Raw genomic sequence first — 72089 nt, forward strand, 5'->3', positions numbered from 1 at the left:
ATGAGCTTGTTTACTGAACCTGTCTACTATTGTCCATATTCTCGTATTCCCATGGATAGACTTAGGCAATCCAAAGATAAAATCCATGGATATGCTCTCCCATGGTGAATTAGGGATTGGCAAAGGTTGAAGCAATCCAGGTTGCTTCCCTCTATCAAACTTCGTCTTTTGGCATAGCACACATTTAGAAACATACTCTTGTATGTTTGCTTTCATGGTATCCCAATAGAAATATGTTTCAATTCCCTTTAGGGTAGACTGAATCCCTCTATGTTCCGCATAAGGAGGAGCATGAGATTCATACATTACTTTCTCACGTAGTGAAATAGTAACGCATAGTCTATTTCCATAGAGAAGATAACCATCTTGTAAAGTAAATGGTTCCTCTTTCTTCCCTAATGCAAGGGCTAAAATTAATATCTCTAAAAGGGATCAATAGCATACTCATCTATCATAGAAGATAGATCATTGTGAGTTGCTATGGAAACCGCATTCACTCTCGGCCATCTTGAGAGTGCATTAGCTACTTGATTATGCTTGCCAGCAATGTAAGCAATATGAAAATGAAATTGCGAAAGGAAATCTGCCCACCTCATTTTTTTGTCGGAGAGCTTGGTCTGCGTCATGAAGTACTTAAAGACTTTGGTGATCCATTCATAGAATGAAAGGAGTCCCCAATAAATAGTGCTTCCATGAGTCTAAGACATGTAGAACTGTGAGGAATTCCTTCTCATATATGCCTAGAGATTACTCAACAGAGTCAAGCCTTTGACTTTCATAGGCTATGGCATGCCCTTCTTGAAGCAAAACAGCTCCAAGGCAATCACGTGACAAGCGTCACATTGGACCTCAAATGGATTTGAGAGATCCGGTAGTGTAAGCACATGTTAAGAGATAAGCTTTTTGAAAGCATTGCTCTCCATGGCAGACCATATATACCTAGTTCTCTTAGTTCATGAAGATTCCTTGGTTTAGGCCATCCTTTTATTACCTCTAACGTTGATGGATCCATTTGAATGCCATCTTGAGAGATAATGTGACCTAAATATTGAATCTCTTGCAAGAAAAATTCACTTTTCTTTTTATTTACATAAAGTTTATTCTCTCCTAGAACTTGAAATATCACCTGGAGGTGTTGCTTGTGTTCGTCTAATGAATTAGAGTAGATGATGATATCATCAAAGAACACTCCAGTAAAGGTTCGGTGAGGCCTGAATAGCTTCTCCATAAAGCGGTTGAATGTGGCTGGTGCATTGGTCAAGCCAAAAGGCATGACAATATATTCGTAAGACCAAACGTAGTGCAAAATGCAGTCTTTACAATGTCTTGATCAACTATCGTTATTTAATGATAGCCACTTTTTAGGTCAATCCTACTGAAGTAGGTGGACCCTTGTAGCTTATCAAATAGGTCTTCTACCCATGGAACGAGAAACCTATTCTTGATAGTGATCCTATTTAGTGCTCTATAGTTGACACACATACGATATGTGTTGTCTTTCTTTTGCACTAATAGTACAGGTGAGCAAAATGGAGATGAGCTAGTCCTAACCATGCCCTTCTCAACTAGCTCATGCACTTGCCGCATAATCTCCTCTTGTTGAGCTTGAGAAAATATATAAGGAGGTTTATTAGGTGGTGAACTTCTTGCAAGAAGTTCAATTGCATGGTCATCATTGCCTCATTTAGGAGGTAGTTCACAAGGGATGTCATCAATAAAGACATCTTGAAACCCCTTGAGAAAATTGGATAACTCTAATTCCTTTTGATTGTGTATATTTTCTTTTGCTAAAATGTTAGGTTCATTTTGAGAGTCTTTAACAAAAATCATGTACACGGAAATAGAGCTCTTTATTGACTTGTTGAAAGATTGTGTATGTACAAGGGGTATGGTGTTACCCATTTCTTTAGCATCTATGTACATATCTTTTTCTCTGAACTTCCAGGAGATTCTCCTTTCAGGGAATTTAACATTGGCGGCCATGCAATCAAACCATGGTGCCCCTACGATTACATCCTCATGCTTGAGAGGAGAGATAAAGAAGTCCTCTTTGTCCACATAGCTTTGGACATGGAGCCTCACTTTCCAGATTAAGGGAGTGACTGAAGCTTCTTGCCCCTTGAAATCACCATCTACGGGTAGGACATCTTCCATCTCATAGGCTTGGATGCCTAGCTTGGTGGCCAACTTTGTGGATATAAAATTGTGAGAAGAACCAGGGTTAAAGAGAATAAAATCATCATGTTCTCTTACCTTTCCCCAAGCATGGCATAGAGGGGATCCTTTGTGATGAGTTTCCTCCTCTTGGATTTCGACCAAGGTAGCTGTAGGAGGTTCATGGCTGGTGTTCTTTTGGGGACAAGCGTGGTATATATGCCCTTGCTCGCCGCACTTGAAACAATGTTTATCCTTGCGATAACGCTCAAGCTCTTCAACAAGAGAGTTTATTTTTGCCTTTGTAAACTCCCTTCTCTGTAGCTTTGCTGGAATTGCCCTTAGGAGACTTTTGGACATTGTCCTTCCCCTTAGGCTCATTGGAACACTTGTTTTCCATGTGCTTAGATATTCTTTTAGCCCCTGTTTGGAAATTGATTCAAGAAGCCACAATAGTATGGTGTATAACCACCGATATGATACGTGGCCTTTGGGAGTTGACATACTCTGCCATTTCTTCAGTTTAGCCTGCACAAAATTGTTGCTTTTTCTCTCCAAAATCCAACTTTTTGAAGACAGCAGCTTTGAGTTGTAAGTCCCAAAACTTGTCTACATATTTGTGAATGGATTTGTAGGGAGAGAGCTTCAAGATTCGCCATTCGGTGAGTACTTTGTCTTTGGCATCGGTGGCCAAAAACTGCTTCATAATGGAAGCTCTTAAAGCTTTCCATGTTCATGGAGCTTCACCGTTGGCCCCTAGGCTAGACCACCATTGCCTGGTGGAATTTTGAAAGTCCATAGCTACATGGTGTAGCTTACAGGACTCCGTGAATCCCTCATCTCCAAACGCCGCATCAAATTGTTGGATAAAGTCCAAGACTTTCTAGGTAGCACCAAAGGTGCCATCATAGGTAAGGAAAGAGATGCTCTTCTCTCCCTCTTTGAACTACTTGAGCTTGGATGACCTCTTCCACGCGGCATAGGATTTCCTATAGCTTCTTCTTTTTTATTGTTCAAAGGTTGCACCATCACTTTCTTCTGAAGATGAAGAATTTGAGGAAGGTGGAGAAGAGGGTGACCTCTTTCTCACCTTTTTCTTGCCTTGATCTTCTTTGTCTTCACCATCACTTTCATAAGAGGAAGAGGATGAAGAAGATGGAGAAGAGGGTGTCCTCTTTCTCGCCTTTTTCTTCTCTTGACTTTTATCATCCCTCTTTGAACTATGGTGTGGAGAAGTGTGCGATGATCTTCTCTGCTTTGGAGGTGATGGAGAGCGTTTAGCCCGTCGTCTTCATGGAGCCATCTCCGCTGAGGTGGCAGGAGACTCGCTTCTTTCTCGTTCCTTCAGTGGGGGCTCTTGAGTTCTCCTTTGAGAAGGAGATGCGTCTTCAAGGAGCAATTTTTGAGCCCTTCGTATGGATCCTCTTCTTCTTCTCGAATTGGAGAGAGGCCTCTTTTGGGAGTCTCACAAGGAGGCTTCCTAGGTACTCTCTTGTCATGGTGGGGAGCTTGGAGAATCCCATGAGCATGAAGCTGCCGTTGCACTTCACTTTGGAGGTATGGATTGCCCATGGATTGTTGAAGCCTAGAAACAAGGTAGTTAACAAGCATAGGGGCATCCTTAGTAGCCTGCTCATTAGGAAAATCAAAGTTATCAACATTAATTTCACTCTCTTTACTATTGTCAGCCTTCTAACAACTTTTAGGTGTAAACTTTTTAGGTGTACTTTGGCATTTCAAGCCCTAGTTGCTACTCCTCTTTAACCCTTTAGAAAAAGAACTCAAGATACTGTACTCGTGGCTCGAATACCATTAATTGCAAGGAATAGAAGAGAGGGTCGTTCAAAACCAAAACAGCACCGGATTCTAGTAGATCAATAGTGGTTAAGCCGTCGGAAAGCCCCATAGGACTCCACTATTAAAACCATAGCTCTCGAAGGTGATGCCCCATTATTTGCACGAAGGTAGGCGCACTGCAAGGATGAAAAATCCCTATTCTACTTACTCACATGCAATTAATAATACCACCCATTTATAACTAGCTTGAGGACCTCCCTTCTTGAGAAAAAAAAGAGAAACCTTGTGCTCTGATACCAATGTAACATTTAATGGCCTATTAACTTGTGTGTAGCGGAATATAGCATGAACATAGTGATCACTTCATTAGAATAGATTCCTAATGAGAATAACAAGAGTGCTTGGGTGGAGAGAGCAACAAAAAGTATAAAACCTAGTTAGATAGCATGAACAATACTTCAAAAGAGAGAGAAACTAAGCTATTGACAACAGTTGAGGACCGGATTTACATGGAGCCGGTCCCCCCTCCAAAAGGCTTTGTATTTTCAAAACAGACTCATACCGTGCATGCTGGGCCACTAATGTAGGGCCGAATATATCTGTGTCGATGGTGAAGAAGCCGGTGTAGAAGGCTTCTTCAAAGGCCTGGAGATGGTATGAGGGAAAGAAGATTATTCTTTGGTAGAGGGCATGTATCACCTCAAGGGAAGGTTGAGCAGATAGTTCATAAGCACATCTATAAGTATCCTAGAAGAAGAATATGTTGTATGTGGCTTGTCCAGGTTTGAAGACCTCAAAGACCGCCAAAAGTGTTTTACATATCTTCCTGAGCATAATGCAAGAGAGGTCAGGTGAGCCAGTGAACAATTTAATGGTGCCCATTAGGGTTTTCACCATGTATTGCTCACTCATTCTCTTGCCTACCTTCAAGCCTGGCAGCTTCGGGTAATTGAGCCACGTGGGGTGGCTTCTCTTCATCAATTCATGTTCCTTCCATGTCAGCATCCTTGGTAGAGGGCAAAAGCTGAGGTCGTCTCTGATCATTTTAGGTGCCTCTACCAAATGTACTAAATACTGTGGGTATTTAGTGAGCCATGCCTTCCCCCATCTTGGTTGAGAATCTACAATGAGTCTAACCCCTTCTGGTTTGGTGATGTCTTCTTTGTACAACGGCACTATGGGCTCCTCTTTAATCCTCTTGTTGATTGTAGCAGCCTCGTATTTTAGCAGAGGATAGGGGAGAGAGGGTTGCAGCCATTCATGTCGAACAACATTTGCATCTAATTTTTGAATGGTCATTGACTTCAATATCCTCTGCTCCCACTACATTGCTTCTTTGGCCATGTCTTTTATGGCTTCTTCTATTGCTTTCTGTAGATTGTCTTCTTCTTCTTGTGTCATATCCTGGGGCTCTTGTAATGATCCCTCAAGAATGTCCTCTTGTATTGTTGTGTCCACCGGATCTGACACATTCTCTATATCAATTCCTTCCATAGCAGCCGGTCCATGACTTTGTTGATGTTCTTCACTTGTTTGGCTCTGAAGTTCGTCCAGCTCTTTCTGTAAATTGTCTTCTGCTATCTGAACTTGTTCTGTCATGGATACTAATAGGTCATTTATTTCTCCATTGACCTTATCAGCTTCTGTTTTACCTCATCTTTCTCTGTGTGCAGTGTCTGTGTATTATATGAAGCTTCATCAATTTTGCTTTCAATGATTTGTTCTCATCTTCCAATCTGCTTTGTATCACCATTGATCCCTCTGCCAGCATCACTCTCTGCCTCTTTTCAAGCATCAGCTCTTTTTGAAATTCTATCATCTATTCTTCAAACGCATCTCTATCTTGGCTAGTGCTAGTTGCAGCTGTTGCAGCCCTTTTGAAATTCTATCATCTATTCTTCAAATGCATCTCTATCTTGGCTAGTGCTAGTTGCAGCTGCAACCCTTGCTCTGCCCAGAGATACTCTCAACCTCTGAATATTTTTCTCTTTGACTTTGATTTGATCCTTGAGTTCAATTACCTTATCTTGGCTAGCTTCATGTGATATTTCAGCCTTGTCCTTAGCCTCCTTCAAGCTCTCCACCTGTTTTGACTCTTCCACCAACTGTAGGGTTAGCTCATCCCTTTCCTTCTCGGCTGCAAAAAGAGCATTGCAGACCTTTGATATTCTTCTTCAGAGTTTATCAGCTTCTAATTGATTTCTTGGTTTTGACTTTCTAACTCTTGACATTTCTGCAGTGCTGCTTCTAGTTTGGTTTTCATCTGTGTTTGGCTATGAAGCTTCTCCTGGTTTTTCTTTTGAAGTGTTTCACTTCAGCTTTCACCTTTTCTTCACTCACCCTCAGCCCTTCATACTCCATTTCTTTGGCCATTGATCTGGATCTCAATCCTTGCAGTCTTTGTATTACTTCTTCCCAGTCTTCCGCGTGTGGTTGAAAATCCATGGTATCTATTGCATTTTTCTTTATCTCCACCAAACAAGGTCTCAACGTGGATTTTTATGGTTTAGGTGTTGATAATTGAAAAGCCGTATGAGCTGCCTCCTCTCAGGTGTATCCAGCAGCTAGAAAATCCATGAATATTCCATAATTTCTTGCCTCTGGCTCTTACTTCTCAGGCTTTGGTTCAAATTTGGCCTTCTTCTCTTTCTCTTTGTTCTTCTCTTTCTTGGAGTCTTGTTGCTTGTGCGCTCCTTGCCGCACTGTCGAAGCAAGGGACTTGCCAATACACCGTGTGCGAGCCACAAATGGCTCCAAGCACACAACAAGCCTAAACTAGCAAGCTCAAGAAAACAAAGGGTGTGTCACTCACCGCTCTACGCTCGCCTTCGTGGTGGATTCCTCGCCGCGATGAAGAAGAAGCTGCAGTCGTGCCGCGCTCAACCGCTTCGCCGCCGTCGTGCCTTCGTAATGCTCGATCGCACACACACTCTCCCTCTCTCTCTCTCTCACACACACACACACAAGGAGGTGAAGAAGAAGAAGAAGATGGAGATGGAGCAAGAGCACTCTTCAATTGCACAAATGAGAGAATGAGTAAAAATTAGGTTTAGTTGGCTTTTATAGGAGCTCACCCCATTCACACTTGGGCGCCCATGCTTAGCCAACTAATCCCTTGAATGTCCAAGTTAAAGTGCGCCTCTCATCGGCGATCACTCTACCTTTCCCTATTGGTCCGACAAGCCCGGTACCTGACTCTAAATAATACAACGTTTATAGATCATAGGGTGTCCGTGTGCCGTGAGGGTTAACATGCCCCCCTTCCTGATGTAGATTCCGTCCTCGGAAGCTATTGAGTTGAAGCTGGTTCATCAAGGTGGAAGAGAATTTGAGATGAATGTCCTTAGCCTTCTTCAGTCACTGCAAAATCAAACAACATTGGCACAGTAATTGCATTCTCTTAAAAAGCATATGCAGTTTTAGGTAGACACATTGATTGGTCAAACAATTTGTTAGCAATGAACATTAAATTGCAATATAATCAAATGCATAAACAGATGTAAAGGTAAAAATTAAACAAGTATGGGGTCGCTAATTTGACGGTCGAAAAGCACTAGAGATCGAATATTAATACCATGGGTAAGCTTCTTAATTTTCTGTGGTCAATTAAGTTGTTTAATCGCGAGAGCCAAGTATTCATGTTCAAGGGCTGACTAGAGGCTATATCTAGAAAACCTTGTAGTTAAGCTACCATAAAAGAAATTTCTCATGAAATCATCGCCTGGCTGATTACTTTTTCTTTGACCCCCCAAGGTCTTTTCACAGTGATTCAATTATGATGTGTGTGCTTATTTTGTATGCCTTGGGTTTTTTGCTTTTCAAGGAAAAGCGCCCACACTGGGAACCTCTAGGGCTCTAGTACCATAGGCAATACATGTGAGTGAAGTACCAAATCAAGCTGAGATTTCTCTTCCAGCTTAAAATTTTACATTGTGGCACTTTGATTTTTTGTTTGTTCATTTTCAGCATTTTAATTTTGTAACTTTGGGGGGTCATATAACACTGTTACCCTCCCCAGGCTCATCACATTAGTAAACTCCCTTTATAATACTTAAGCTAAAGGTCAATAGGGTTAAGCCCACTAGAAAGCCCTAGTACATTTCATACAATGCTGCCTAAATCGGATTAAGAACTTAAGTAACCATTGATTATTAGGAAGGCATTCCCCATGGTATTAAGAGAAGATCTCTAATACCTAGCTTGGTCAAACTAGCTTAGTCGGACTGCTTGATTTTTACACCTAAACAAGTGATTATGACAAAACATTACATTGAATTAAATGTTTGATACTAAGCCAATGCGCTGAATATTATGCTACCAATCACAATCAAAGCAGACAAACATGGATGCAAAAAAGATAAGGGCAATGCTAATGGATAAGAAACACCTGTTTGTGTTGATGGTCGCGCTTGATTTGAAGGTTCCATGAAGGTCCAAATCCTATCAATAGCAACACGTTCCTGTACACACTATGAAATACAAACAATACCTCTAGGAGGCACATTAGTGGGAAAAGAGATCTTTGCTAATCTCTCAACTCTAAAACAGAAACACTCCTATCGTACTAATCTTACCTACCCTCCATCACTCAAGTGATGAGGATCAAAGGTGTTTTATGGCATAGGTTTCTGTTTCACTGTACCAGATGTGACATGTGTAGGTCTGAGTCAATGTTTTGATTTTAATGTGCATACTCGTTTGCTAATTGCTCTTGCTCTTTTTTTTTATTTATTTTTTTGTGAGTATAAGGCTATATATATACATTCCCTAAGATTGGAATTGAGAGGTCAGGGAAAAAGGTTGAGAGGGAAACAAATGAATGATGACTGTCAGCAAACACTCCCCCCTTCCTTGGGTAGATCATACTGTTTGAAATGAGCTTGTCACCCTTTGAAACCAATTGTTCCAGTTGGTAATAGGTGAGGATTTTTGCCAGTAGTTTTCTATTACCCTAGGTGCCTCGTCAAGTTGCAAGGGTGGTAAGGTACTCTCCCAGGATTGAACTTGAAGTGGTTCATCAGGTGATTCTTGAACACTGGGAGGTGTGGATTCTTTTGTAGCTTCATTGAGGTCCATTACTATAGATGGAGGCTGTGTAGAAGCTTTTACCTCTATGGATGTATTACATGAGGAGCTAGAATCTTCATGGGACTCCCCCCTTCCTGAGCTAGGTGGAACAAATCGTTCTTTCGTTGGTACCCAAACTAGCTCGGGAGCAGGTGTGTAGCATTCTGTGATCTTTCCCTTTCCCCGATCATTGATTCGTTTTGGAGCTACGGGATTGGGCTCACTTGGGTCAGGTGATAGGTAAGAGCACAATCTACGTTTTGGTACCCAGATTTGATCATTTCCTTGATAGTAGCCTTGGGCTTCCAATAGTCGTTTAGGGATCCATCGCAACATTTTCTTACTTTTCTTGGAGCGAGTGGTACGTTTCTTACAAGGCTTCTGTTTTTTTGCACTAGCTATGGTCACTAAAGAAGCTTTAGGGACCCACTTGTATGTTTTCTTCGTTACCTTAGGATGAGTCTTGTCGGAAGCGATATGCATTGCTTGTAGCATATTTAAGGGTATAGGCATTTCATCCCCCTCAGGTGTTACCCAAGTCATCCCCCTATTTCCCCAAGTGTCTATGGTTGATGCTAGGTGGACCCAATCCACCTTGTCTGATTCCTTCATACCCGGTAACACATCCATGTAAGGAGAATCTTGGCCAATGTCTGTATCCTTCTTACAAGTGTAACAATATTGTAGTGGGGCCGAGTGAACTGTGGTGTCAGAGCGATGATCAATAATGGTTTTACTCCCTAAGGGGTGTACCTTACCAGTCACCAAATCCACTCTAAGGACAGAGTCTTGGAATTGCAAATAGACATGATTTTTAGACCAATCGTGAACCATTTGTGCTTCCCTCATGAATGGTCGTCCTAAAATCATTTCATATGACATAAGGTGTTTAGAGAAATCCATTACAATGAACGTATGTCGTACCTTGTGTCCTAGAACTTTGATCTTAAGATCCTTGAGCATCCCCATAGGTTTGGCTATGGTACCATTTGCCATCTTTACCACAATGTTAGTAACACTGAGGCGGGGTTTTCCCATGGATTCCCAACAATCTTTTGTAACGATGCTAACTCCCGCACCACCATCAAGAATTCCCTTTATTGTTAATCCCTTGGTAGTGATGGGTAGGGTCGCATTAGACTCGTCGCCTTCAAAATACTGCCCTAATTCGTTAATGGGTACCTCGATCACAGACTCGTGTCCATCTAAGTCAAGTGATTGCACATGATTTTCCTCATCAATCATAATCGAGTCAGGCCTATTTGGTTGCGCAAACTGCGGTAATCCCGTTCGTAGCTCTCCGTTAAGGAATGCTCGAAGTGCAAGGAATAACTCAGGATCTCCATACAGCTTTGCTATGATCGTGGTTCGGACCTCAGAAGACATGAAGTCCACTAGTTTGGCAACATTCATTGGCGTTTTGCAGGGTGTAGGTCCTTGACTAGGAACTGGTGAGGATGGAATCTCATATTCCTCAATGGGATCAGGTATTCCTTCGTTAAACATCCTTTCCAACAAGAAGGGTGTATGCTCACTTTCTGATGTCCTGTCCTCACTCCCTTCTTGGATGATACTAGATATGGCTAACGGTCTATGGTTCATGTGGGGTGGATGAACTTGCGTGGGAAACACTGTGTCATGAATTTTTACATGCATGGGTTCTGGTTCTAGTTTCCTTTGAGTCTCCTCCACTAAACCTCTTAGATGTTTCACCTGCTTGATCTCGTCTACAGGGTTTGGGTACGTCCCAATCTTCTTTTTACGATTTTTCCCTTTTTGCCCCTGCGGTTTATCTTGGGGGTCTTGGATTGGATTTGGAAACACTTGTGGTGTTTTCAGAGGCTCTTTATGGTTTTCTCTCATTCGGTTTTCATTTGGTTCCATGTTACGGTTTTCTTTGTCGGTCTATCCCTTTGTGGTATTGGTTCTAGTCTCCATTGTCTCGACTGAATCTGAATCATCCTTGAGGTCATTCATATACACGGGGTCATCTCCTGTTCCTATGTTTGTTTTGGAACTTGGCTTTGAATTTTCCGTATTCTGCGACTTCTTCCTTCGTGTCTTCTTTTTCTTTGCTTGGATAACTGACGCGGTATCTCTCTCTTCGAGGATATGTCCTGGCCCTTGAAGCATGGACCGTGTAATCGCATAAGCGGGTGCGACGGGTGGTATTGGCGATGTCACACTAGCAATTTCGACCAAATTCAGGGGTGTGATTTTAGGCGCATTTGGGTTATAGGGGCATTGGGCAATCAAGTGATCTATGCCACAACGATTACATGTGAGTATTGGCATTGCAGACGTGCTCCCTTGATTCATTTGCATCTGTGCAGCATTCTTTTGCAGCCTAATAGGGCACTCCGCTACTCGATGTGGTCCACCACACTCGTAGCATTGAAGAGGTGGCCTCCTAGCCTGGGTGTTGATATTTTGACCTCTGGATGCGAGAGCAGCAGCTTGATAAACCGGCTTGACTTGTCCCCAACAATCTTCCATGTAGTATATAGGACATTCTTCCAATGTATCAAGTCCGTAGGCAATACTAGTGTCTATTTCCTCCTCACAGCCATCTGCATAAGCATTTGATGGCTCGCAACCCACTTGGTTCATAGGGGCGACTCTTGGATGCGGGGGCTGCGGTCCTAGCACAGGAGGTGGTAGCGGTGTAGCTTGTACAACATTTTGAGATCTAGGGACCATGTGTTGCGGTAGTTGCTCAACAGGTGGAGTAGGCATCAATACAGGAGCTCGAGGTGCATCCGTCCAGGCTACAGGTGGTCTATTTGCCATCATACGTTTGATCATTAAACAATCCTTAGCTTGGTGACCATACCTACCACATGCGTTGCAAGTTCCATTAAATTTTACTCTAAACGTAGGGCACTCACTAGTGCTATGTGGACCTAAGCAAATGGAACACCATTGTTGCTCCCTTCTTGGATACATGTGACTATTTTGAGGGGGTCGATTATCCTTAAGAGACTCTTGGATTGCCTTGGTGAGGTCTGTCAAGAATGTCTCAAATACCTTTGGCTCATTGGCAATGGGCTTTGCAGTCATGGGTTCATACTCAATGGCTTGTGAGCTAGTGGATCTCGTGTCAGTAGACACCCTCATGCCTGCTATCATCAAGTTGTCCTCTAATTGGATTGCATTGGCAGTGACATCTTCCCAGGTTGTGATACCTCTAATCACTAGTCCATTATAGATTCCTTCATTCCTCAACCCTCGAATGAATCGATCAAGCAGTTGGTTATTGTTGAAGCGCTCATTTACAGGGCAACGAGAGTTTAAGTGCTTTAGACGACTAATGAAGTCCCTTACTGACTCTCCTTCCTTACGTTCGGCCTTCTGTAGCTGAGATGCTACACCCCAAAGCACACCTTCTCGTATGTACTCCTTTAGAAACAACCTTCGAAGGGTAGGGTAGATTGTTTTCTCGTCCACCCTTAGGGTCCTATACCAATCTCCAGCCTTCCCACTTAATGTCAAGCTTAAGGCATTGCACTTATGTAGTTCGTTGCGTTCCCCTAAGGAATCACATACTTGTTCAAACACTTCAATGTGTTTCCTAGCATCTTCGTCCCCATTGAATTTTTGCGTGAGTTTGGCAATTTGTACTGCCTTACTTCTAGGCTCTCTATCAGATGCATGACGCATATTTTCCGCGATAGATCGACCTATGGTTTGAGCAAACGCTGCCAAGTCACCTATGTGAGGAGGCAGGGCGGTGGAGGTACTCTTGGAATCATATGTGGGAGAGGAACGGGTACCGGTCTTGGCATATGTGTGGATGATGCAGGATATGGAACATAACCGGGCATAGGTCCACTCGGATAAGGGCTAGGGAGCGGCACTCGAGGAGCATAAGCAAGTGGTACAATTGGAGGTGTGGGGGCCATGTGTGCATAAGGGGCTAGAGGCACATATGGTCGAGGCCCCATATTAGGTACTACGACACTAGGTAGTGGCACTGCGCTAACCGTAGATGTCATCGGTACATTCTCTGTCAGGCTTATCCCTGGAGTGAGCACTGTGTTTTCCTTAAAGAGGGTTGAGCCAAGTTAGGGAAGCTAAAGTTTTCGCTCGGAGGCTCAGATTGCATAGAGACCCCAGGTGAAATGACGTAAGATGGGTCCATGGGGCTCATTAGAGGAGTCTCCATTTGTGATAGAGTAGGCTGTTGAGCCTTGCTCGTATCCAGAAATCTCATGGGGCCAGTTGAGAGTATATTTACCCCTCGGTTTTGCCTTTCTGATTGAATAATGCCATGGATAACATTACAGATCATTTTCTGTTGATCTTCGATGCTCGTGGCACTAGAGGTGGATTGTACAATCTCTATCCATCCTACATGGTAGGCGTGGCCAGAGTGTAGATCCGTCAACACCTCAGTGTGGAGGTCGTATGTCCAATGATCATTAATGAACAATCCTTCTAGAGTCGACGTGTTAACGGTTTCTTGTGAGGTAGAAGCAATGTTGCTCCCCGTGGTTTTACTTGTCACCAACGGTACTCTAGAGGGAACTTCTGAAGGAGGCAGCTCAACAGGGCCTTCTTGGTAAGAAGTTGGTAGGATATCCACATGGACACTCTTTGGGGGTGTGGGGTCCACGTGCGATGTGAAAGGAGATTCCACTTCCCCACCCCCTTCGTGTGCTTCATTTGCATCAGGTTCCGAGCGAGTAGCTCTACCTAATGTTTCCATGAAACGGCTAAACATACTAGTACTAGGCTGTGGAGCTTCGGGAGGTGCATGGCCTTCTCTCTCAGTGTTTTGGGTAGGGTATGCTTCCATGATTTCTGAGTCGGAGGAGGAATCACTAGCGGCTATTTTAGGGTCTTGGGTGGTGCTACCTTGTGTCCCCGCTGAGGGTCTAGAGCTTATCGTGGATGGGTAATGGGTGTCCGTATGAACAGAGGCACCCTCAATATGCTCGTGTTCTAGCACCCGCCCAGAGCGTAAGTGCATGTGCTTTTGATACCCTAAGGTGTCAAAAAGCTGCTCTAGGAGGCCTTGTGACTAGTTTTTAGCGTGTTTTTTGTTTGTTTTTTTGCTAGATTTTTTAGAGCGTGTCGTGGAATGGGCCGTGTGATAGCTCGAAACGAGCGTATCGGTCAGAGGGTCGTGCCGTGCTTTACAGCCCTCCGTTTGGTCACTCTATGCCCTCGGAATCCCTAAAACTGTCAATTTCCAGTAGGGAACTAGGCCCAAACTAGAAAGTCTAAGGGTGCAAGTGGGAAGAGAAAGGAGGAGAGTGGAGGACTTGTCCCACATGCTCTCATTCTCTCTTGAGGGAGTAGGGTATATATATAAGAGTGAGTCTAGTATATATCAAAGGACTGAGGCCTGGGCCGGGGCCTGGGCTTGGGCTTGGGCTTGGGCTTGGGAAAATGATCCCGATCCCGATCTATCTTTTATACAAACCAACCCGTCCGTTTTAAGAGTCACGTTTTTTATTTTCGAAAAATTTCGCCGCCCGCTCACTCGCGTTTTTAATTTCCGAATTTTTTTCCTTTTTTTTTTTTTCAAAATTATTTTTTTTTCTCAAAAGACTTTTTTTTTTCCCTTTTTTTTTTTTTTTTGGTGGATGCAGAAAATACAGAAATTGAAAAAATGCAGAAAAACGCAGAAAATGCAGAAATTGCAGAAAAAACGCAGAAATTGCAAAAAACGCAGAAAAAACGCAGAAATTGCAGAAAATGCAGAAAAAACGCAGAAATTGCAGCAAATTGACAGAAATGCAGAAAATTGCAGAAAATTGAAAACGCAGAACTTGAAATTGCAGAAATTGAAAAAACGCAGATAATAGCAGAAATTGAAACTTGACAGCAATTGCAGAAAACGCAAAAAACAGAAATCTTCCACACACTCCTTCCCTGCCTTTCCTATGATAGAAATTGCACCACAAGGAAGCGTAAAGTGCTAACCGAGCTTAGTGTAGGGCATATCCCCGGCAACGGCGCCAAAAATGTGCGCTCCTTGCCGCACTGTCGAAGCAAGGGACTTGCCAATACACCGTGTGCGAGCCACAAACGGCTCCAAGCACACAACAAGCCTAAACTAGCAAGCTCAAGAAAACAAAGGGTGTGTCACTCACCGCTCTACGCTCGCCTTCGTGGTGGATTCCTCGCCGCGATGAAGAAGAAGCTGCAGTCGTGCCGCGCTCAACCGCTTCGCCGCCGTCGTGCCTTCGTAATGCTCGATCGCACACACACTCTCCCTCTCTCTCTCTCTCTCACACACACACACACAAGGAGGTGAAGAAGAAGAAGAAGATGGAGATGGAGCAAGAGCACTCTTCAATTGCACAAATGAGAGAATGAGTAAAAATTAGGTTTAGTTGGCTTTTATAGGAGCTCACCCCATTCACACTTGGGCGCCCATGCTTAGCCAACTAATCCCTTGAATGTCCAAGTTAAAGTGCGCCTCTCATCGGCGATCACTCTACCTTTCCCTATTGGTCCGACAAGCCCGGTACCTGACTCTAAATAATACAACGTTTATAGATCATAGGGTGTCCGTGTGCCGTGAGGGTTAACATTGCTTCTCAGATTTACTCAACTCCTCAGTTTATTGAGGTTGAGGAGGACTAGGAGAAGGTGGTGATGGTGCAGGACTTGACTCGCGGCTTGATGGTGAGGTAAACTTCATGCACTAAGCAAAACAGTTATCAAACACAACATCAATTCCCTCACTTTCTCAGACCCAAGACCTCACACACCTTCAAAGATGGTGAGAGCTATCGGGGTATGAGAGTAGATTAAGAGGAATAAGAGTATTCTTATGAGAAAGATGTACATATCCTCACATAATCACTCATATTAGCATAGCTTAGCTTAGTAATTAGCATGGTAGAGGGGATGAGCATGCATTGAAGCTTGGCTCTTGGTTGGATTTGCATCACAAAGCCAAGAGTTGTTGGTGTAGGCCTCCCTTCTCACAAGCTTGGAGTAGGTGGTAAGCTTTCCATTAAAGCTTGAGAAGGAGAGAGAGAGAGTCTTCTTAATTCACACATGAGTTTGTGTGAGTATGTGTGGATAATTCCTTGAGAAAATCAGCCCCCTCTCTCTCTTGGTCGACCCTCTTGCTATTTTCTCATACTCACACCCTATTGGACCTCCCCAGGCTTAGCCAATGGAAATTAAGCAGCATAAGTGATAGACTTCTAACATGTGTCCCCCTTTCCCCTTTTGTGAGAGCTTTAGGTAATTAAATAAAGCAACTAAACTCTCATTGGACCCGTTTGTCTCCTGGCCAATAGAAATCAGGCAAGCCATTAGGTTGCTGAATGCTCATTGGATCCCTTGGGAGACTGTCCACTAGTCTTCTAGAGAGATTAATTCTTATTGGTTCTTTTATTAAGTGTTTTTAAATTGATTAAACTAGATTACTCTAGCCTAATTCTCATTGGTCCACCTCCAAGGCCATTCAATAGGATTTGAGTCCACCTTGTGGGCATCTGGGCTAGGGAGCTAACATGTGTCCCTCATTCCCTTTGTGTAAAGGGAGCTTGTGATTGTGTGTGTGTGTGTGTGTGTGTGTGAGTTTCTCTCTCATCCCCTACTACTTGGGCTCGCCCCCTTCTTTGTAGGGCTTGTGAAAGACTTTTTGGGACACACACAAAGCATCCAATTTCCCTAGGCTTTTGACCTTTGGACACAACCTTTGAATTTTGGAACCTTAGCATTTTGGAAGTCTTAATGGGCTGAACCTTAGGTCTTTTAAGCCCATTGTTACACCTTGCTCTTTTGCAGATGGACCCCCCTTTGGATCTCTATTTTCCCACCTTTGGATCCCTACTGTGGCCGGTTTGCCAGCTTAACCAATATTCTAGCTTTTTCTCCCGTGGCACTTCCCCATATTAAATAATCAGTATAACATGAGAAAATCATTTAGGAGAATTAGATATTAGTTATTATGACATTATGAATGTCCAAATCAAAGGCCCATGAAACAATGTCATTGCTACAAAAATAAAGTGCATCCAAAGTGGATTCCAAAATCCTCGATGGAAACGCAACTACAACAAGCATCCTCATGCATGGCTCCTATACATGCAAAAAAGACTTAGTCGATAAGAACACAGCCATGTCAACGAGAAACAAACGCTCTAATCAAGTGGATACCAAAGTCATCCTAGAAATGACAATCCAAGAGAAAACAGAGAGTAGCTTTCCAGAACCAGCCAAACCACACAGAGAAAGTGCTAGAATGCAACCTTGCTGAGGATAGCAACGACAGTGATGATTCTTATGACATCCCCTACTTGAAACTCAGACCATCACACTATCACTCCAAGGAAGGCCAAAAGAAGAGTATGAGTTACAACCAAAAAGTTTGACAAATCTGGATACCAAAGAGCCAGATTGGCCAAAAGCAAGTATGGATCAAGAAGAAGAAGATCTTTGATGAGAAATCACAAGATCCAACGCCAAAAGGAAAACAATCAAAGTCTGCAAGAATGGCTAAGAAAATCCCAAAGTTGCAAGCTTTTGCAAATTGGACTTGGGTTCCAAAGAAGTTCACTCAAGCACAAAGAGATCATGAGTTAATTTGGATTCTGAAGCGATTAAATTATCAACTCCCGAAGCCTGAATCTTTTTGTCAACCAAGCGTACAAGATGTGAAGCCAAGACCACTACTGACTCACACAAAGACAAGATGGATCACAAAGAAGTCTCCTCAGACATAAACAAAGCAAGGACAAGTATGGGTTTCCAAACAAGCAGCATAAAAAAAACAGCCAAGAATCACGAAGAAGTGGGTCCCAAAGGAAACCAATAACACTATTGTCACTGCAGTGCCGCTTGAATTCTTTCAATTCCTCCTACGATTATAGTACAGTTAGAAGAGAACCCATTGTTGAGGAATAATGCCAAATACGAAAACCAACCACAGGGCTAAACTGGATTCCAAAGAAGCATCAAACAGGTAAGTAAGCCTTTGAAAAATCTCTACAATCTTCAATCAAGCAAAATGACACAGGGGCTTGAAAGAAAACCATATTGCATAGAATAGCAAGCCTCGCCAACAAATTGCTTATACCCACATCTTGCACATCATAAATTTTTCCATGCATTGATTGTGTATGCATAGGGCTACACTACAAGGCCTGCATAGGCACAACTTTTGATTGCCCAAGCACAACACATACCCTTGGTGAACCCTATCGTCAAGGAGGACTCCAAATAGGAGGGGGGTAGGCATCTTAAATGCGGATAATAGCATTACAAGAGGAATACGGGGATAAAAGCCATATATGAGCCCCTAGGAACATGTGTACAATGTACATAGTGTTTAGAATTCCATTATAATGATTTTGATTTTTTGGTTGAGTTGATTTTTGGTTTTCTTTTGTTGTTTTTGCGATTTTCCCAACAGAAAAAAGAGCGAGTAAAAATCCATAATCTAGGTGACAAATAGATTGAAGAGATGCCGAGCAGTACAAAGAGAAGTAGGTACAAGAAAATGACAGAACTTCACAAGGTATGCTTCAAAAGTCATCTGCACAAGGCTAGAATGTCAGAGATAAGAAATAATGTTGATCAGCCTTTGACAACAACATGAGGCCAAAAATGACTGATAATGGTCATAAAAATCCGGGATGGACAACGAGGACAAAGGAAATTGGTGATGTGACTACACAAAAGCACCCATCAAGTGTAAAGTTGCCTATCAGACACTCCATGCGAGTACAAGGCCATGTACAGGAAGTATATCTTTATACTGTAAATCTTCTATCTTGTATGTGACTTAATGAACAAACCTATGGGACTAACAATACTGACAAGAACAAAAGGGGCAGAAATGCCAGCTCGGTCATCTTTCATGATAGATGTCTGCAGGAGCAACCAGGGATCAAGACAAATTTTGGTCATCATCATTGGTTCTACATGTGTTTGGCAGCCAAAAGGTGCCAGAGATGCCCATCAACCATTCTTGAGATTGAAATTCAAAAAATTAAGCTTGGAAATACAAACGCAAGTCCGAGCTAAACTTTGTCAAGAGGATATGCATAGAGAGTACAAGCTAAGGGTATCCCCAAAAAAAAAAACTAGCTAGCCAAAGGTGAAGTTTTTTTTAATATGAAGCCATGATAGCCATTGACATACCCTGTACATCATGTATATGAGTTGGGGACAAATGGACAATGATAGCTCATCGATGGTCATCTATCGCGAATGATGTCGAATGAAGCCCTTTTGATGCAAGTTACTAACTTGGGAAATTAACAGGGGTTTGTCAAGCTTTAGTTAAGTCATGTATCAAGTAGAAATAGTATAATGATTTACACATCACACAAAACCTAACAGTGGAAAATGCAACATTTGATCACCTTGATGCAAGAACAAAGGAGTCACCAACAAAGAAGAGCACACACAAGTGGTAGACAAACCATCCTTCGGAGGAATTCCAATCTGCGAGCGATCATATCCGAGCGAGCACTGAATCGAGCAAACTAATTCTAACAAGTGAGAGTTTCGCCACCTCTGGTGGTGCTACCTATAGCAACGCACACGTGGTTGCGTGCACACACACACACACACACACACATACATACATATGTATGTATATATATATATATGTATGTATGTATGTATATATATATATATTGTGGTGTGCACACAAATGGGACCAAACTGAGCTTCCCTCTTGTATCCGAGAGCAGCTCCTTATATTAAGTATAGAGAGAGTACATGCCAAGAATGGCTTCTATCAAGATCTACCATGAGTCCTCCCACACTAGGTGGTCGGACATGCAAGGGGACATACACACCACACCTCCCCCCTAAGGGAGAAAAAGACGAACATCTTTTTATAAATTTGAACTGAAAAGGATTAGACGTGATTGAAATATACGTGACTGAAAGGGCTGCATCAACTCCAATGCCTCATGTGGGGGGAGTGATCTTACAAGAGCTTAGGGACTAGGGGACTGAACTCGTGGGCTAGACTCGTCATCATGACGAACATCATCAAGGCATGGAACTCGAATCTCTCGCTTATGCAAACATTAGGTCGCTATCCCAATATAATGGACAAGACGAGGAATTTCTATAGGAGCGTTAAAAGATACAACTTGTTACCTTGATTACGTAATATCATTTTTGAGAATGTTGAAAGAAGACCTGTGCCACTTCGCAGCACCTCATTGGAAGGAAAAAGCAAAAAAAAATGGCGAAAGGTAGTGAGCTAATTTAGGAAAAGGAGTGGAGCCGTGGTGCGCAGTCTTCAACTGCGAGAGAGAGAGAGAGAGAGAGAGAGAGAAGAGAGAGAGAGAGAGAGAGAGAGAGAGAGAGAGAGAGAGAGAGAGAGAGAGAGAGAGAGAGAGAGAGAGAGAGAGAGAGAGAGAGAGAGAGAGAGAGAGAGAGAGAATCAGCAAAGCTTCCTGTCCGTAATCTTGTCTCTTGGAGTGCATTGATCGCGCAACAGGGGCAGGGCCAGGAAGCGTTTTCTCTGAGCACAGAGAGAGAGAGAGAGAGAGAGCGAGAGAGGAGAGAGAGAGAGAGAGAGAGAGGAGAAGAGAGAGAGAGAGAGAGAGAGAGAAGAGAGAGAGAGAGAGGAGAGAGAGAGAGAGAGAGAGAGAGATGCTATCTGTAATCTTGTCTCTTGGAGTGCATTGATCGTGCAATAGGGGCAGGGCCAAGAAGCGTTTTCTGCTCTGCACCAGAGAGAGAGAGAGAGAGAGAGAGAGAGAGAGAGAGAGAGAGAGAGTTGTTGAAAAAAATTTCCATTCTAGGCACTGCCTTGCTCAACATGTATGCCAAATGCGGTGTTCTTCATAAAGCACAAAAAGTGCTCAATGAGCTTCCTGTCTGGAATGTTGTCTCTTGGAATGCTCTGATCGCGGGATATGCCCAATAAAGGCAGGGCCAGGAAGCGTTGGGCTATTTTTGGCAGATACAAAGAGAGGGCAACTCTCCCAAATGCAATCACCTACGCTTGTATCTTCAAGGCATGTGGCATTATGCAGATGCTCATATGGGCAAAAGAATTCACGATTATATTGTTAGCCAGAGGTTGTTGTAAAAAAACGAGGTACTTGGCACTGTCTTGGCATGTATACCAAATTTAGTGCACTTGAGAAAGCACAGAAAGTGCTTGAGGAGCTTACTTTTTGGATCGGCATCTCTTGGAATGCACTGATTGCAGGATATGCACAAGAGGAGAAGGGCTAGGAAGCTGTGGACTGTTTTCAGCAGATGTGAAGCGAGAGCTATCTCCAGACGCAATCGTCTACGTGTATATCTTAAAGGCATGTGGCTCTACGCAAGATGCTGATATGGACACAGAAATTCACAATGATATTGTTACTCAGATGCTATTGAAAAGAGATGTCATGTTGACACTCCCTTGGTCGATGTGTATGCCAAATGTGGTGCACTTGAGAAAGCACAAATAGTGCTCGAGAAACGTTTTGTTTAGAAAGCATCTCTTGGAATGCACTGATTGCGGGATACGCACAACAAGAGTCGAGGTTTTGTGCCAGAGCAGTAGGATTCATGTTGATATTGTTAGCCAAGTGATGTTGACAAAAAACGCCATGCTAGGCACTGCCTTGCTCGACATGTATGCCAAATGCGGTGTTCTTCATAAAGCACAAAAAGTGCTCGATGAGCTTCCTGTCTGGAATGTTGTCTCTTGGAATGCTCTGATCATGGGATATGCCCAATAAAGGGAGGGCCAAGAAGCGTTGGGTTGTTTTTTGCTGCAGCAGAGAGAGAGAGAGAGAGAGAGGAGAGAGAGAGAGAGAGAGAGAGAGAGAGAGAGAAATTCTATCTGTGTTAAGCATAAGGTTTTGTGCCAGAGCAGTAGGATTCATGTTGATATTGTTAACCAAGTGCTGTTGACAAAAAACGCCATGCTAGGCACTGCCTTGCTCGATATGTATGCTAAATGCGGTGTTCTTATAAAGCACAAAAAGTGCTCGATGAGCTTCCTTTCTCAAATGTTGTCTCTTGGAATGCTCTGATTGCGGGATATGCCTAATAAAGGCAGGTCCAAGAAGCGTTGGGCTGTTTTCTGCTGCAACACACACACACACACACACACACACCACACACACACACACACACACAGATGCTATCTGTGTTAAGCAGAAGGTTTTGTGACAAAGTAGTAGGAGTGCATTGATCACGCAACAGGGGCAGGGCCAGGAAACGTTTTTTGCTGCAGCAGAGAGAGAGAGAGAGAGAGAGAGAGAGAGAGAGAGAGAGAGAGAGAGAGAGAGAGAGAGAGAGAGAGAGAGAGAGAGAGAGAGAGAGAGAGAGAGAGAGAGAGAGAGAGAGAGAGAGCTGTTGACAGAAATCGCCATGCTAAGCACTACCTTGCTCGACATGTATGCCAAATGCGGTGTTCTTCATAAAGCACAAAAAGTGCTCGATGAGCTTCGTGTTTGGAATGTTTTCTCTTGGAATGCTCTGATCGCAGGATATGCCCAATAAAGGTAGGGCCAGGAAGCGTTGGGCTGTTTTCGGCAGATGCAAAGAGAGGGCAACTCTCCCAAATGCAATCACCTACGCTTGTATCTTCAAGGCATGTGGCATTATGCAGATGCTGATATGGGCAAAAGAATTCACCATTATATTGTTAGCCAGACGTTGTTGGAAAAAAACGAGGTACTTGGCATGTATACCAAATGTGGTGCACTTGAGAAAGCACAGAAAGTGCTTGAGGAGCTTATTGTTCAGAGCGGCATCTCTTGGAATGCACTGACTGCAGGATCTGCACAAGAGGAGCAGTGCTAGGAAGCTATGGACTGTTTACCTTGATTATGTAATATCATTTTTGTTTCAACAGATGTGAAACGAGAGGTATCTCCAGACGCAATTATCTACTTGTATATCTTAAAGGCATGTGGCTCTACGCAAGATGCTGATATGGACACAGAAATTCACAATAATATTGTTGCTCAGATGCTATTGAAAAGAGATGTCATGTTGAAACTCCCTTGGTCAATGTGCATGCCAAATGTGGTGCACTTGAGAAAGCACAAATAGTGCTCGAGAAACTTTTTGGTCAGAACAGCATCTCTTGGAATGCACTGATTGCGGGATACGCACAACAGGATTCGAGGTTTTGTGCCAAAGCAGTAGGATTCATGTTGATATTGTTAGCCAAGTGATGTTGACAAAAAACGCCATGCTAGGCACTGCCTTGCTCGACATGTATGCCAAATGCGGTGTTCTTCATAAAGCACAAAAAGTGCTCGATGAGCTTCCTGTTTGGAATGCTATCTCTTGGAATACTCTCATCGTGGTATATGCCCAATAAAGGCAGGGCCAAGAAGCGTTGGGCTGTTTTCTGCTACAGTGTAGAGAGAGAGAGAGAGAGAGAGAGAGAGAGAGAGAGAGAGAGAGAGAGAGAGATGCTATTTGTGTTAAGCATAAGGTTTTGTGCCAGAGTAGTAGGATTCATGTTGATATTGTTAGCCAAGTTTTGTTGACAAAGAACGCCATGCTAGGCACTGCCTCGCTCGATATGTATGCCAAATGCGTGCGGTGTTCTTCATAAAGCACAAAAACTGCTCGATGAGCTTCCCGTCTCAAATGTTGTCTCTTGGAATGCTCTGATTGTGAGATATGCCTAATAAAGGCAGGGCCAGGAAGCGTTGGGTTGTTTTCTACTGCAGCAGAGAGAGAGAGAGAGAGAGAGAGAGAGAGAGAGAGAGAGAGAGAGAGAGAGAGAGAGAGAGAGAGAGAGAGAGAGAGAGAGATGCTATCTGTGTTAAGCAGAAGGTTTTGTGCCAGAGAAGTAGGATTCATGTTGATATTGTTAGCCAAGCGCTGTTGACAAAAATTGCCATGCTAGGCACTACCTTGCTCGACATGTATGCCAAATGTGGTGTTCTTCATAAAGCATAAAAAGTGCTCGAGGAGCTTCTTGTCTGGAATGCTTTCTCATGGAATGCCTTGATCGTGGGATATGCCCAATAAGGGCAGGGCCAAGAAGCGTTGGGCTGTTTTCAGCAGATGCAAAGAGAGGGAAACTCTCCCAAATGCAATCACCTATGCTTGTATCTTCAAGGCATGTGGCATTATGCAGATGCTGATATGGGCAAAAGAATTCACGATTATATTGTTAGCCAGAGGTTGTTGGAAAAAAACAAGGTACTTGGCACTGTCTTGGCATGTATACCAAATGTGGTGTACTTGAGAAAGCACAGAAAGTGCTTGAGGAGCTTACTGTTTGGAGCGGCATCTCTTGGAATGCACTAACTGCAGGATATGCACAAGAGGAGCAGGGCTAGGAAGCTGTGGACTGGTTTTCAACAAATGTGAAGCGAGAGCTATCTCCAGACACAATCGTCTACGTGTATATTATTAAGGCATGTGGCTCTACGCAAGATGCTAATATGGACACAGAAATTCACAATGATATTGTTACTCAGATGCTATTGAAAAGAGATGTCATGTTGATACTCCCTTGGTCGATGTGTATGCCAAATGTGGTGCACTTGAGAAAGCACAAATAGTGCTCGAGAAACTTTTTGTTCAGAACATCTTCTCTTGGAATGCACTGATTGCGGGATATGCACAACAAGAGTCGGGCTAGAAATCTCTAAGCTATTTTCAGCAGATGCACAGTGAGGGCCTTTGTCCAGATGCAATCACCTGCACATGCATCTTGAAGGCATGTGGCTCTACGTAAGATACTGATATGGCACAAAAATCCACAATTTCTTTGTTCGTCAAAGGCTTTGAAAATAGAGGTCGTGGTTGGCACTCCCTTGGTCGATATATATGTCAAATGTAGTATGCTTCAGAAAGCATAAAAAGTGCTTGAGCTGCTTCTTGTCTGGAATGTTGTCTCTTGGAACACAATGATTACGGGATATGCGCAACATGAGCAGGGACAAAAATCTCTAGGCTGTTTTCAGCGGATGCAAAGAGAGTGTATCAATTACCATTCAGTCAGCTATACTTTTGTCTTTTTGAAGGCATCTGAGATTACCAGTGCAGAGTGTTTGGGCAAAATATTGTGTCACTACACAGGAAAACAGATATCAACGCATGCAAAGAGAGGACCTTTCTCCATACGAAATAACTTGCGCGTGCATATCGTGATTGTGCAATCACATGCGTGTGCATCTTGAAGGCATGTGGCTCTACGCAAGATGCTGATATGGGCATAAAAATTCACGTTGATATTGTTGGTAAAGGATTGTTGAACATGCTTGGCAATGCCTTGGTTGACATGTTTGCTAAATATGGTGCACTTCAGAGAGCACCATAACTTCTTGAAAATCTTCCTATCCAGAGTGTGGATTGATTGTAAGATTTACCGCACAGGGGGCAGCCAGAAAGCTCTAGTCTGTTTTCAACATATTTGAAGTGATACCTCTGGTCTGTTCTCAGCAAATTCGAAATGATGGCCTCTCTCATGATTGCAAGATTTTCTCCAAAGGGCAGCGTAAGAAAGCTCTAGGCTGTTTTTAGCAGATGCAAAGCAAGGAATCTTGGAGAAATATGTCATGCTTGGCCGTATTTTAATCAATACGTATGTCAAATGGGGTGCCCCAAAGACTACGACTTTGTGTATGTGTGCATGTGAGCCTACGGACGAACAATTCGGAGAATTCAACATCAATCGACATGTCATTTTGCAGAAGTTGCAACATGGATGACGATGGCAGAATGTATACTGGTGGGAAGGTGGCGGAACAATGTAAGGAAGGTCTAGAAGCGGCTCCATCCAAGAATGTGCGTTGATCCACATGACCAATACCAAAGGTACACTTATATTCCATATTTTGATTTCCTTTATCTGATCTCAAAAGTACTTAGATTAAATCATGTATACATTAAAACATTAAATTTCCATCATTTTTAATTAAAAGATTGTAGATGAGGGTGACAAAGGCCGAAGAACTTTTGTGATGCCCAACAAAGGACACGTTCACAATACACCACGGCAAGGCAACGTGGAATGATACATGTCTTTATAAAACATCGGTAATGAGTTCTTCCTTGTAAATCTGTAGTATTTTTACAATAGGAAGGTCCCTCTAACATTGGAGGAGAAGCATAAGTCCCCCTTCAACACTGAAGGGGATAAAAGTGACGGGGGAAGGGCACGTTCCCTACGGTATCATTATAAATGTGGAGAACGGTGCCAACTCCACACCATGGTTTTTTCTTTTTTTTATGGTCACAAGCATCATAAATGCACAAAATGCATCTCGTTCTGTTTTTATTATAATGTGGAACTATTTACATTCATACATCTTTTCATACAAAATCTCATTTGTGATGCGAGGTCGTAGAGCTTCTGGTGAAGGCTTCGAGGAGATATGTTAATGATCCATCAGCACAAACTATGCCATGAGGTAAGAGCCACACCATTATCACTTTTTGAATTCTTACCATGTGCACAGTAAAGCAATCAAGGCAAACTAGTTTGTGCGACATGCATCATCTCCAAAAGGGGCTCGGTGAGTGTGAGTTGGCTAGTTATGTAAGCAAAGCTTGACGCTACGAACACTATGTGAACTTGAAGACTAAGTGGTGAAAGAACACGTTGAACCTTGTCGAACCTGATGAGGCGAAGAAGAAGCTTTGGCAGCTTCATGATCAATGAAAGGCTGTAGAGAACCAGGGCTCAAGTGTTCGGAGATCATGTCTGGGGGACGAGGTTGCGAGTGAAAGAACAAGCATGTGATAAAGATCACATGAAAACTGCTTTCATGCTCATCACCTTGTTGTACGAAACAATAATGAAAATCCAGCCGTAGCAGTGAGTCGGCCACCATATACTGCATGGCGCTGCTCGACAAGATCATTGTTGTCTCTACACAAGAACTTCATGACAAATTCCCTAATGAGTTTCTAACATGGAGAAAATATTTTCATATAGGAAACATCTTTCCCATCATGAAATAGGTGTATTTCTTATGAGAAATTTTTGATTCCCATGTAATAATATGTAATTGTTCCATTTGGGAATTGTTTTCTTTATGATAATAAATATCCAAAGTGGAAATTTAACTTTTCTAACATGGTTTTTTTCTCCACTTTCATCAACCAAAAATATGTTCATTTTCATATGGAAATCTTTGGGGGAGGTTTTTTTTCCACATAGAAATAATAGAATGGAGCATCATATATATCTTCATTTCCACATGGAAATTTTTGAGAGTTTTTTTCCATGTAGAAATAATGACACTCTTGTTTGTAATAAATTTGATCAAGTTTAGAAATAGCCTACTGGGACTATCGGCCGAGGAACAAGATCTGCCGCTGACGGATTGGAAGAGGAAAGAAATCCAAAACATGACTGCTTTCAACATGCACGCTATAGCAGAAACCTATGAAGCTATCTCCAAAGCCAAAGAGTTCATGGAAAAGATATCCAATCAGATCATTTCTCTGCGTGCGTATGGGGTGTCATAGGGAAACTTTGGTTGTACTTATGTCAAGTCAAGTCGGCTTATGGATCTTGTAGGGTGAATATGGAATGGTATGTAGGATGATATGTAATGTTGGAGAGTCTCCCGTCTCGGACACATTTCACAGTACTCAGTTCTGGGTCAATTGTAATTTTTGCTCCCCCCTTCGATTAATATAATCTTCTCTGCTTTGTTGGAACAAAAAAAAAGAATAATAACACAGAACTAAGCTTTTATACATGATAATTTATGACAAAACAATTAGATACTAAAATTTTTGGTGTTATTAATCATAGAGCTACATTATAAACAAGAAAATAAACTACAAATCTCTCTCTCTCTCTCTCTCTCTCTCTCTCTCTCTCTCTCCTCTCTCTCTCTCTCTCTCTCTCTCTCTCTACACAAACACACACCCACACTTGCATGTGCGCGCACAAATTCCCTGTTGAGTAGAAATCTATCATTTCAAGACCAATCACCTAGCTCTTATAGGTCGCTTGAGATTGTTTCTATAATGCTATAGACTACGTCTAGCTCATTTAAGGAGAAATATAATTGGTATCATAGCATATGGCTTCCATGGTGATGAATATGGTATTCGAAGACAATCGTGTGGTAATTTTATTATATAATCAATACTACGTGCTTGATATATGATATATTTATGGATTGCTTTCTTTATGGTTGACTACACTTTTTAAGAGTTACTATAGTGTATACTTTGGAAGGTTGTTATCATTGCTTACCATATGCCCGTAACATAGTAACATTGTGAAATAGATATTTGGATGTTTGCCTACTTTATCACTCTCTCATAGCACACGAAGATTGCATATTTAACCTCTTAAAGCAAGAAGATTATTTTAAAAGTACATTTTACCTCTTCATTTCTCACTTGATACATATTGTCGATTGCCAAAAAGAAAAATAGAGTGACAAGCAACATGACTACTATAAGAGAGCTTCACAACAACTTAAATCTGACTAGTAATACACAAAAAGGGAATCACAAAACACTATATGAAGCAACTTCAAGTAACTTTTAAATAGCTCGTGTCATCAAATACAAGCTTTGATCAATAATCCTTAAAAGAGAAATTTGAATTCCTATACAACGAAAGGACACATCTACATATAATTGAAATCCTTATAATAAGTCCCAATCTCAATAAAATAATTTGAAAACTTGTAATAAGTCCCATCAATCCATATGTGATGCATCGTATCGCCCGTCCATGCTTTTGGATACCTGCAAGATAAGTCATACATTAGTAAAAGAATTTTCATGAATCACTTACGTAGTATTTAACAAGACTTAGTTGTTCTCTATAGGAAGATGTTTTCTCAAGGTATCACAATAGAGATCACCTTTCCAATCAACCCAAAAAGTTTCTTCATGATGATCACCTTTCCAATAAAGCAATGCTTTCTTATTGGTTACATCAACACTCTGCACCAAAGCTTCTATTGTCGTAGCTGCAAGTCCCTTAGCAATTACAATGTCACCCTCCTCTGGCCAAGGAGGAACACATCCTAGCCCCATTGGAAGCACTAGACGATGACGTCGATCAGATCCACTAACTTCATGCAAGACGTCCATATCAGCTCTTGCTCCTTGAATAAAAAAAAACTTCCAGCAAATACAATGGACTGGTAGTATCACTGACACACAATGATCCCTCTTACTTTTGTGTAGGATGAACATTCCAGAAACATCATCAATACCATCGAAGCTTTTCACAATGGCCTCCACTGTGACAAACACAATGACAACTCCTTCTTGCTCCACTGAAAATATTTTTGATAGCCTCCCATAAAATTTTGAGTTGAGATCTTTAGCTACTACCAGGTAATCTCCTACAGTGTACTTCACCTCATCTACAAAAACCTTGGAATACTCATATCCATAAGAGCATGGGTATCCACTTGATAGGCTCTTGATCGATTCTTTTTCATTGGAACTTAATAAGAAAGGAATTTTTCTCAATCTTCGTCCAATAACTATTCCATTTCTATTAAGCAAAGCTTTACAAGCATAAGGGTGTCGAAGCCGAATTGCACTACTCCATAGCTCTCGAGCTTGCTACTCTGAGGTTGCAAGAAAGGCACACAAAGAATGCGAATTATGACACTCAAGGTTTGACATTTCATCAAAATTCCAACCTTGAGGTGAAAGTAAGCAAGAGTGAAGAGCTTGCAGATATCTATTTTCACACAATAGCCCGTCCTTTTCAATCTCTAATTGCTTCCATGTATTTGTAAACAAGATGCAACCATGGAAATTCGTATAGGATATCTCATTGGATTTATTTTTAGTTGGAATGCTTAAGTATCCAGATATGTTCCTCTCAAAAGAGAAGCACCAAAAGCAATCATGAGAGCCATGGCGTAAGATATCGTCAAGCATCTCTCCACTACCTATACATAGTAGTAATGCAAGCATCACTTAGTCAATACTATAATAATCAAGCACTTAATAAAATCCCTTTGAGACAATAATCTTGAGAGAGTCTTATATACCTGCAACATGCTCCAAAGGGGAGCTATTGGGACCCTCGTACTGTTCTGACAAGATTCGCCATGATGATAATAGAGAGCGACATGTTTGGATATCGCTCAATGACCATCCTTTTCTTCTAGAGAAATTGAAAAAGAAATGTGCAATATCAACAAGAAGCATCCCAAGTTGACGTTGTTCGTCGTCTGTGATTCCCTGCACTACATTTAAAATGTGAGGCAGACACCACTGTACAAATTTTTGGCACTCTTCTACCTTAAACATTTTGAAGTGCTTCGATGGATTCCTTGGCCATCGCCCTGAGTGCAAAATAATCTTTGGAATGAAAGCTGTAACCTCCTTAACAGCATTGTCGATGTCACGCTTCATTGGTGTGGTAGAAGATGAGATCAACTTTTTGATGTACTTCTGAAATAAGTTCAGAGATAGTACATGCATAGCATCATATACTAAGTCTTTTGACAGGTCAAATGCATATAAGTGATACAATCTCCAGAGAATGGATTGTCCAGACAAACCTGCATCCCGTAGAATATCTTCTTTACCTTCTTTAGTAGGAGATCGTTTAGCTCGTTTGATTCTTGACCACATGTCTTCTACATGTCGACCTTGAGGAGGATTTCTAGCTTGAAATCTGTTATTATCATACACATATCTTGACCCATTTGCATCTTGCTGAAGTGTTGCATGTGCTTTACACCGTCGACAAAAGCTCTTTCCGCCATCTTTGAATTGTCCCAGCTTACATTGAGCTGGATGGTCCCCAGTGCACATCATCAGGATTCCTCGCAACTTTGTTGAGTCATCTGGAAGCCCTTGATGAATACGGCTTTTGTTGTAGGCATAGTTAGCTTCGAAACCATCTAGAAATAAGCTTTCTAGATCCAGAAGCAAGGGTTGTAGGAAAGAAGAGAGAATGTCTCCATGCTTCTTCTCCAACTCTTTGTTTGAGAGGGGGAGAAACAATACAGGAATAGAACCTAGAGTAGATAGTTTTCCTCCATTCAAGACACTGATCTCAACTACTGCACTATCCTTCATAGTTGTTGATGCTGCCTGAAATCCATCCCAATGTAAAAGAAGAGAAAAATTCCTTGGGTCTCCTTTGATAAGATTTCTCTCTCCCCGAAATTTTTTTTTACACCTGGTACATGCAAACTCGTAGGCTTGTGTGTCCTCATTCCAACTATTGAGAAGCTCCTTGCTTGACAAACACCTGGGAAATGCACGATACGTCATCTTGCACTTGTCATTTTGACACACAACTGGAGCCTTCCAAAGGGCATCAGGATTCCAAAAGTCCTGGTAAATCCGCATCTTCTCTCCGTCCCAAACTTCTTGAATGAAGTAAGGGTGTTGAGAGGGCTCCTTAGCCAACCACCGGTCTCGAGCTCTCCACAAGCTTAAGAAATCATGACAATTTTCTTCACTTTGACAGAGACATCTCAATTGATCTATTAATGATATGTATAAGAATGGCATCATCTCCTTTTTGCTTCTGCTACACTTTGAACATCTTTCACAACTTATGAGGCAATCCCGTTGACAACGTCTTGATCGGATTCCATCAATGCAAACACACATAGAGGTGTTTCTATCAGCATCCTCCTTGCTAGGTGGAAAGACTTGCGGTTCATGGGGTTGACTTTCGCTGCCAAGACATATTTCCATTCTTGAGGAATGACCATACCTTTGTCCTTGTAAAGCTTCAGGATTTCAGAGAAGTTAGTAGGTGTATTGAAATCATTAAGACTTCCATTCCAATCACTGCTCTTCTCTGTCAATAGCTTAGCAAGACATTTTTCCTTGCCTTCACAAACAGAGCCTAAGCCCTGAAACAATATACGCATCACATCGTCTTGAAGCTTAATGGAAGCTCGATGGGAATCCATCACAGATTGAATCCTGATAATGGTATTCCAAATAGCTTCGTTAAGAGCATGCTCATGAGTATGCTCTGGGTTCATTCTGAAACATACCACAAACACAAATCACTATCGATCCATGAGAACTCGACTCCTAGAATCATTAGAGAAATAGACTGCTAAATTGCAATTCATGAGATTGCTATCTGGCTAGCACTTAACGTCAATATAGCATGTTAAGCCTATCATATCTCTCTCTCTCTCTCTCTCTCTCTCTCTCTCTCTCTCTCTCTTCGCTAGTTTTTCTCGCGCCTCATTCATTATGTTGTTTATAATGAATGTCCACGCCGTCGCTAACTGATGCTATTGGAGGCCTTGCTAGATCTAGTTGTGTCAAGCTTGTTGTAGACTCCAATAATGGAACTTTGCTTTCGGTCACAAAGTGCATAGGCAAACACATTGTTGATTTGTGTATGATTGGTTTTCAAAAAGCTAGAGTGGAAGGTATTATGGAGTCATTATTGGATAATAATCATAGTGACTATTGAATCCCGCCATGAGATATTGCACTGCACGATGATTTTCCCACCTGTACTGCTGCCTTCCGCCCTCAAGGCTGCGCATGAGCTATGCATATTTCCCTGCCTATGGCGCAGCAGAGAGAGAAGTACGCTGCGAGTCTGGATTAGAGAAGGAAGAAGTGGATGTGGGACTGCAGAGATCAAGCACCCTTTATAATACGACATCAGAGAGAGTGGCTAGGCCGGGTAGCTAGCAGCGTACGTCGTGTCTCATGCAGTTAATTAGGAGAAGCAGTACTAGTGAGTGGGCTACAACCCTTACTTTAGCTTGCCCGTCTTCATCGTTCCATCTATGGCTTAAAACAATCTCCCCGTCTTTGGTTTAAGCGTTTCAATGATTTCATGCTCACTCATGGGTATACACGTCTAGCCTCAGAACCAAATGTCTACATTCGCCATACCAGTTCCAGTTTTCTAGTTGTTGCCCTATATGTGGATGATATTCCGGTGCTAGGATCCTCTAAATCTATAGTTAACCATGCCATTGCTGAACTTCAAAGGGCTTTTCCTATCACTGATTTGGGTGAACTCACATATTTTTTGGGTCTTCAGATTATCAGGGATCGCTCCTTAGGCACCCTAATACTTCACCAATCATCCTACGTAGATAACTTACTCAAAGAGTTTGGTTTATCTGACTTAAAGCCCTCAAATACACCTCTTCCTACCTCTAAGAATGATAAAGCTTATCTGACACAATTTCCATATAGACAGCTTATTGGCAAGATGAGGTATCTTGTCACAAGTACTCGTCTAGATATTTGTTATGCTTGTAATTTTTTGTCGAAATTCATGCATAACCCTGGCATCAAACATTGGAAAGCACTTATCCGACTTGCTCGATATATAAAGTCAACACGTCACTTAGGCATATGTTATCATCGTGCACAATCCTCTCCGTCATTCCTCCTTCGGTGGTCTGACTCGGATTGGGGGGGGGGGGGGGGGGAATCGACTCTCGATGCTCGACCGCTGGCTTTAGCTTCACACTTGCAGAAGGTGCTATAACATGGCAATCCAAACGGCAAGTGGCAGTTACACTCTCAACAGCTGAAGCTGAATTTGTAGCTGTTGCCTTAACTGCTAAAGAAGGAATTTGGATTCAAACGATGATTGAAGAGCTACAGATAATGCCTAAACCTATGCTTAAAATTTACTGTGATAATCAATCTTGTATCTTTCTTGCTAGTAACCCGAAGCACTCGGACAAAACTAAGCATGTGGATTTGAAGTTTCATTTTATCAGGGAATTGATCGAGAACAAGAAGATGGAACTGGAACACACACCTACTGACATCATCTGGGCTGATTTTCTAACCAAACCATTGACAGGCAAAAAACACAGATCCTGCAGCCAACATCTGGGAATGATTCGGATTTCAGAAAATGAAAATGCTTCCGTTAAGGGGGAGTGAAGGACTGAATAACGAAAGTCATTTTATTAAAACAATATATAATTGAAATATGACGAGGTGTGACCAAAAGGCACCCTCAACTTTGTATAAAACAAACGTCCTAACTGAAAAGATACATCGGTTCAATCGTGTCTCTGTGTATGAGCGAGCGAGAGATCTGGTCTGTGTGTGTCTGTGTGACTGAGTTTTTCTACAACCCGAGTCAAGCTGCCAAAGCCAATGACTTGCTCAGAGACAAGGCCAAGGCCAATGAATGTACTACCACCAGCAACACATTAGCAAGGCGAGACTGCAGCCACGAACATGCACTCTGAACCAACTCTCTCTCTCTCTCTCTCTCTCTCTCTCTCTCTCTCTCTCTCTCTCTCTCTCTCTCTGGGCTGAAGCAACTAAAAACTGATGAAAGATTAGGACACAGCGGCAAAGCTGGGATACTGACGATTAGAGCCATAACAGAACCTCTTGCACTAATCAAATCCATAAGTTAGGACCATAACATGCTGAGGACTCCATTGCATTAATTACAGAACCAGCTCTTGCACTAATACTAATAGGAATAATCATAAAAGTTTAAAGATTTGTGCACCTTGTCAATGCTGCACACGAGATATTGAATGCCTTGTTGATGTTGAAGACCTGCTATTGGCACCTGCACAGCTTCTCCACCTTGCTCCCGCAGTCCGAACCAGCTACTCTTGAAGTCTAATCCTCTTGATGAATCCCTGTGTGCGTTGTGTAGGAAATTTCTACGTCGCTTGCTCGGGTATCGATGGCTACGCCTTAGCTGTACCGGCTCTAGTGCTGGCCTGGCCGACTAGTGCAGAGAGAGAGAGAGAGAGAGAGAGAGAGAGAGAGAGAGAGAGATGGTGGACATGCTGGCAATGGCGGCACCAACTGATCAGCTGTGTGTGTGTGTGTGTGTGTGTGTGTGTGTGTGTGTGTGTGTGTGTGTGTGTGTGTGTGAGAGAGAGAGAGAGAGAGAGAGAGAGAGAGAGAGAGAGGGTAGCTAGCCTCGCGATGGCGGCACCTACTGATCAGCTGAGAGAGAAAGAGAGAGAGAGAGATCAGCAGGCCGAGAGAGAGAAAGAGAGGGAGAGAGGACGGACGGTTGTCAGGAATCCAATCCAGTTCGTTGCTGTGTGTGTGTGTGTGTGAGAGAGAGAGAGAGAGAGAGAGAGAGAGAGAGGGAAAGTCTCTGCAAGCCTTGAAATTGCCAGTCATGGCCAGTGGGACCATCCATGGAGTTAATTGAGCCACGGAATGCTCAGTATTTGTTGGAGCACTAGGGGCATGGTCACCCGAAGCTTAGTTATAACTAAGCCCCGATAGTCCCTCACACGAGCTCAGAGCGTCCACCGTCGGCATGCAAGTAGAGAGAGAAAAAGACCGGTGCAAGGAGGAAAGAGAAATCTAGCGCTAACCGTCAGTGGTCATTCATCATTTTGTGACATGCCATTTTAGCCATAGTTAGAGCAGTACTAAGCCGGTGACGAGACTGGAGAAAGCAACATGCGTCAAACCTAGTCGGCTGCTGTTACGGAAAACTAAGCTCCATGTGACCATAGCCTAGATGCTATAGCCTCCATGTGACCATAGCCTAGATGCTATACGTTGGAGTGAGCACTATGTTGTGGGCCCATGTTGGGGGGGAGAGCAATTTACGCAATGGGTATCATCATCGTCATAATCCTTACATCTCAAATTTATATCAATCCAATGGATATTAGAGCATGTTAATTATCCATCTTCTTATCGCATCTCATCATCTCATGCATAGTACTACCTGGTATATATATGACCCCCTGGTAGATATTGTCATATCCTATTATCTTGTGTATCGAGAATGTCTGGGAGGTTTTGTCCTATCTTTTGATCGTATCTTATGATCATCCCAGGTATACTACTAAGTGGATATCCATTTTAGATATGGTGTCCCGATATATATATGACTATCTCGCCGATATAAACTTCCCAATCATCTTGTATTTTTCTATCCAATCATCTCTCTCTCTCCCCATCACACACACATGCACACACACACACCCACAATAAGTTCCCAGATAGTCATATGGATAACTATTATATTTCAAAAAATGTCATATATAGCCATTCAAGTCTCAATATTTATTATACATACATGTAGCGATCGAGCCATCGAGGCAAGAGGATTAAAATAATTATGGCTCTTAGAGAAAGGGTATCGTCACTATCCTTGGAATAACTACCTTAGGCATAGCATAATTATATTTATCATGCAATATCGATATCCTAGCTGGTGGATATTATTATATACTATCATGCCTAATTGTTAATATTCTAGGTACATACGTCAATGGTTTCTTAGTTACATAATCGTACATCGATCACTATCCATTTAGACAACGAGGCATCGAGGCAAGAGGATTAGATCGTTATGGCTCTTAGAGAAAGGATATCATCACTATCCTTGGATCAAGGGGTAGTCATACATCTTTTAGAAATTGGATTATATATTCCAATGTCCCTATCCAGCTAGACTAGCAGTGCTGCCATTATTGATACTAGTGGTACCATTATTATTATTACACATAGCTAGTCGTTAATATTCTAGATACATATAAAGAAACTGGTTCTAAGATATATATTCCTATGTCAATATCCATCCAGATTAGTGGTATCATCACTCCTATAGGTTATTGTTTTCATATTGTTTGGCAGATATTGTCCTATACTATCATCTAATTGTTCCATCTTTATATGGTTTCATGCCTCACTAAATTCGTACAGCGATCACTATCCATTTAGACAAAGTATATTATTATTATCACGTATAATCGTTAATATTCTAGGTATGGATAGAAATGTACAGCTGATTATACTTTCGACCCCTGTCTAGATACTCTTATCTTGTTACTCCTCACAAGTATATTTCTAATCTTGAGATATTTTATGCATATGCTTCTATCCACCAAGATTGTATTATTTTTGTCTTATAGATCATTTTGGCCTTTAAAAGACTTTTAATACAACATTTCAGTTCATCTCTCTCTCTCTCTCTCTCTCTCTCTCTCTCTCTCTCTCTCTCTCTCTCTCTCCAGCACACACACACCCACAATAAGTTCCTAGATAGATATATGGATATCTATTATATTTAAAAATATGCCATATATAGCCATTCAGATCTCAATATTTATTGTTACATACATGTAGAGAGCCATTGAGGCAAGAGGATTAGAATCATTATGGCTCTTAGAGAAAGGGTATCAGCACTATCCTTGGATCAAGGGTAGTCATACGTCTTTTAGAAATTGGTTTATATATTCCAATGTCCCTATCCAACTAGACTAGCAGTGCTACCATTATTGATACTAGTGGTACCATTATTATTATTATCACACATAGCTAGTTGTTAATATTCTAGATACATATAATGAAAATGGTTTCTAAGATATATATTCCTAAGTCAATATCCATCCAGATTAGGGGTATCATAACTCCTATAGGTTATTGTTTTCATATTGTTTGGCAGATATTGTCCTATACTATCATCTTTCTAATTGTTCCATTTTTATATGGTTTCATGCCTCACTATATTCCAACTACGTAGGGTAACCATCATTAATCATTATCACGCATTATCGATATCATAGCTCGAAGATATTATTATTATCATGCATAATAATTAATATTAGAGGTATATATATATATATATATATAAAAGAAATGAGTCACCTTTTTTAAAAAAGAAATGTACAATCTACCCTTTGGTGGGAGAACAAGTTTATTGACAATACGTACCAATGAGATTATTAAATAGACTATCATTAAAACAAGGGGTGTATCCTAAGTCACTATCCATCAGCTAGAGCAGGGTCTTCATAACTCTAGAAAAGTAGAAATTCTATATAAATATCCAATTAATCTAAGGATTTACATAAATGGCTATCTAAATAACCAATGATATTTTAATTATGTAGATGTCTGTCATAGTTCTATTCTAGATACATATAAGGAAAATGGTTTCTAAGATATATATTCCTACGGGAATATCCATCCAGATTAGGGGTATCATAACTTCTATAGGTTATTGTTTTCATATTGTTTGGCAATATCTTTTGATATTGTTTGGCCTCACTATATTAATATTCCAACTGCCTAGGGTTACCATCATTAATCATTATCACACATTATCGATATCATAGCTCAAAGATATTATTATTATCATGCATAATCATTAATATGATAGGTATATATATATATATATATATATATATAAGAAATGAATCACCTTTTTAGTAAATAAATGTACAATGTACCCTTTAACGGGAGAACAAGTTTATTGACAATACGTACCAATGAGATTATTACATAGAATATCGTTGAAACAAGGGGTATATCCTATGTCACTATCCATCTAGACAAGGTTCTTCATAACTCTAGAAAAGTAGAGTTTAAATTCTATATAAATATCCAACTAATCTAAGGATTTACATGAATGGCTATCTAAATAAGCAATGATATTTTAATTATGTAGATGTCTGTCATAGGTCTATGTTTATATAACATCTCCATCACTATATTCTAACTACCTTACGGATAACATGATCATCATCAATGCAATATTCACATCATAGCTCGTGGATATTATTGTATATACTATTATGCCTAATTGTAAATATTTTAGGTACATACGTAATCGGTTTCTCAATTATATATTCCAATTGCCTAGGGTTACCATTATTAATCATTATCACAAATTATCGATATCATAGCTCGAAGATATTATTATTATCATGCATAATCATTAATATTAGACATATATATAAAAATTACCCTTTTTTTAAGAAATGTTCAATCTACCCTTTGGCGAGAGAACAAGTTTATTGACAACACCAATGAGATATCAAATAGACTATCATTGAAACAAGGGGTATATCCTATGTCACTATCCATCTAGACAAGGTTTATCGTAACTCTAGAAAAGTAGAGTTTAAATTCTATATAGATATCCATCTAATCTAAGGAAATACATGAATGGCTATCTAAATAACCAATGATGTTTTAATTATGTAGATGCCTCTCATAGGTCTATGTTTATGTAACATCTCCATCACTATATTAATTCTAGCTACCTTAGGGATAGCATAATTTTATCATGCAATATCGATATCGTAGCTCGTGGATATCGTTATATACTATCATGCCTAATTGTTAATATTCTAGGTACATATATTATATATTCAGTTATATATTTGAAAGGGATTTAGAAATTGGGTTATATATTCGAATGTCCCTATGCAGCTAGACTTGCCGTGCTGCCATTATTGATACTAGTGGTACCATTATTATTACTATATGTTAAAATTTCTAAATACATATAATGAATATTCTAGATACATATAATGAAAATGGTTTCTAAGATATATATTCCTACGTCAATATCCATCCAAATTAGGGGTATCATAACTCCTATAGGTTATTGTTTTCATATTGTTTGACAATATCTTTTGATATTGTTTGGCAGATATTGTCATAATATACTATCATCTTTCTAATTGTTCCATTTTTATATGGTTTCATGCCTTACTATATTCCAACTACCTAGGGTTACCATTATTAATCATTATCACGCACTATCGATATCATATCTCCAAGATATTATTATTATCATGCATAATCATTAATATTAGAGGTATATATATATATATGAAATGAGTCACCTTTTATTTAAAGAAATGTACAATCTACCCCTTTGGTGGGAGAACAAGTTTATTGACAATACTTACCAGTGAGATTATTAGATAGACTATCGTTGAAACAAGGGGTATATCCTATGTCACTATCCATCTACACAAGGTTCTTCATAACTCTAGAAAAGTAGAGTTTAAATTCTATATAAATATCCAACTAATCTAAGGATTTACATGAATGGCTATCTAAATAAGCAATGATATTTTAATTATGTAGATGTCTGTCATAGATCTATGTTTATATAACATCTCCATCTCTATATTCTAACTACATTAGGGATAACATAATAATTATCATGCAATATCGATATCGTAGCTCGTGGATATTATTATATACTATCATGTCTAATTGTTAATATTCTAGGACGTCAATGGTTTCTTAGTTATATATTCCAACTGCCTAGGGTTAACATTATTAATCATTATCACGCATTATCGATATCATCGCTCAAAGATATTTAAAAATATGTCATATATAGCCATTCAGGTTTCAATATTTATTATTACATACATGTAGAGAGCCAGTGAGGCAAGAGGACTAGAATCATTATGGCTTTTGGAGAAAGTGTATCATCACTATCCTTGGATCAAGGGTAGTCATACGTCTTTTACAAATTGGGTTATATATTCCAATGTCCATATCCAGCTAGAATAGCAGTGCTGCCATTATTGACAACATATATTCTTATTATCACGTATAATCATTAATATTCTAGGTATGTATAGAAAAATGTAAAGCTTGCAGCTCAAGGATTATACCCTTCGACCCCTGTCTACATACTCTTATCCTGTTACTCGTCACAACTATATTTATAATCTTGTGAAATTTTATGCATATGACTCTATCCACCAAGATTGTATTAGTTTGGTCTCATAGATCATTTTGGCCTTTTAAAGACATTTAATATAACATTTCAGTTCGTCTCTCTCTCTCTCTCTCTCTCTCTCTCTCTCTCTCTCTCCAGCACACACATACCCACGATAAGTTTCCATATAGACATATGGATATCTACTATATTTAAAAATATACCATATATAGCCATTCAGGTCTCAATATTTAGTATTATATACATATAGAGAGCCCTCAAGGCAAGAGGATTAGAATCATTATGGCTGTTAGAGAAAGGGTATCACTACTGTCCTTGGATCAAGGGTAGTCATACGTCTTTCAGAAATTGGGTTCTACATTCCAATGTCCCTATCTAGCTAGAGTACTCGCAGTGCTGCCATTATTGATACTAGTGGTACCATTATTACTATCACACATAGCTAGTCGTTAATATTATAGATACATATAATGAAAATAGTTTCTAAGATATATATTCCTACGTCCATATCCATCTAGATTAGGGGTATCATAACTCCTATAGGTTATTGTTTTCATATTGTTTGACAATATCTTTTGATATTGTTTGGCAGATATTGTCCTATTCTATCATCTTTCTAATTGTTCCATTTTTATATGGTTTCATGCCTCACTGTTTTCCAACTGCCTAGGGTTACCATCCTTTATCATTATCACACATTATCGATATCATAGCTCAAAGATATTATTATTATCATGCATAATCATTAATGTTATAGGTATATATATATATATATAAAAGAAATGAATCACCTTTTTAGTAAAGAAATGTACAATCTACCCTTTTACGGGAGAACAAGTTTATACCTTTCGACCCCTATCTAGATACTCTTATCCTGTTACTCGTCACAACCATATTTCTAATCTTAAGATATTTTATGCATATGATTCTATCCACCAAGATTGTATTAGTTTGGTCTCATAGATCATTCTGGCCTTTTAAAGACATTTAATATAACATTTCAGTTTGTCTCTCTCTCTCTCTCTCTCTCTCTCTCTCTCTCTCTCTCTCTCTCTCTCTCACACACACACACACACACACACACACACACACACAATAAGTTCCCAGATAGACATATGAATATCTACTATATTTAAACATATACCATATATAGCCATTCAAGTCTAAATATTTAGTATTATATACATGTGGAGAGCCCTCGAGGCAAGACGATTAGAATCATTGTGGCTGTTAGAGAAAGGGTATCACTACTGTCCTTGGATCAAGGGTAGTCATACGTCTTTCATAAATTGGGTTATACATTCCAATGTCCCTATCTAGCTAGACTTGCAGTGCTGCCATTATTGATACTAGTGGTACCATTATTATTATCACACATAGCTAGTCGTTAATATTCTAGATACATGTAATGAAAATAGTTTCTAAGATATATATTCCTACGTCAATATCCATCCAGATTAGGGGTATCATAACTCCTATAGGTTATCGTTTTCATATTGTTTCACAATATCTTTTGATATTGTTTGGCAGATATTGTCCTATTCTATCATCTTTCTAATTGTTCCATTTTTATATGGTTTCATGCCTCACTATATTCCAACTACCTAGGGTTACCATCATTAATCATTATCACACATTATCGATATCATAGCTCGAAGATATTATTATTATCATGCAGAATCATTAATATTAGAGGTATATATATATATATATAAGAAATGAGTCACCTTTTATTTAAAGAAATGTACAATCTACCCCTTTGGCGGGAGAACAAATTTATTGACAATACGTACCAATGATATTATTAGATAGACTATCGTTGAAACAAGGGGTATATCCTATGTTACTATCCATCTACACAAGGTTCTTCATAACTCTAGAAAAGTAGAGTTTAAATTCTATCTAAATATCCAACTAATCTAAGGATTTACATGAATGGCTATCTAAATAAGCAATGATATTTTAATTATGTAGATGTCTGTCATAGATCTATGTTTATATAACATCTCCATCTCTATATTCTAACTACATTAGGGATAACATAATTATTATCATGCAATATCGATATCGTAGCTCGTGGATATTATTATATACTATCATGTCTAATTGTCATTACTCATTATGACACACTATATATTAAAATTTCTAAATACATATAATGAATATTCTAGATACATATAATGAAAATGGTTTCTAAGATATATATTCCTACGTCAATATCCATCTAGATTAGGTGTATCATATTATAGGTTATTGTTTTCATATTGTTTGACAATATCTTTTGATATTGTTTGGCAGATATTGTCCTATACTATCATCTTTCTAATTGTTCCATTTTTATATGGTTTCATGCCTTACTATATTCCAACTACCTAGGATCATTAATCATTATCACGCATTATCGATATCATAGCTCGAAGATATTATTATTATCATGCATAATCATTAATATTAGAGGTATATATATATAAGAAATGAGTCACCTTTTATTTAAAGAAATGTACAATCTACCCCTTTGGCGGGAGAACAAGTTTATTGACAATACGTAGCAATGAGATTATTAGATAGACTATCGTTGAAACAAGGGGTATATCCTATGTCACTATCCATCTACACAAGGTTCTTCATAACTCTAGAAAAGTAGAGTTTAAATTCTATATAAATATCCAACTAATCTAAGGATTTACATGCATGGCTATCTAAATAAGCAATGATATTTTAATTATGTAGATGTCTGTCATAGATCTATGTTTATATAACATCTCCATCTCTATATTCTAACTACATTAGGGATAACATAATTATTATCATGCAATATCGATATCATAGCTCCGTGGATATTATTATATACTATCATGTCTAATTGTTAATATTCTAGGACGTCAATGGTTTCTTAGTTATATATTCCAACTGCCTAGGGTTACCATTATTAATCATTATCTTGCTTTATCGATATCATAGCTCAAAGATATTATTAATATCATACATATGGATATCTAGTATATTTAAAAATATGCCATATATAGCCATTCAGGTTTCAATATTTATTATTACATATATGTAGAGAGCCATTGAGGCAAGAGGACTAGAATCATTATGGCTTTTGGAGAAAGTGTATCATCACTATCCTTGGATCAAGGGTAGTCATACTTCTTTTACAAATTGGGTTATATATTCCAATGTCCATATATTGTAGCTAGACTAGTAGTGCTGCCATTATTGACAACATATATTCTTATTATCACGTATAATCATTAATATTCTAGGTATGTATAGAAAAATGTACAGCTTGCAGTTCAAGGATTATACCTTTCGACCCCTGTCTACATACTCTTATCCTGTTACTCATCACAACTATATTTATAATCTTGTGATATTTTATGCATATGACTCTATCCACCAAGATTGTATTAGTTTGATCTCGCTCATAGATCATTTTGGCCTTTTAAAGACATTTAATATAACATTTCAATTTCTCTCTCTCTCTCTCTCTCTCTCTCTCTCTCTCTCTCTCTCTCTCTCTCTCCCCCAGCACACACACATACCCACAATAAGTTCCCAGGTAGACATATGGATATCTACTATATTTAAAAATATACCATATATAGCCATTCAGGTCTCAATATTTAGTATTATATACATATAGAGAGCCCTCAAGGCAAGAGGATTAGAATCATTATGGCTGTTAGAGAAAGGGTATCACCACTATCCTTGGATCAACGGATGTCATACCTCTTTTAGAATTTGGGTTATATATTCCATTGTCCCTATCCAACTAGACTACTATTGCTACCATTATTGATACTAGCTGTACCATACTTATTATCACACATAGCTAGTCGTTACTATTCTAGGTATATATAATGAAAATGGTTGCTAAGATATATATTCCTATGTCACTATCCATCCAGATTAGGGGTATGATAACTCCAGTAGGTTAATGTTTTCTTCTTGTTTGGCAAATACTGTCCTATTCTAACATCTTTCTAATTGTTCAATTTTAAATGTGGTTTCATGCCTCACTATATTTCAACTCCTTAGGGTTACCATTATTAATCATTATCACCGTAATATCGATATCATAGCTCGAAGGTATTATTATTATCATGCATAATCATTAATATTAAAGGTATATATCAAAAATGACATTTTTTAAAAAGAAATGTACAATCTACCCTTTGGCGGGAGAACAAGTTTGTTGACAATACCAATGAGATTATTAGATAGAGTACTATTGTTGAAACTAGAGGATTAGAATCATTATGGCTCTTACAAAAAGGGTATCATCACCATCCTTGAGCCTAGGGGTGTCATACCTCTTTTAAAATTTGGGATATATATCCAACTAATCTAACGATTTACAGGAATGGCTATCTAAATAAGCAATGATATCTTTATTACTTAGATACCTCTCACAGGTCTATGTTTATATTATAACTTCTCCATCACTATATTCTAACTACCTTAGGGATAACATAATTATGATCATGCAATATCGATATCATAGCTCATGGATATTATTATATATTATCATGCCTAATTGTTAATATTCTAGATACATCATTAAATGGTTTCTATGTTATATATTTTTACATCACTATCCATCTAGACAATGTATATTATTATTTTCACAGCGCATAATCATTAATATTCTAGGTATGTATAGAAATATACTTGCAGTAATTCAAGGATTATATTTTCAACCCTTGTCTAGATACTCTTTTCCCGTTTCTCTTTGCAAGTATATTTCTAATCTTGAGATCTTTTATTCAGACGGTTCTATACAACATCAATTCTTATATTTTGTGCATATGCTTCAATCCACCAAGATTGTATGACTTTGGTCTCATAGGTCATTTTGGCCTTTTAAAGACATTTACTATAAAATTTCATTTCATTTCATCTCTCTCTCTCTCTCTCTCTCTCTCTCTATCACTATATTCTAACAGCTACCTTAGGAATACCATAATTATTATCATGCATTATGAATATTGTAGCTCGAGATAATATTATTATCATGCGTAATTGTTAATCTTCTAGCCATCTATATAGGGGTATCATATGTCTGCTGTGCACATTTCATATCCTAAATCGTAGATATGTGGAAGGAGATAATATCAAATGGATCTTGCATACACATGCATGGAAATACAACAAGTCCTATAACTCTCAACATGTATATTTCTAATCTTAAGATATTTCAATGCTCGATATATACATACAATGGACGAGCTAAGGCACATCACCTATAATTGAGAGGGGAAGAGCTACACCAGTAGGCACTCATTCATGAGTATCCAAGTAGTTGTCGTAGTCGTTACGTGGGCCATGAAAACCATTTGCCTCTTGAATGAGCCATCCGCTACTCCAACGCTCTTGTGACACATTCATTTTACTGGACTCTCCTCTCCAAGTCAGTTTTAAGTCTATTTGGTCCACCAACATCAGATCCACCAAGATTGTATTAGTTTGGTCTCGTAGGTCGTTATTCCTTTTAAAGACATTCAATATAACATTTCTCTCTCTCTCTCTCTCTCTCTCTCTCTCTCTCTCTCTCTCTCTCTCTCTCTCTCTCTCTCTCTCTCTCCAACACACACACATACACCCACAATAAGTTATCGTAGATTCTTGTTTATATTGTATATCACTATATTCTAATAGCTACCTTAGGAATACCATAATTATTACCATGCAAAATTAATATTGTAGCTCAAAGATAGTATTATTATCATGCCTAATAGTTAATCTTCTAGCCATCTATATAGGGGTATCACAGCTACCTTAGGAATATTAATATAATTATTACCATGCAATATTAATATTGTAGCTCAAAGATAGTATTATTATCATGCCTAATTGTTAATCTTCTAGCCATCTATATAGGGGTATCACATCTACATTGTGCACATTATCATGCATAATCGTTAATCTTCTAGCCATCTATATAGGGGTATCACATCTATATTGTGCACATTTCATATCCTAAATCGTAGATGTGTAGATCCACCAAGATTGTATTAGTTTTGCGTCGTAGGTCGTTATGGCCTTTTAAATATGTTCAATATAACATTTCATTTCATCTCTCTCTCTCTCTCTCTCTCTCTCTCTCTCTCTCTCTCTCTCTCTCTCTCTCTCTCTCTCTCTCTCTCTCTCCCAAATAAGTGCTCGTAATTGAGACACATTTTTTCCGAACATTGTAATTTGTACACTCTGCAATGCTGAACCTCTCTCTCTCTCTCTCTCTCTCTCTCTCTCTCTCTCTCTCTCTCTCTCTCTCTCTCTCTCTCTCTCTCTCTCTCTAGACTCTCTCACAAACACTGTTCGAGAAAAATCCTTCAAAAAAAAATACAAAACTATTTTCTTTGAATTAACCTCGAGGAAATTTTAGAAAATTAGCCTAATTTTTCCAAGTTTCTACAATGTTCGGGAAAAATGTGTCTCAGCTTAATATATCGTGCCGTTTTCTGAAAATTCCTCTTGAAATAAACAAGGAAACAGTGTTCGAGAAATATGTGTCTCAACTTAATATCGTGCCGTTTTCAATTTCAAAAATGCCGATTGAGGGCAAGAGAAAAAGGAGAGATTCCGCCCTAAAATAGGGGAAAATAGTGCAAAAATCTAAAAAAGTACCCTAATTTTCTAAAATTTCCTCTTGACATTATCAAAGAAAGAAATTTTGCATGTTTGGAAATGGATTTTCGCGAACACTGCAAGGAAAGTATCATTTTTCCAGGACGTTGCCTCATGCCCTCAATGGGCGTCTTTGAAATTGAAAACGGCATGATGTTATTTCCAGAAAACTGCGCGCACACACGTGGGCGGTGTCGTGGCACTGGCGCTGCACAGTCAATGCGCAAACTTCTGCGCCGCTTGCAGAGTACTAAAAACTGAAATTCGACTGCAGGCTCGAGGGCCCAGCCAACTTGGCGAATTCGAGTCTGGAGCCTTAAAGGCGCTGGCACGTGCTACTTCATGGCACTACTAATTCCAAGCACCTGCCCTGCCAACTGATATCGTCCCCCCCCCCCCCCCCCCCCCCCCCCCCCCCCACACACACACACACACACACACACACACGCATGCACACTCTGTAAGGGTGGCGCTACTTCCAATTATCCACACACACACACACACACACAAAAAAAGTGCGCACAATGTAGAACGATGTGGAATAAGTATATAGCTCGTTCTCTTCACAGTGCTGGGGGATTTGGAGAAAGTTGAAGTTCTTTGGGTTCCCGCCTCCACATACACACACACATATGTCACATATTATGGAGCACCCATTTTCTGCACCTCAACCTCTCTACAGTCTGCATTCCCTAGAGATATGACAAGAGGGTGATTCTCATGCTATCTCTAAACTCAAGCTGTAACTAGTTTTCTCTCAATTGCAAAGCAATACCCACTCGGTACCTTCTCCTCAACAACGCATCGAGAAGTTGCTTCTCATGAATTTGGCGCTTCATCACAATCATCATGCTCTTCAATTGCGCCAGCGTAAACTCACTCTACTCAGTCGGGCCACCCTCATCTCCAACTTCGAAATTTCAATTGAAGGCACTCCATACCTCTAGCTCAAGGATTGAGATGGCTTCTCAATGGTATATAACACTCAATTTTTGATGTTGGATACTTTTTCCTGTCTTGTTTTGTCTTTAGCTTTAGTGTTTTAATTATTCCCTTTCATTCTTGTGAGTTGTGCAATGTGCAGTTCTCCAAATGTGAACCTTGACACTAGTTTGGTGGTGGCATGGGACACTCCAACAGTGATTGAATTTGTTGAAAAGTTTTTGGGTACATCTCATTACTCTGAGGCAATTTTAACCAATTTAATTGATGGAAAACTTTTCCTTTACATGACCATTGAAGGCTGGAATGAAATAGGTATAAGGTCAGTGGCCCATAGGCATGCTTTGGTAGGTTGGTCCAATAGAGTATTAGAGGGTGGTCACACTTTTGTTCCAAAGCCTCAAACATCATCGAGTCTCCATTCATCACAAAATATGAGTACGAACTTAGGGAACGAAGCTCTAGAATACAATCTCCAATCTCAAGACAAACCTACTTTGCCCGATGTTCTCAGTGTACCAATGATGCACGGCCAATAACATATGATAGAATATTCTATCCTAGGAAGGTTAAGGAAATGTACACCACTGTGGGGAAAGCCTTTCTTGTAAAACATTATCGTGAGGCATGGGTGTCCTTTAATAAGGGCATGGTGAAAATTAGAGAATTGTTCGAAAATGGCTTTTGCGGGCAAAACAAGGAGGATTTTTCGTCCATTAATCTACGCAATAGTCGAGAAAAATCGAATCAAATTCTTGATTTTATTGAGGCAAATATGAAGCAAATTCCACCTCTCGACTTTGGAAAACTTGGCCCCTTGCCATGGTGAGTCGAAGATGTGTACATGAAGGTCTTGGAACATAGGAACTACATCAAGAAATGTGGCAAGGGGGTGGTCGATGCAAAGAGGCAGCGTTGCTACGCACAAGGCGACAACATTGATCAAAGTGTCGCTCCTAACCACATCGAAAAACAAATGGTATTGTATATGTCTTAGTGTTTTATGTATTTCTTGCTTCTTATTCTAATTTTTATCTCAATTTCTCAATCTTTTAGAATGAGGCATTCAGGAATGACACTCCTATTAAGAGCACCCATGGTTATGATGTGAGTAATACATCTAAAACATTGCTTAAAGAGGGGCAGCCTCAAAGTGCATTCTACACGGGTCTCGTCCAAGGGGTCATTGCCCTCGATGACAATGATGAGGTAATTGTTGGAAAATTTTATTAAAAACCTATAATATTATTATAATAATTATGCATTATACACATTGTAGGAGGCTTGGTTGCAAGGAGAATTACAAGCAAGCTATGAAACCCTCCACCCTTGTGTTGATAAAGATATCTTGGATACACAAGATTACCACATGAGTAGTCATTATCGACCGGTAAGGTTTAAAAAGCTCATTATTCTAGCAAGTTTTAAGTACTCATTTGATTTTGTGCTATTGTCTTATATTATCTTGCACTCATAGTTCCTTTGGTGGTTTTTTTGAAAGGAATCGCCTATCACCAATACGGTGGATATTGTGGAGGAACACTCACCTAAAAGTAACTTTGAAGATTGCACAATGAGTCTTTCTTTTTACAAAGATAAGCAAACTCCAATAAATTTGGAAAATGTGTTTTCTGTAAGTGAATTTGATGGCATTTCTCACACTGTCATATACTTTTACATGAATGTAGGATAGTATGTGTGTGTTTATGCTCTAATCTTTTGTTTATAGGTTCAAAAGTCTAAGGCAAGGTTTTTTTGCCTTCTCTTGTTTTGTATAAGTCTATCCTTTATGTTACTCAAGCTATTGTGAAATAGGTACTCAAGCTATTGTGAAATAGGAAAGGGTTTCTTTTCACAAGTTTTATTTTGTAAGGTGTATGTTCATGCTTTATGTAAAATGTGTAAAATGGAGGAGGTCTTGTCTGCTTTGTGAAGCGTATGTTCATGCTATTGTAAAATAGGAAAGGGGGTTTTCTCTCTTTTCCACAAGTTCTTTTTGCAAAGTGTGTCCATGCTTTATGTTATGCCTTTATAAATATGCATAAGTTCTTTTTTTTCATATCAATTAGACTAAAAGAAAATTCTTTCCCTTCACCATCTCTTTTTTAATTTACTTAGGGATATGTTCTCTCTACACCTACTACAAAAATAAAAACAATATCCTCTTACATCTCTCTCTCTCTCTCTCTCTCTCTCTCTCTCTCTTCCTTAAGTGGCTTATTTGTATTTAAAAGTAAACTAAGTTCTAATAAACTCTTAAAAATGAAATATTCAAAATCTTATTTTATAAGTAATTCGTTGCAAACATGTGTAGGAAACCATACTTCCCTCTCACGCAAGTGTCTTACAAGAGCTTAATGAGCCAAGCAACAATTCCAATGTGCAATGTTTGGGTGGTAATGAGCATTCAAGTGTGAGGGATGATTTTTTTCAACAAAAGATTTGCAGCATAGAGTTAGAAATTTTTGTGAGTAATATTAGTATGAAAATTTCTTTATTTCTTTTCCCATCTCTCTCTCTCTCTCTCTCTCTCTCTCTCTCTCTCTCCCCATTTACATAAATGTTATGAGCTATTTGTTAAATTGTAGTTTTGATTCTTAGGAAAAATCAATCAATACCAAGAAGAAGACAAAAAAATTCGCAAGCCTATCTTCGGTGATGGTAATCATTAGCAACTTGAGTTGTTCTAATTTTATGTTTGTTTAGATATGCTTACAGGAGATGTATGCCTTGCACTTAACAAGAACTTTTTATCTTAGAGCACCTCTAGCGAGGAGCTTATTAAAAAGAGAAAGAAGGTACCACCTCCAAGTGAAAGGAAGGTGCGTTTGTGCAATAAACTTAGATTTCAAAATTATACATCAAATCTCAATATTCTCTATCTTGTGTAGGCACTATGTGACCTCTCCAATCAAATTCTACCTTCCATGTGCAATGAAAATCATCCAGCAGTGAGTGTGAAACTCATGTTTGAATATGTGAAGATATTTTCACTTAGCTAATGCTACTCTTTGATAAATGGTTTCCTCTTGTGTATAGATGCCTAAGGCAACTAGGTCATGTAGAATTATTAAAAAGCCACCAAGGTTCAATGAGAGCTATGAAGAAGAGGTAAGATTGACAAAGTGTGACTTTCAACGGTCAATCAATTATTGAAAACTAGTGTCTTTCAAATCACTAACTATTGTGTTATGGGATGTTTAAGGTTGTGGTGGAGCTCTTGAGCATTGATCGCATGGAGGAAATTGCAATGGTTGTACTTGGCCTAAATGATGTAGATGAGATGTATGGATCACTTTGGCCAACCATAAGGGTTCTAAAGATCACACACAAAGCACATTTCAAACATTGTACTAGCAAATCAAATCAAGAACATCTTTTGAGATGTTATGTAGAGTGGATTGCTGCCACTAAAGCTTTTTGAAGGCTTTACTTAATTTCAATCACTTCAAGAATGAAGCCTTGATAAGTTCTCTTCTTTGATTGTCTCTTAAATATATCAAAATAATCTTAAGGAAAGACAAATGGTTGTTTAAAGCGTTGTTTCAATGTGATCATGTGATTTTTTTCTAGCATTTAGCATTTATGAGACCAATTTGTTTATAAATTAGAAGTATAATCTTCCATATGTGTGCCATGTATGTTAGTAAAAGATACACATCACTTGTATTTCACTAAATAAAGATAAGGAAATGAATTGTAGGTGCATGAGGGTATGAGATTGTAAAGGGGATGAGTTATGGATATGGTCTAGTGGTCACTAAATAAACTCTAGCCATGTTTGCTCTTTGTTGTGCAATCTCTTGGGGTAATATTGTTGAGTTATAGCAATGGAAAACGCTAAAGATATGAAGAACAAAGGAGGTGTCAAAAATTAACACTAACTCTTCTTATACGATTTGAAGTGCATGAGCACATTTAATTTTTCCATATGGAAACTTAGTTTTTTTCATGTGGAAATTCGAATATGTCAAGTGGAGACGTTTTCAAGTTGGGAGGGAAAGATTTTTCCACATAGGAAAACTAGATTTCCACATGCCACAAAGAAACCTATGAGGGAAAGTCTTGATTTCCTTATGGCAAAGATTCTTAGAAGTGTTTTACATAATGGAAAACATTCCAACATGGAAATGAAAACGCCATTCTTTTCTCATAATGGAAATCAGAATACCCGTATACATTTCCACTTGAAACTAGAAATGTCAATAGAAAAATGGGTTACTTTTCCAACAAGGAATTGGTCATGAAGTTCTTGTGAGCTATCAACGATGGCCAGGCTGCGAGCGTGCAAACTACAGGATCGCACCATGTCGACCTTGGCAATTATGTGTATCGAGGCAGGTTTTGATACTCGGAATGTAGAAATTCTTGACAAGGGCATTGAATTAGGCAAGCATGGCCCTAAGGCAACAAAACAAAAACTGTTGCATAATTTGTAAGAAGTTGATTGGGCTGCACCAGTATCACTGATTGGACTGAGTACGAGCCAGTGGTCCAGAGTAGAAATGGCAAGGTTTGCGAGAGCCCCAACTCTAAGAATCTTCATCAAGACTTGTTATTCTGTCGTAGAAAGAAATTTGTTAATCTGTCGCTCATCATTTGCAAAGAGATTGGACCATGCGCATGCACGAAAACTCCAGATTGGGCTGTCGTTAACTGAGGTGTATGGGTGTGAGCAGGTGCAGAATCAGCAAGAGGGTGCTGATGTGATATTCTATTGACAGCTCAAAGTGAGGTTGAGATGATCATACAAGATGACAACCAGGCACGACTGTGGCAGGCAGGGCTTCAAGAAGGTGTTTTGACAAGCTCCAATGATAATGAATGAGAAATAGTCGAGGAACCAGAATGCATTAGAAACTGTAGCAGGGACAATGAATCGTGGGCGACCTGCGGCAACTGATGAAACGTCAGAAAAGCTGAGAACAAGCGCTTTTGTTGAAAATAGGGCAGGGCTTTCTATCAGGGAGCCGCCAAAGGCTTCCTGCAGCGCAAAGGCTATAAGCTCTCTCTCTCTCTCTCTCTCTCTCTCTCTCTCTCTCTCTCTCTCTCTCTCTCTCTCTCTCAGCGTCAAACAATGCTGCTTGTTTCCTTGCTTACTACCCAAGGAACCTGGCAATTGGTCCAATCATCTTTTTCACGTTTCAGCCTCCTCCTCTTTGCCTCCCTGGGCTCTCGGTAAAAACAATGCTCTGTGTGTGTGTGTGTGTGTGTGTGTGTGTAGGTTGCTGAAAACAACAACTCCTCGTCTGCTAGATCTTTATGGTCTCTTGGAGTAGTTTCCTATGACATTAAAACTCTACTCTTCTCTCTCTCTCTCTCTCTCTCTCTCTCTCTCTCTCTCTCTCTCTCTCTCTCTCTCTCTCTCTCTCTCTCTCTCTCTCTCTCTCTCTCTCTCTCTCTCTCTCTCTCTCTCTCTCTGCTTACCTATGAGGTTGTTGAAAAAACAGTGCATACACACACACAAAAAAGTGATTCAATTACTTGAAATTTACCTTGTAGCACTCGAAACTCTGCTGCATGCAAGCCTGTGTATCGATAAACCCCGTACGCCAATACCTTCTCTCTCTCTCTCTCTCTCTCTCTCTCTCTCTCTCTCTCTCTCTCTCTCTCTCTCTCTCTCTCTCTCTCTCTCTCTCTCTCTCTCTCTCTCTCTCTCTCTCTCTCTCTCTCTCTCTCTCTCTCTCTCTCTCTCTCTCTCTCTCTCTCTCTCTCTGCTTACCTACGAGGTTGTTGAAAAAACAGCGCATACACACACACACAAAAAAGTGATTCAATTACTTGAAATTTACCTTGTAGCACTCGAAACTCTGCTGCATGCAAGCCTGTGTATCGATAAACCCCGTACGCCAATACCTTCTCTCTCTCTCTCTCTCTCTCTCTCTCTCTCTCTCTCTCTCTCTCTCTCTCTCTCTCTCTCTCTCTCTCTCTCTCTCTCTCTCTCTCTCTCTCTCTATCCCCCCCCCGGAGGTTGCTGAAAACAAAAATCCTCGTCTGCTAGATCTTTATGTCTCTTGGGGTAGTTTCCTACGACGTTAAAACTCTCTCTCTCTCTCTCTCTCTCTCTCTCTCTCTCTCTCTCTCTCTCTCTCTCTCTCTCTCTCTCTCTCCCCGAGGTTGCTAAAAAAACAGCACACACACACACACACACAGAAAAGTGATTCAACTTGAAATTTACCTTGTAGCACTCGAAACTCTGTTGCATGCAAGCCTGTGCATCGATAAACCCCGTACGCCAATACCTTCTCTCTCTCTCTCTCTCTCTCTCTCTCTCTCTCTCTCTCTCTCTCTCTCTCTCTCTCTCTCTCTCTCTCTCTCTCTCTCTCACACACACACACACACACACACACACACACACACACACACACACTTAGTATCTCTGTGCCTTTAGTGCAGCTAATTCATGCCGCTACTCTCACCAGGTTTTAACCTTTTATTTTTAACCACCGTCTTTCCAATTCTCCAATGATTTTCTAGTCCAATAAAGAAAATCCAAGTGGATGCCTCTCCTTGCAGCGTTTCCAAAAACGCTCTTAGATAATCAAGGTAAAAACTTGGCAAACCTACAGACTATCCTTTGTGCTTGAAAAAATCTTTGTTTCCAAAAACTTCGCAAACTACACAAAAGAGAATTAACGCACTCCGGCGTGCGGCCCTATAATGGCAATGCTTGGAGGATGGCAAGGTGAGAATTGTAGGTGATACTCCTTAATCTATCATGAGAGGCAACACCGTGAGCTATGTCTCCTTGACACTCTAGTCTTTATCGGGTTCTGTTGCTATATTTTGTTTACGAATGAATGTATGCAAAACAATTGCTAAGTTTATTGAATGCTGCTTGAATACAAAGTATGGCCACCTTCATGCATTAAATCATGTTAGTCTATCTTACATGGGGAGGCATATCGATGAAGGGAAGGATTGCGTGGTGAAAGTCATGGAGGGTCTGATACTAAGGGTGGTCACTTCCACGTTACATGTATCACAAGTCACATACCTTGTTGAGTGTTTGTCGAGTACATACATACTCAAAAGAGGCTACAACAAGAAACACATGAGCTGCATGCAAAAAGATGCCATTACTCCATCACAGTTGTTGCACCCATGACTTTAAGCTTCTCCATGAGCTGAGCGATGAGTGTCACCACTGCTTCTTATATACAGACAATATGCTGCCATACCTCCAACTAGCATTGCCCAAGGATGCATGGAGTCTTTGGTTGCATACTTTACAGTGCTAGAAAAAAACCTAGATTCAATGTACAAATCGTGAGATTTACCTCTAAATTTTATATTTGAAGGTGAGAAAACCTTCAGAATTTAGAGAGATTTAGTGTAATTTTGTGTTCAAAAACTTTAAGTTTAGTAAATTTACCTATAAAAATTCTTATGTGTAGGTTTAAACATCGAGGTTTAGAAAAAAAGGTTTTTTTTAACATTACCCATAACAAGACTTTTACAATTATGAATTCGCTTGATACTCCTTATTAGAGGCTCTTTTACTTGTCAGGCACAATAGGTTCTTGCAGTGTGCTTCAGCAGGCTTGTTCGCATACTTATTATTATTGTGCATATGGTGTCCATTTGTTACAAGCTAGGTCTGCTTTGAGAGTTAGAGAAATGGTCAAGAGATATGCCAAGCAGCATGATTGTGCTAAAAAAACTTACTAATTGTAACTTTTCAAGTGAAGAAACATATTGGTTTGAGTCTCTATTATGCTTATTTGATAAAGCAATATATGCTAAAAGTTTGATGATTGTGCTAGATAGAACTGACTGATTATAACTTTTCAAGTGAAGAACAAACTGAAGGAGTCTTTATAATACTTATTTTTGGCGTTGCTCAATGGTGGCATGCACACACACACACACACATACCCACCCAAGGCCTACAGGGCCTCTCTGTGAGGAATGACTGCACTACATCCTTTTCTCATGGTGGCATTTGGTCAGTGTTTCACTACGCAAGCCTTTACAGGGTTCATTTAATTTTTCTCCATCGGTTACCTTTGCAATTATGCCAATTTTGACATGTTGGCAAAAGGGATGTTGCATAGTTATACTAGGCCATAGTTGCAAGCACTTGACCATAAAATATTGTTAGTTATAACTCCAAGTAACTGATAACTATTCTCTTCGTGACCACTGGCTTTAATAGTATAGGATCATGTGCAAGTTGTCTCGAGTACACTCTAGTATTACACCATATACTTGTGGAGAAAGGAGCATATCATGGGCTGCACATTTTATCTTTTTGGACCTCCCCTTTCAGTGGATTACATATGGGATCTATTATTTCACCTCACAAGAATATTTTCTCTGAGGACCATGTGCGTGTTGGAGTCCATATTTCATTATCAACAATTATAGATTCTTAATGGCTACTCGTTACAACATCTATGCTAGGTGTGTTTTGTTTGTTTAATTTCATGCTTAGTTCATAATTTATAATATTGTTCCCCTGTTAGCGTGGAGGTATTTGTTTGGAGCTAGGGTGTGGTACCATTCCTATATCGATGGCATGCTTAATATCATGGCTACCATGCATGTGTTGCGCTTGAAATCGATGAGCCATTGATAATAGATTATGTGCACATTGTGAAACATGGACTTACTAACTTGCTTGGATTTGCGTTCGCTCAGAAAATATTTCTCGGGCTATGGTAAGACTCCAACCTTTGCAGGGTTACATATCTTGTCCTTGATGACACAAATCAAATGCTAGACATGGGTTTTGAACCTCAAATCAGAAAAATTATCTCCCATATTCAACCTCACAGACAGACCTTGTATTGGAGTGCGACTTGGCCTAAAGAGGTTAAAGGTTTAGCCAGAAAAATTCTAGTGAATTCTTACAAAGCTATCATTGGTTCACAAGATCTGAAAGCCAATCATCCAATTCTACAGATTGTAGAAGTTGTTTTTGAAAATGAGAAAGACACAAAATTGACAGATGTTTGTCATCAATTAGGATTTTCCTGAATCATGTGAAGACTATGTAAATCGGTTTGGACGAATAGGACGAGCTCGTGCAAAGGCTACAGCCTATAATACTTTCTTTACATCAGCAAAGCAACAACAAAGACCACATTGACATCGACAACCAGGTCATGTCAAGGAGGACATGATTTGGAGGGGGGGAGTGTTGACTACTAGGTCAACAACACTACATAACTCGACAAAGCCTTATTCTGAGATTTATGAAAATGCTACGGCTTATGGTTTAAAACATCATTTGTAATAAGTAGCTAGTCTAGTTGTAGAAGCCGGGGTGCAAGGACACTTCCAGATTGTAAATACCAAGCCATTCTACTCTTGGAACTCTATTTTAGGTTAACCTATGGTAGACTTAGTATATAGGTACCTAGGTCATTTTGTAAAGGAGAAATTTTTATCATAACCAAGTTTTAAGTTGCAGTCGATTGTGTGTGAGAGAGGAGGAGAGACAGCGTGAGCTTCATCCTGGCGCTACTCCCTGCTCATTCATCACATTGAAGCTCCGACTGCACCATTACGCTAGCCTCGGCAAGAGCTATGCAAAAATTCAAAGCATTCTTGACAGAACAGAGCATACATTGCTCGTGCATCTACGAGCTATTTGTGATTGTAAGTATATCAAACAATGTTTGTTTTTGCTTGCAAGTAGTCATTAGAATCGTGGCAACATAAGCTACGCATAGGTACTCATAGACTTCAGTTTCGAGCACTTCTAAAATCCAACTCTGTCTTTATACGCGTTTTTCAGAGATGGGTTTAGAGCGAGGATTTTGAGTGTAGAGGCTTTGGGACAGGTGTATCCTAGTGAGGGGATGGTGTTCCTTAGGTTTTGTATGATTCTGGCATGGTTCAGTGAGTTTCCTTCCGTTTGTGTGTATGTGGTTGAGTGGTGTAGTTGAGAGCTGTGATATCTAGATTGTGGTTTAGTTAGCCTTCCAGAGTGTTGTATGCGTGGGATGGTCTCAACCTGACAAGCTAAAGAGATTGCCTTCGTGCGCCTATCGTGTCATCTGTGTCCTCGATTGACATTATGTTGATCTAGGTTGTGTTGCATGCACTTTATGGGTGGTGTGATTCGCTCCCACAACACAGAAAATTTGACATGTGCTTATAACTTGTTGCAAAATGCCCTTTAGACTAAAAAATTCTTAAATTAGACTCCAGTTGCCTAACTTTTGAAAAATTTGTCATTATTCCAAAAACTGGTCGAATTGGACTTTTCGCAACATTCTCATAATTGCACCCCAGCTTCACCATATGTTGCCCTTGACTTATTGATCACGCTTGTGTTTTTCTTTTGTCGTTACGTCACCATTTCACTGACTTTTTCTTTTTTTTCTTTTTTCAAAAAATTACAAAAATAAAAGAAAAATAACAAATCAATTTTGAAAAATACCAATAAATCAAAGTAATACAAAAACAACAAGATAAGCTTCTATGTATATTTATTTGTAATATTGTTGGCCGGATTGCTCAAAAAATTGCTATTTTTACATACACACACACACACACACACCTAGAGGCTCATTTTTTGTGTTTTTCCTCATATATCTGTAGAATTGAGTTAAATGAGGGCATAGACACTCAAGTTCACCATAAATTTCTGCAGTCAAACACAAAAACCCAAAAACATAGAAAAAAAATGCCCTTTTTAACACTCTTTTATGCTTGTTGTGGGTTCGCATTGGCAATGTCCCCCCCCCCGTTGGAGTACTCTTGGATGATGATGTATTGCCGTAGGGTATGTGTTGTGCATGTGTATCAACATTGTGCTAATGCATGTCATGTAGTGTATTCCTATATGCATACGCAATCAATGCATGTAAAAAATTAATGTTGTGCGAGAGAAAGGGTATAAGAAATATGCTTATTGGTATTCAATGCTGAGGTTTCCTGGTTTGGCAATACCTGTATTAGGGTGGTGAATTACTAAAAATTTTAATTGTGCTGCTCTTTGTTTAAATGACAATGGATACATCGTGTGATTGCACGCTTGTTTGAATCCAAAGACCAGATATGTCGTATGCTTGGTCTTTTGTTTAAGAATCCACATCTGAGTTTGACTCTTCAAAGTTTTCCATAATCTCTTGGGTACCCAAATCTTCTTCTCATTTTGTTTTGGTTGTTTATGGATTTCGTCCTGGTTGAATCTTAGGTGTTTGAACTAAAGGGAGTTCCTTGCCCCATCTCTTTGGAATCTAGAGTTGTTCTTGATTGCCTTGAACTGAAATCAACTTCTTTGGCATCCATACTTTTGTGATGTACTATGGGTTTGATTTCCTGGGTTTACCATATGTCTCTCTAGAGGTGGCTTTGAGCATGGTCTTTCAAAACTTTTCAACTTCATCCTTCTTGATCGAGACCTGCTTTAAGACAGCTTGAAGACAACTCAGAGTCCATTCTAGGTTCTTAGCTACCCTTAGTGTTGGGATAAAAAACTCCATGGGCAGGATAACGTTAAGACCAAACACCATGTTTTATGGTGTAATTCCAATAGATAGCCCACATTGTAGAGTGCAACTTTTGATCCCAATCAGTCCTTGAATTAGATACTATTTTAGTCAATAAAGTACACAAGGTTTTGTTTGTAGCTTCAACCTGTCCATCATGTGGATGGTATGGAGCTGAATTCTTATGAACTACCATGAATTCACCTAGAAGATTTTCAATAACTTCATTAATGAAATGTGTGCCACAATCACTGACAAGTTCTATTGGTAGACCATATCTGACAAAGACATGTTCATAGAGAAATTATGTAGTGGTCCTTGCATCCGCTTTTTGTATGCCTTTTACTTTTCTCCATTTAGCAAGATAGTCCATGGCAACAATGATATATTGGACGTGAGTTTTGTAAGAAGACGGTGAAATTGGACCTACAAAGTCTATACCCCACTTAGCAAAAGCTTTAGCTCTCATCATAGGCCTTAAAGGAATCTCATCCCTCTTTATTGACATTTTGATACGCTGACAAGCATCACATTTTTTCACATATTCTTTAGCATCCATAAGTAATTCAGGCCACCATATTCCCGCGGTTAAGACAATTTTTGCTATCTTATCCCTTGAGAAATGGCCTCCGCTCATTCCTCCATGTGCCTGCTCTAAGATTGGCAAATACATGCTCTTTGTTTCACATAATCTAAGCAGATTATCCTTTCCTCTCTTATAGATCTGATTTTCAATCAATGTGAAGTCTCTAGCCTCTATCTCTATAGCTCTTTGACGTGCTCTAGAGATATTTCTCAAAAACATTCTCGTTGTTAGGTAATCAATTATATTTTGACTCCATTTTGGTGCAATTGTCACCTAAAATTGTGTTGCATGTTCTATTGGTGGTGTAGATCTGCATGTAACACAACTAGTAATACTCATGAACATCAGCCCACATAACTGGCCAATAACCTCCTAATTGTTTCAAGTGTTGAGATGTTTTTGTTTGTGAAAATGCCAAGCCCTAAACATGTGCTTCTAAAAGATAGAAATCATACTCTTCTAAACTTATGCATACTCGTAAAATATTATTTGAGCCTAAATGATACAAAAATCTACTACTTAATTGAAAATTCTTCGATTGCTGCATCATCTGTCGTTTAAATTCTTGCTCACTCCTATCAAACTCTCCTCCATAGGATAATAAATTGGCTACCTCTCCTACGACCACTTGTATACCATTTCAACATCGGAAAGATATGCATCAGGGATGCCATTGTCTACACCTTCTAGAGATTCTCCATTCGGCAATTTGGAAAGATGATCTGCTCAAAGATGTGTCTTCCCCTTTTTAACCACTATTGTAAAATCAAACTCCAACAACATGATAAACCATCGTGCAATGTGTCCGGTATTGCATGGTTTGTTTACAAGGTATAAGAGGGCTTGATGATCAGTGAAAAAGACATTCTCGTGTATAAAGAGATAATGCTGAAATTACTTAACAAAATATATTATACCTAGCCCTTCTCTCTTAGTGGTAGTTTAGTTCTTTTTCAGCACTATTAAGCTGTCTGCTGCTGGCATAATAGACTGGGAAGTCCGTATTTCCTTCTCCTAGCTGAGCCAAGATGCATCCTATAGCAAACACTAAAGCATCAATATGAGCATGAAAGATCTTTTCCCAATCTAGTGCTTTTAATATTGGAGCAGATATCAATGCTTTCTTGAACTTTTGAAAAGACTCCTCACACTCCTCCATCCATTCAAAGACTACTATAAGTCTATACAGGGGTTGAGGAATGACTGCATACATGTGTATAAACCTCCTTAATAACCATAGTGTCCCATAAAGCATTGTACTTGCTTTGTGTTCTTTGGTCTAGGCATCTCTACAATCACTTTTATCTTATCCAAATCCATAGATATACCATTTTCTGAGACAATATGTCTAAGGATTCTTGTCTAACCATGAATACACACTTTTTTCGGTTAAGATAGATCTAATACGTCTTGCACTTCTTGAATACTTTTCTGAGGTGTTTCGTATGTTCATATCTCAAGAGAGGGTGTACACATAGATCATCCATATAAATCACCAAGAATATCCTCAAGTATTCTTTAAAAGCATGTGCCATTAATCTCTAGAATGTTGTCAATCCAAAGGGCATGACTCTATATGCATATATACCCCATTCTATGGAAAATATAGTCTTATATTGATCTTCAGGAGCAATTGCAAGCTGGTTGTAGCCAGAGAATCCATCTAAGAAGGAATATGTTTGCTTGCTTACCATTCATTTGAGAACATGGTCAGTGATAGGTAAAGGATAATTATCAACACCATATTGATGAATTTGAAAATTTCCCTTCGCAATTTCCACTTTCAAAATAGGCTTAAGATTTGGACACATGGCCAAATCTTAACCAAATTTTTTAGAGCATGGCTCAAAAGATCTTTTCAAGTACTACATTGTGGAAGGCTTTGAGCTTAAAACATAGTTTGAGTTTTGTCCATGTGGCCAAATCTTCAAGACATTTGTGATTCCCAAATTGGCTTTAAAGTATCAAACTCTCTAATATGGTGTTTATCCCTTATTGTGGCTACATTAATCTTATTTACATTGACACACACTCAAAGTTTACCATTCTTATTAGGTAGTACCACAATTGGAGATACCCAGTCGATGTGTTCTATCTCGTAGATGAACTTAGCTTCCTTCAGTTTATCAATATGTTCCTTGATGTGCTTAGCAAACGTGTCCTTATACGTGTACGGTCTCTATTGGCTAGGGTTTGCATCGGGTTTTAACAGGATCGTGTGCTGGAATATTGTCGGATCTACTCCCTTTAGGTCTCTATATGACCAATCAAACATGTCCTTATACTCCTTGAGAAGACTTATGATCTTATTTTCTTCTTTCGTACTCAAATCAGTTGCTAGATAGACAGGCCTTGGCTCTTCTTCTTGCTCTGCTAAGTGTATCTTCTTTGCATCCTCTAGCCCGTCATATGAATCCTTGTCTTTTTCTCTTGTATGGGCTATGTCATCACTACGTTTTGTCTTGGATAGTGAATTTTTTGTGGTGGGAGGGTAGGCTCATTTTTTCATCATTTTTCCCACCCTCTTCTTCACCACTCTCTAGTCAGATAGACAAACTAGGACCAAGGGAGAATTTACCATACATGTTCCTGCTCAAGCTACCAAAATCTCACAGACATACTTCCACTTTGTCATCAACTGTAAAACCATTTGATGCAAGTGACTGCAGTGAGACCACTTCTTATAAAAAGAAGCTATTCAAATGGAAGATAGCATGAACTCGGAGAAGTCTATGCAAGTGAGTATAACTCAATCTTAGCCAATAAGACTGGGGAATTGATAGAATTACTAGAGGGTAAACACGCACAATGACAATGTGGATCATACATGCCAGATTAGTAACACAATCGCATAGTGTCTAGCTAGAGTACCAAGCATATGGCCCATAGAAAAGAGAACAAATTTTTCTTCTAGTGAATTGGTGAATTTGGAGGTTTCAGGGTACACAATGAAGAAGAGTTCAATTACAAAAACATGCAATGCGCGTTATCAATTGGGTATCTCAATTCATGCACAAATTGACTCAACAATTACAATGCAGGCTCAAATTGTATGACATATTGTTGTTAAGGCAAACGTGCATGAAAAATCCATGGTCCGAGGCCTGATGTATGAAGTTCACATTGCAAATAATCCAATGTGTACATGTGGAGACTTTATAGATCGAGTGACACAAAGCAAACCGTACATGGCTTGCAAGTATATTTACTTATCTTCCTTCACTACATTGGCTTGGGTGTGGACCATAACATGGTTATCCATCAAAGAAAGATCACTAATGAGGATCTACTTTGAGTGTTCAATTGTCGTCGTACTATGTAGTCAAAGCTAATGAGTTCCCTATAAGTATTGTAACATTTAATGGCCTAATAACTTATGTGTAGCGGAAATTAGCATGAACATAGTGGGCATTTCATTAGAATAGATTCCTAATGAGAATTACAAGAGTGCTTGGGTGGAGAGAGAAACAAAAAGCATAACACCTAGTTAGATAGCATCGACAATACTTTCAAAAGAGAGAGCAATTAAGCTATTGACAACAGTTGAGGACCGGATTTTCATGGAGCCGGTCCCCCCCCCCAAAAGGCTTTGTATTATGGTTTCTCCCATCAAGAGAGACATTGTACAATACAATTCTTTGTGTTCCTTCAAGACTAGCTAGTGCAATGAAGATGGAAACTTCATGCACTAAGCAAAACACTTAACAAACACAACTTGAATTATCCCCTTTCTCAGACCCAAAACCTCACACACCTTCGAAGATGGTGAGAGCTAGCAGGGTATGAGAGTAGATTGAGAGGAAGAAGGAGTATCTTACGAGAAAGATGTACATCTCCTCACATAATCACTCATATGTAGCATAGCTTAGCTTAGTAATTATCTTGGTAGAGGAGATGAGCATGCATTGAAGCTTGGCTCTTGGTTGGATTTGCATCCACATGCCAAGAGAGTGTTGATGTAGGATTCTATCTCACAAGCTTGGAGTAGGTGATGAGTTCTCCATTAAAGCTTGGGAAGAGATAGTCTTGTCTTTCTTCACACATGAGCTTGTGTGAGTGTGTGTGTGATAATGCCTTGCAAAAATCAGCCCCCTCTCTCTCTTGGGCGAGCCCTCTTGCTAAATGCTCTTCCTGAAGCCTCATTGGCCCTCCCCAAGTCAAGCCAATTACAATTAAGCAGCATAAGTGATAGCCTTCTAACATGTGTCCCCCTTTCCCCTTTTGTGAGAGCTTTAGGTAATTAAATAATTAAACTAAAATCTCATTGGACCCCTTTGCCTCCTAGCCAATAGGAATCAGGAAAGCCATGGGGCTCCTGAATGCTCATTGGAACCCTTGGGAGACTGCCCAATAGTCTTCTAGGAGACTTAATTCTCATTGGTTTCTTTTATTAAATGTTTTTAAATTAATAAAACTAGATTTACTCTAGCTTAATTTTCATTGGTCCACTTCAAGGGTCATCCAATAGAAATTGGGCACACCTTGTGGGCATCTGGCCTAGGGAGGTGACATGTGTCCCTCATTCCCTTTGTGTAAAGGGAGACTGTGTGTGTGTGTGTGGCTTTCTCTCTCATCCCCTACCTTTAGGGATCACCCCTTCCCATGTAGGGATGTGCAAAGACTTTTAGGGCACACACAAAGCATCCAATTTTCCCTAGGGTTGACCTTTGGACACAACCTTTGAATTTTGGAACCTTAGCATTTTGGAAGTCTTAATGGGCTGAACCTTAGGGTTGTTTTAGCCCATTGTTGCACATGGCTCTTTTGCAAATGGCCCCCCCTTTGGATCCCTATTTTCCCTCCTTTGGATCCCTACTGTGGCCGGTCTGCTAGCTTAACCAATATTCTAGCTTTTTCTCCCCTGGCCTTCCCCACATTAAATGATCAGTTTAATATGAGAAAATCATTTAGGAGAATTAGATATTGATTATTATGACATTACCTCTCTCTTGAAATCATAGTCGTCCTCGACTATGGTGTAGAGAAGATAAAGCATGTTCATGAGTCCTTTTCTTAGCGGGTAGAGGATCCCTTTGTTACCCTACGACATCATTCCACAATGGATGACTAGTCCATTTGGCACTTGAGAGCCTGAGGCTGCCGCAAGCATGTCTGCACATTAGTCCTATCAGTCTTCCATAGTAGAGTGACAAGCTCTACTTGGTGTTTGGGAGACGTCGTCTCCGCAAACTTGATCTAAGCATGCATACTACTTCATTTTTGTGCACAAATAAAGAAAAAGAGAGTCTTATAAGAAAAAAAATTTGTTCATTTTTAACATTTTGTACATTTGCTTACTCTTGGGAAGCATTGTAAGCATTGACAAGGTTTAGGTTATCCTTTAATTGTATGCCTTGCATCCATCTAGCATCTTCAAAAGGATAATTCTTAAACTTAATAAGATATCGTCGGATAGTCTTACCGCCTCTTAGTACCTTGTCTTCATGTCGGAGAATGGACTCGGGCTGCAGCACCTCTTCTTGGTCCTCGATCTCCGGTGGGTCTTCAATAGTTGGTTCTTCATGTGGCTCTCCTTTGTAAGGCTTTAATAGGCTCACATGAAAAGCATTGTGTATGAGCCAATGATTGGGCAACGTGAGTTGATAGGCCATCTCATTGATTGGCCTAAGAATCAGAAAGGGACCATAGTACCTTTTTGCTAGTTTAGCATAATACTTTTGGTGACCCGTAGGATTCTTGCCCGTTGTGTTCCTTAATCGAGCCTTGGGAAACTTTAATAAGACCCAATCATGTTCTTTAAAGGCTTGGGCTCTTCTATGCTTGTCAGCAGCAGCCTTTTGCCTTTGCTGTGAGATAGAGATAGCATCCTTAATCTTTTGGAAAGATTCTTGTAGATCTCGGCTATACTCATCTGCAGCGAAGATCTTCCCATGTACCTTAAGTAGCAAGGGACTTTTTGATCTTCCCTCAATTACCTCGAAAGGTGCTTTTCCTATGGAAGTATGTACAGTGTTATTGTAAGCATACTCCACTAAGGGGAAGTACTTCTCCCATTGGGATCTTTGATCTACTTCCGTTACATATGCTTTTAGTAGATCGAGAATGGTTAGGTTAGCTATTTCACTTTGGCCATCAGTTTGTGGATGATAGGCCGAAGAGAAGTTTAGCCTTGTTCCTAAATTCTCAAAGAGACCCTTCCAGAAATTACTGGTCATTCTAGGATCTCTATCCGACACTATGGACATGGGCAAGCCATGGTACTTGAAAATTTGTGAAATAAAGAGGGTTGCCATTTGATGGGCTTTGATAGTCTTTTTGACAGGTATAAAATGAGCTTGTTTACTAAACCTGTCTACTATCGTCCATATTCCCGTATTCCCATGGATAGACTTAGGCAATCCAAAGATAAAATCCATGGATATGCTCTCCCATGGTGAATTAGGGATTGGCAAGGGTTGAAGCAATCCAAGTTGCTTCCCTCTATCAAATTTTGTCTTTTGGCATACCACACATTTGGAAACATACTCTTGTATGCTCACTTTCATGGTAGGCCAATAGAAATATGTTTCAATTCCCTTTAAGGTAGACTGAATCCCTCTATGCCCCGCATAAGGTGGAGCATGAGATTCATACATTACTTTCTCACGTAGTGAGTTAGTAACGCATAGTCTATTGCCATAGAGAAGATAACCATCTTGTAAAGTAAATGGTTCTTCTTTCTTCTTTAATGCAAGGGCTGAAATCACATCTCTAAAATTGGAATCAATAGCATACTCATCTATCATTGAAGATAGATCATTGTGAGTTGCTATGGAAACCGCATTCACTCTCGACCGTCTTGAGAGTGCATCAGCTACTTGATTATGCTTGCCAGCAATGTGAGCAATATGAAAATGAAATTGCGAAAGGAAATTTGCCCACCTCATTTGTTTGTCGGAGAGCTTGGTCTGTGTCCTGAAGTAATTAAGACTTTGGTGATCCATTCGCAGAATGAAAGGAGTCCCCAATAAATAGTGCTTCCATGAGTCTAAGGCATGTAGAACTGCAAGGAGTTCCTTTTCGTATATGCCGAGAGCTTGCTCAACAGGGTCGAGCCTTCGACTCTCATAGCCTATGGCGTGCCTTTCTTGGAGCAAAACAACTCCAAGGCAATCACCACAAGCATCGCATTGGACCTCAAATGGTTTTGAGAGATCCGGTAGTGTAAGCACAGGTTGAGAGATAAGCTTTTCGAAAGCATTGTTCTCCTTAGCAGACCATGTATACCTAACGCTTTTCTTTGTTAGGTCATGTAATGGTCCCGCAATTTGTGAGAACTTTTCTATGAAGCGTCTATAGTATGCACACATACCTATGAAGCTTCTTAGTTCATGCAGATTCCTTGGTTTAGGCCATCCTTTTATTACCTCTAACTTGGATGGATCCATTTGGATGCCATCTTGAGAGATAATGTGACCTAAATACTGAATCTCTTGCAAGAAAAATTCACTTTTCTTTCGATTAACATAAAGTTTATTCTCTCTTAAAACTTGAAATATTACCTGGAGGTGTTGCTTGTGTTCCTCTAATGAATTAGAGTAGATGATAATATCATCAAAGAACACTCCAGTGAAGGTTCGATGAGGCCTGAACAGCTTCTCCATCAAGCGGTTGAATGTGGCTGGTGCATTGGTCAAGCCAAAAGGCATGACAATGTATTTGTAAAGACCAAATGTAGTACGAAATGCGGTCTTTACAATGTCTTGATCAACTATCCTTATTTGATGATAGCCACTTTTTAGGTCAACCCTACTGAAGTAGGTCGATCCTTGTAGCTTATCAAATAGGTCTTCTACCCGTGGAACGGGAAACCTATTCTTGATAGTGATCCTATTTAGTGCTCTATAGTTGACACACATACGATATGTGCCGTCTTTCTTTTGCACTAATAGCACAGGTGAGCAAAATGGAGATGAGCTTGGCCTAACCATACCCTTCTCAACTAACTCATGCACTTGCCGCATAATCTTCTCTTGTTGAGCTTGAGAAACTCTATAAGGAGGTTTATTAGGCGGTGAACTTCCTAGAAGAAGTTCAATTGCATGGTCATCATTACCTCGTTTAGGAGGTAGCTCACAAGGGATGTCGTCAATAAAAACATCTTGAAACCCCTTGAGAAAATTGGATAACTCTAATTCCTTTTGGTTGCTTTTATTTTCTTTTGCTAAAGCATTAGGTTCATTTTGAGAGTCTTTAACAAAAATCATGTACACGAAAATAGAGCTCTTTATTGACTTTGTTGAAAGCTGGTGTATGTATAATGGGGATGGTGTTACCCATTTCCTTAGCATCTATATACATGTCTTTTTCCCTGAACTTAAAGGAGATTCTCCTTTCAGGAAATTTAACATCGGTAGCCAGGCATATACAATTGTAAAGTGAAAGGAGTCCTCTAAACAATCAAATTTGGTTTTAGTAGAGAGAGAAAGTATGTGGGAGAGAGTGGGGGGAAGAGAGTGAAATATAGAGAAGGATCAAAGAAAGAGAAAGAGAGGAGCATCTTGAGAGTATAGTGAGAGATGTGCTTGAGATCAGATAGAGACTAAGAGAGGGAGAGATTGCTAACATTAAATAGGATGAGAGAGGTATTAAGAGAGGGAAAGATAATCGATTGCATAATTAACTTAAAGCTGAGAATGTGTGTGTGTGTGTGTGTGTGAGTGAGAGAGAGAGAGAGAGAGAGAGAGAGAGAGAGAGAGAATTCCATTAAAAAATAAAGTTGTTATGCAGCTGGTATAAACTTGTAGAGATAGAGAAAGAACGAGCTAGAGATGTTTATGCACATGCATAGAGTTAGGAAGATAGTGTGATATTTGGTATAAACTTGTAGAGATAGAGAAAGAACAAGCTACAGATGTTTATGCACATGCATAGAGTTAGGAAGATAGTGTGACATTTGTATAGCTACATTTAGTTTGAAAAGATTGGGGTGAAAGCATGACTGGGTGGACACCAAAGCTGTGTTCGGGACATCACTATTTGGCAAATTAATAGTTGTAATATGTTTGACAAAGATAGAAGAACCCAAGGCGTGTGATATATCATTGGATAGGTCTTGAAGAGGAGAATCTAAAAAGCTGTTTGGTGCCAAATTTAGAATTAATTTGCAAAAATTTTACCATGTTCCACGTCTAATAGTGCAGCTATTCAAGTGTACCACCCAGTCGTGCTTTCACCCACCATCTAACGGGTTGTTTGATTTTCTCTCTTAAAAGAGAAACATGGATAAGATTAAGAAAAAGCTACCTCCCAAAAACGTGCTCCAATTACTTCTTGAGAAAATAGTTTTTGAAAAATATAGCATATAGAAAAATAGGGAAAAATCTCACTCCAAAGCTCGTTCAAAAAGCTTGCTCCACTCCAAGCCCCCCTTAAATCTAGTCATGTTGTCCATAAGATTTTGATTCATCTAGGGTGTGATTCAGTAATACATCTAGGAGGTTCCATTTGATTAATCTCTCTAGGTTCACAAGGTGATCACTTAGTGACTAGGCTCAACTAATGCCTAATTTTACCCTACTCATTTAATTTTGCCTAGATATCCATACTTGATTGATGTCATTGTCATGGAGTCTTGGTTCATTGTCATTCTTGTGGTCTTGATCTTCATGGTCTCCTTCATGTAGCCTCTTTATCTTCATACTTGATAGATCTTCTTCTACTTATTCATTGTTGAAGCTTAGTTTCTCTCTTGTAATGATCAACTTTCCTCCCCTTGTGTTTGACCTAGGAGGTGGTTTGTAATAGAAGCGCCTTGAAGTTTGTGCACATACCGTGATAGGCATATCATACATATAGCAGAATGTAGGGCCTTGGTGCTCTTCATGTGTGCGTATTACCTTTGGGATTTGGCCAATGGGAATAAGGGCTTATTAAAAACCAAGAAATGGAAAATGGGACGTGGCAAGAATTGATGATAGACTTTAAAATTCCAGGTGTGAAAATGATGTGAATTGACAATAGATGCATCACATGGGTACAATATAACAGATGGAAATTGCAAACAAAAAAAAAACCTCTAGAATCATAGGCCTATCACCCGGTTGGTCGCTACACCTAGGTAATTGGGTACAATACAAAGAGATAACATATGGAAATTGCAAACAAAAAAAACCCTGCAGAATCATAGACCTATCACCCGTTTGGTAGCTACACCTAGGTAATTGGATACAAATAGAACTCAATGCCACCAAGTAGCACATTGCATAAGCTTTAGTACTTTGGGCTGATTGGAGTGAAGCCTCCATTGTGCATTGGTGCGCCTTGATAGCATCAAACTTCTTTGAATGTGGAGTGGGTGATTACATGCCATGGATGCTTGGGGGGCCAACTCTAAGCTCATCAGTTTTGAGGCAAGGAGGCTACAGAGAGCTTCTTCAAAGCTATGCCATTGGGACAAAATGCTTAGCAAGAAGCTTAGATGCTCCTATATCAAGGTAACAAAAACCCCCTTTGGAGTGATGCGGTAAAAGAGAGCTGGCACATGAGTAAAGGGAAGTGCCATGCACTGAGGACATGATCAGTCCACAAAGGGGAGTAAGCCCAAATCTTTGTGTAAAGCTTCGAGATTCTCACGAGACAAAGCCTTTGTGAAAAGATCTGCAAGGTTGTCCTGTGTTGGCACATACGCCAAGTTGATCTCTCCTGCTAAGAGCCTCTCCCTGGCATAGTGGTAATGCACCTCAATGTGCTTTGTGCGAGCATGAAAAACTAGGTTCGTTGCAACTACCAATGCGCTCTCACTGTTAGTGTAGATAGTATTGGCAGTGTCCTGTCCAACACCCAAATCAACCATAAGGCGTGCGAGCCATACACACTCAACCGTAGCTGTGAAGACTGCCAAGTACTCAGCCTCACAACTCAAAGTGGCCACAGTAGGTTGCTTCTTTCTCAACCATGATATACATGAATTGCGAAGCATGAAACAAAAACCACTTGTGGAACCTCACGTGTCAAAGTAACCAGCCCAATTTTAGTCCGAAAAAGCATGTAAGTCGGGCGGCAATGATCCCCCCTTGGGATAAAACAATCCAAGATATAAAGTGCCACTAAGGTAGCAAAAAATCCTCTTAAATAGTCTACCAATGCTTAGACCCTGGGCTATGCATAAATCTGCTGACCTGTGAGATTGCAAACTGAATATCAGGCCTCGTGTTGCATACATAAATGAGGCATCCAACAGCAGTTTGATAAAGAGTGACATCAGCAGGATCGCCAGCATCATTTAGACTCAACTTCAACCCTGTTTCCATAGGAGTGGAAATAGGTTTGCAATCCTCAAGTCCAAACTTACATATCAATGTCTCAATGTAACTTTTTTGACACAAGGCAATACCACCATCACGTTGCTTAAACTGTATACCCAAGTAATGATGCAACAGTCCCAAATCTTTCATCTTGAAAGTAGCATTCAAATCAGCCTCGAATTCATCAATATGTCTCTCATTTGGTCTAGTGATCAGCAAATCATCTACATAAAGAACCACAATGAGAAGTACATCACCCTCACTCTTTACATACAATGTGCTTTCTGCTAGACTGTTACGAAAGCCTTGTTTGATCAAATGAGTTTCAGCTTTCTCATACCAAGCACGAGGAGATTGCTGCAACCAATACAAAGCCTTCTTACATCTGCACACTTTGTCCTCTTGTCCTTTCTTGAGACAAAACCGTGAGGCTGTGTTACATAAACTTCCTCAAATATGTCACCATTCAAGAAAGAAGTAACAATGTCTGATTGATGTACATCCCAACCAAAATGAGCTACCAATGCATAGAAAACAAACAGTAGTCATATGACAAGTAGGAGCAAAAGTCTCTTCATAATCTATGCCTTTTTGTTGTGCATAACCCTTTGCAACAATTCGAGCCTTATGGCGATCGAGATCTCACCATCCGGCTTGCGTTTCAACTTGTAGACCCACTTTGTACCAATGGCCTTTTTTCCAAGAGGCAAATTACATAAAGTCCATGTGTCATTTTCTATAAGTGCATCATATTCTGATTGCATGGCAGCCATCCAATTTTTTGAATTATGTGCTTCATCAAAAAATAGAGATTCCTCAACATCATGTAAGCTAGACACAGCCAAAGCATAAAAATCTGATGCATAAGATGCATGGCAAGAGCCTGAACGATT

The 72089-nt window shown here is 39.7% G+C and overlaps 1 long non-coding RNA gene and 3 pseudogenes across 1 annotated transcript; 2 read left to right on the forward strand and 2 right to left on the reverse strand.

Moving 5' to 3' along the window:
• The first annotated feature begins 22456 nt into the window (after positions 1-22456).
• LOC147440055 (pentatricopeptide repeat-containing protein At5g16860-like) lies at positions 22457-24376 on the forward strand (annotated as a pseudogene).
• Positions 24377-28437: 4061 nt separating this feature from the next.
• On the reverse strand, positions 28438-34927 carry LOC147440056 (uncharacterized). Its single transcript, XR_015184677.1, has 2 exons — positions 34376-34927; positions 28438-28659 (listed from the first exon to the last, which is right to left on the reverse strand). It is a non-coding gene; the product is annotated as an uncharacterized LOC147440056 (long non-coding RNA).
• On the reverse strand, positions 28849-31895 carry LOC147440057 (uncharacterized; annotated as a pseudogene).
• Positions 34928-47935: 13008 nt separating the features above from the next.
• LOC147440058 (uncharacterized) lies at positions 47936-49394 on the forward strand (annotated as a pseudogene).
• Positions 49395-72089: the final 22695 nt, after the last annotated feature.

This window comes from Adiantum capillus-veneris, chromosome 16 (genome assembly GCF_014529385.1).
Source record: "Adiantum capillus-veneris isolate H3 chromosome 16, ASM1452938v2, whole genome shotgun sequence".
Classification (NCBI taxonomy): Eukaryota; Viridiplantae; Streptophyta; class Polypodiopsida; order Polypodiales; family Pteridaceae; genus Adiantum; species Adiantum capillus-veneris.